Source organism: Neofelis nebulosa, chromosome 1 (genome assembly GCF_028018385.1).
Source record: "Neofelis nebulosa isolate mNeoNeb1 chromosome 1, mNeoNeb1.pri, whole genome shotgun sequence".
NCBI classification, from domain to species: domain Eukaryota; kingdom Metazoa; phylum Chordata; class Mammalia; order Carnivora; family Felidae; genus Neofelis; species Neofelis nebulosa.
Window position 1 is genome coordinate 122,305,742 of NC_080782.1, and position 72,089 is coordinate 122,377,830.

Genomic DNA, 72,089 nt, shown 5'->3' on the forward strand with positions numbered 1-72,089 from the left:
AGTTCGAGCCCCACGTCAGGCTCTGGGCTGATGGCTCGGAGCCTGGAGCCTGTTTCCGATTCTGTGTCTCCCTCTCTCTCTGCCCCTCCCCCGTTCATGCTCTGTCTCTCTCTGTCCCAAAAATAAATAAAAAAAAAAAAAAAAAAAAAAAAAAAAAAAAAAAACAATTTATGGCTAAGTAAAGTATATTCTAGTAGGAGAATATAGTGAAGGTCAAAAGAAGTTTCCTATGTACCACGAATGACTCGTGGTGGGCCAGAGCCCAAGTCATACTTAACAAGAAAACGAACAAACAAAAAATTTTAAGTATTATCATTTACTTCCTGAAAAATCTTGTTTTCTTTAAAACTGTAAACAAAATTGACCCCGATAGTAAAGATATTCACTCATAATTTTTTAACAAGTAGATTTTAATAACTTTTTATTCCCACACAAAGCAATCTAATTTTCTGAAAAAAAGAAACTGCTACACAGAATCCTTTAAACATAGTTTGTATAATTCCAAATGAACAGAAGTAAGAGGCATGAGGGACCTCTGTGGTCATAGGTAAGCCCTAGTTGTCCCTTAGTTCAGGATCAAGGGCAGTTTATTCCATCACCTTAGCCAAATAAATGGTTCCTCAGTATCCCCTTTCAAATAGTTTATATGAAAGGGTTATTCTTAATAATGAAACTGCCGAAGGGAGACCGAAAAGAATGAGAGAGAAAAACGAAAATAGTACAGTATAAATATTTCCATCCTAATAGTTAAGGACTCTAGGTATCAAATGGTACCAACTTGACACGTCTGAAAAGACCTTAATATTTAGAACATTTAAAAGAAAAAGGAGAAATCATCCTTCTAAGTACTTTGAAAGCATGTCAAACTATAGATTTACATGTGACAAAGTCTTAAGGACCACCAAATATGTAGAAATAGAAATTCCAAATGTTTTAGTCCTTTGAATATACAAAACCAAATAAGGCACAAGGACCTAAAGATTAAACACAAAGCGAGTTTATAATGTTCCAGTTTATGTGGTTTAGAGACCTTCTATTTTGTCCTGTAAGATAATTTCAATAGTTCTCTCTTGCATGCATCCCGATTTATTATGATTGTTGGAGATATATTCATTCTTAAACTTAGAACACGATATAGGCTATAAAATTTTCCAAATTATACTGTTGGCATAATCTAATTCAAAATGTAAAAATCTTCAAAGAGATTCAAAGAGACTTTCATTAAAACCCCCTGCTTATCTACTGCAAAATATAACTTTTGAACAAGAATATATAACTATTACAAATAACAAACAAGATGGAATGATCATTGAAATGTCCATCTAGGAGGCCCTCAATTCTCCTATTTAGCTCTCAAACAACCTACACTTCTATGCATTACATATTGACACCCCTAAACAGACTTCTGAGGCTGATCCCAGATATTTGCATGCAGGAGATAAAAGAACATTTGCAGCTGCCATACACGCTGGTGATCTGTGAGTTACATGACCATCTTGCTGCATGCTGCATTTGTTCTTTATATTTTATTTAGTAAGTGGAAGAAGGGGGGGGGGGGGAACACATCAAATGGCTGACATTGTAAGAACCACGGGACTTTAAATTTAACACAACTGGGACAAGAATAGAAACGGAGGAATGAGGAGTCTTTCGCCTCAGCCGGGTTCTCATAGGGCTTAAACTAGTGGATAGTGCTCAAATGAGAAAAAGAGCAAAGGCAAGAAACATGCAGAAAATATTGGAAATAAACTATCTAGGATTAGGTCTAAAAAATGAAGCATAATTGGGAGTTCTAGAGTGATTTAAGATCTCTACAACTCCTCTGTATTTAGTCCATTATCTTTTGCAGAACCAATTTTCACATACATCTTTAGGAATGTACTGAGAATAACAGAAGGGAACTTTTTGTGCTGAAAAAAAAAGAAAAAGAAAAAAATTGGCTCCAAACCAATTTTTTTTTTTAATTTAATGAATGATTCTGCATGACTCTGTATGAATAAAGATTAGAAAAAAATTGCCTTGGCAATGAACAAATGCAAACCAAGAAATTAAACACTAATCTACAGCAGAAGTTGCTACACAAGAGACGTTTATTAATGTTCTGTTGTATTTACAGTTTTAACATAGCAAACCAAGGTGAATTACCACTTGGCAGAAAGCACATCATTCTACATTTATAACTCATCGGTTTCTGCTAACACATTATAAAAGCAAGTAGTACTACAGTATGTTAGGGATCATCTCAAAAGTTCCAAACTAATTCTTTCTTTGCTCCTTAGTATCTAATACCCTCCCTACTCCAGCCCTTGGCCTAATCATCAGGAGACAAAAAAGAAAGGAAGGAAGGAAGGAAGGAAGGAAGGAAGGAAGGAAGGAAGGAAGGGTAGGACTCTTAATAATAAAGTATCAACTGTATTTTAGTAATTAAGCTGCAATTGTCCTTGTCCTTTTTATTTTATAGTGACAACACCTTTACAATTTCTTAGGTACATAACACAGAACAATAAGGTACTGCAAAATTTAGAATACAGACTATAAAAAATTAATGCTTATTATTCATCAATTAAGAACTTAACTTAATCCTGACGACACCTTAAATGCATTTTGCACTATGATTTTGCTTCCAGGTGTTCACAGTACAACTGAATAAATTTCTAGATTAATTTTAACAGCAAGTATGGATTATGCGTAGAAATGCAGTCATAACAAAAATCTGAACTTTTGAGAAAATCCCTTTTAAAATGGCCAGCATTATACATATCTTACACTAAAATACTTAATTCCAAGTTCATTTTGAGATGGAGGATGAATAAAGCAAGATTGCCCCCTACTGACTACAGGGACAAGGCTCATGCTATTTAAAATGACTACAAACAATAGATAAGGCATTATTAATACATCACATACTTGATTGCGAGAGCTTTTTCAAACATTAACCACTAATGATTCAAAGTTTATGGAATTTTGCATTAACTATTAAAATTTTACACCTAGGAACAAATAAAGAGAAATGATCTTTTTCAACAGTACTTTATTTTTTTAAAGCAGGTGATTATTCCTCTGTGTTCTGCATCTTGATTCACTTCCTGCAGGTGTTCTCTTGCTTCTTGAGAGAGAATTCATAAACGCAGGAAGGCCTTTGCCAGAAAACATCTGCCAGAGAAGGATATTGAATATTGAAACTCTAGTTAGCTTGTTATTTTGGCCAAGAGAAGGATGTAGTCACAAAAGAAGGCAGGATGTTTGCAGACACAAGTAGATTTTAACATAGCTTTAAGATTACTCTACACTGACATCATACTATTCAATAAACATTAACATTTCAGTTCTTAAAGTTACCAAGGACTCTAGAACTAGGAAGAATTTGAATGCTTTCTCTAAAGCCCACGAAGCCAGGGATCGATCTGTCTCTCCAAACGTCCTAACAACATAACGAAATTCAAGTAACACTTCCTTCATCCTGCACTTAACCTCCACAGCAATGACTGAAATTTGGGGACTAAGAGACGGCAGAATCCAAGTGCACAGGTAATTTTCCTAATACACCTGAAGCTCCTGTTTACCCTGCCAATTCTGCCAGATCTCACACAAGGAAGATTTCCACAAAGGACGCCAATGATGTCATGCTGTACTTAGAGCACCGCAAAGTTAAAGAATAACTGTAAACTCACAGGTATCACAGATACTTCTTTCAATCAATCAGACAAAAAAGTCAATGTATTGTGGGGCATATATTTCTGAAAAAATTTGATAAAGAAACTAATTTTTTTAAATGTTTATTTATTTTTGAGAGAGAGAGAGAGAGAGACATAGCGTGAGCCGGGGAGGGGCAAAGAGAGAGGGAGACACAGAATCTGAAGCAGGCTCCAGGCTCTGAGCTGTCAGCACAGAGCCCGACACGGGCTCGAACTCATGAACACAAGATCATGACCTGAGCTGAATGAAGTCAGGCACTTAATGGACAGAACCACCCAGGGACCCCAAAAAACTGATTTTTAAAAAGGAATATACATGACTGAAATAAACACTCTCAAAACAATGCCCATATACTGCATATTATTTTTAAGTTTATTTATTTATTTTGAGAGAGAGAACAAGAGGGAGAGCATGAGGGGAAGGACAGAGAGGGAGGGAGAGAGAGAATCCCAAGTAGGCTCTGGGCTGTTAACACAGAGCCTGACTCAGGGCTCTTGACCTGAGCTGCAATCAAGAGTCAGATGTTTAACTGACTGAGCCACCCACGTGCCCCATATATTCTGTATTTTAAATGCAGTTTTCATACAATACTTTGAGGTATTTCTGTTTTGGCATAATTAATCATTTTGGTTTTCATGGAATTAACAGGAAAACGTACAAGTGACTCCCTACGTTAATGCAAAAAAAAAACACACAACAACACTGAAGACACACACACTACTTCATAAATATTTGAGAAACAACTGTGTGGTATCATGCACCAAGGGAGAGTTGGATGGGCTCATATGGAGACCCTTAGCTTACTTTTCTACCTGTCCAGGTTACTGTAAAAGCTAGAACTAGCCCTTTCTTTTCTATCTTTTCTGATTAGACTGCATAAATCTTTAAAAGGCTGACAAAATGCAGAGAAGCTACAACAGAGGAAATCAATATATGGTTTTTTTAAACTGTTCATATTTTTCCAAATTCCAAATTCAGTTGGTATTCAAGTAAACCAGTAATAGTGACACAAGAACAACTTTTCTTTAGATTGAGAGACCTCAGAATGTACAGTGACAAAGACATGAGAACATAAGGAACTCTAAAAACCAAGCAGAAGCAAAAAGTGTATCAGCAGGCCTATGTCAAGTGGAGGTTTTTGCAATGAGGCTAGACTTACTACAATTTTAAGTAACTTCAGCTTTATTACTTTCCATTAACAGATGAAAAATGATGTAAGAGTTCTTATTCATTAAAACACTAGAATTTGCAAGAACATATGATATAGTCCAGGTAACGATCTGACCACTTGCCTTAGATCATGCTGCTTCCACAGAGGTTGATTAGATCCCTCAAAGTCAGAACCACCCAACAAACAATAAAATTCCACTAAAGGAGTCTAGATAGGTTAACAGTGGGTAATCTCAATCACTATACAGGCTCCAAATGAAAATTATTACCGCTCTCTTAAACCTGGAGGCCTGTCCAGACAGACTTGACTCACAAGATGTCACAAAAACAATGGTGGAACACAACTGGAGGAAAGAAGGCTGTTAGGGACTCTGGACATCATTACTAAACTGTAGATCGGATCACTTCAGAAACAAAAGGAACCATCAGCCTACAGATCATTTAATCTCAAGAGGAAAACCACCATTTCTTCTTGAATGTTATATGAACTTTTTTTAGCAAAAATACCACTGGGGTGCCTGGGTGGCTCAGTCGGTTAAGTGTGTAACTTCGGCTCAGGTCATGATCTCACGGTTCATGGATTCAGGCCCCGCATCAGGCTCTGTGCCGACAGCTCAGAGCCGGGAGCCTGCTTCGGATTCTGTGTGTCCTTGTCTCTCTGGCCCTCTCCTGCTTACGCACTGTCTCTCTCTCTGTCTTGCTACTTGACAACATAGTCCAACAAATTTAACTTTAACTTGGGGTGAACTTCCTTTAATAAATTAAGAGAAGTATTAAGGAGGAGGGGGAAGTTTATAGAAAGGGAAACATCATAGAAAAGGAAAAATAGCATCATATGGGGGGAAATTTTACATATCTGGTAACTAATAGGTACAGGTCACAGGAATCATTATCTAATTGTAAAGCGTCCTATCTCATTAATGCCAGGGCTTACAAACTTTTCCCTCCTATTTTAATTTTTTTTTAACGTTTATTCATTTTTTGACAGAGAGAGACAGAGTATGAACGGGGGGAGGGTCAGAGAGAGACGGAGACACAGAATCCGAAACAGGCTCCAGGCTCTGAACTGACAGCACAGAGCCCGACGCCGGGCTCGAACTCACAGACCGTGAGATCATGACCTGAGCCGAAGTCGGATGTTTCACCAGCGGAGCCACCCAGGTGCCCCTCCCTCCTATTTTATATGTGGTTAAAATAACAACTTAAAATCTTTTGGGCTTCACAGGCACAAGTGCTTCTGGAGCAGCGTCTGATACCAGTTCACTGTGCTACCACATTCAAACTACTGCAGCTAAACCCTTAGTTCCTTGGCAGCATCAGACGAAGTGGTACTCCATAAAAATTTATTTTCCAGTAAAATGGTAAATAAGAAAAAGTATGAACACAACATTTTTGACCATTTCAGATAAAGAGGTTTCTGAAAGGTATCTGTTTCTTTGGAAACAATACAGAAGGAATGTTCTGTTTTTCTGCTTCCTCACAGTCACTCACTTCTTGAGGCCACCGGGCCTACATTTAGCAGTTCCTTCTGGCTTTTCTTGCTGTGGGGCAGGAGACCAGATTTCCTTTTTAAGCTTAAATGAGCTCCAAAAGGGAACCTGAGAGCTGCCCCTATGATAGCAGTACATGAGCCTCACTGTTCGGCTTTTGTAACATCTACTTTGGCTGATTAGAAAGAGGCCTTCTGGGGTCATTTCAAGGTTTGTTTGTTTGTGTGTCCTGTATTTTGGGTCACCTGAACAGAAAAGTCACTATTCTTGTACCCTTTTCCAGAAAATGGCATACCTTAGTACAGCATGGGAATTAAGTTATTTTTCTGTTACGGCAAAGCTATTTTAAAAAGTACCTACCTGTGTCTTTCTGGAAAAAAGTAAGCCTACAGCTAGCTTTTAACTAGTGACATATATATATCAAAGAAAGTTAAGAAGTCTCAGTGAAAGAAAATAAAATCTTCACATCTTCCATGATGGTTTGCTAGCACAATTTCAAACTAAATTAAATTTCCTCTCAACTAGAGAAACATTCTACATTTGGATCTAGATGAAGAGTTCTTATCCCTGTCAATGGACAAAGGAAATTCAGTCCCATGGGATATTATGGCTTTTCAGATTCACTCTGGGGATACTGACAATTAGTAAGGAAGTCATTAGAATTCTAAATGCGGCTCTAAGCCTCCAAACCCCTAATTTAGAGCTCTGAATCCTCTGGGCATGTCAGAAATGATTTCAAATCAACTAGACTAGCAAAGTCAGATAGAAAAGAAAAGAAACTTAAGATGCCCTTCACCAGGAGATGCTCTAAGTTTCTGACAACTCCTAAAGCACAATAAGGCTTCTGACCCCAAAATACAGAGAATCGCAGGGGCCTAGAATGTCCCTTCACAATTCCATCAGCATTAGTACTAAGGACTGCCTACTGCAAATCATAATCCCATACTTTGTTTTACATTTAGAATACTCCTATAAAACATTTCAGACAGTTTTAAAAACCCAAACAAAACAATACCAATTTCTATGAACAAAAGCCACTCAATACAGTCTCTAACAATACAGGAAAACTGAGAAGTTCAGGCTTTCTTCCGAACCTGGCTGTTACTGGTTATGTGTTAGAAGCAAGATGAGGAAGGTGTGCAATCCCCTAATAAACATTGAAATTTCCTTCTAACTGAAGAATGAAGAGAATAGAAGTGTGATCTTGGTCCATTCAGAAATTCAAAGCTACCATTTGCCTAGACCTATAGAATCTATTATTTCTTAAAAAAGAGAAATAAGGGGGCACCTGTCTGGCTCAGTCAGTAGAACATGCAACTCTTGACTTCAGGGTTGTAAATCTGAACCCCACACTGGAAACAGAGATCACTTTAAAAGAATTAAAAGGGGAAGAGAGAGACAGAGAGACAGAGAGACAGAGAGAGAGAAAGAAGTCTGTCCCCTCAGGATATATGGGCATCAATGGATTAGGGGAAATCTATGGGTGATTTGGGCACCCTTTGTAAGGAGAACCATGGCAACCCAAAAGAATTAACTTTTGAATCTTTGGCAGGTAAGAATTAAATGTGAGGCTTAGAAATAGTTACCAATTATATGGATATGGATATGGATATGGATATGGATATGGATATGGATATGGATAGGAAAGAAAAAAGAGGACAATAGTAACTTCATAAACCTACACAGAACATCTGATAAGTCTCTTAAAGTTAGGATGTCCTAGACACAAAAACATATTAGGGCATTAGGCCAGCAGTGTCAACGTCCATCTGAGTCCAGACTTTGTAACCTAATTCAAATTCAGGATATGCCACATACTTTTAAACACGCAATAAATGGGGCGCCTGGGTGGCTCAGTCGGTTAAGCGTCCGACTTCGGCTCAGGTCACGATCTCGCAGTCCGTGAGTTCGAGCCCCGCGTCAGGCTCTGGGCTGATGGCTCAGAGCCTGGGGCCTATTTCCGATTCTGTGTCTCCCTCTCTCTCTGCCCCTCCCCCATTCATGCTCTGTCTCTCTCTGTCTCAAAAATAAATAAACGTTAAAAAAAAAAAAATTTGGGGCGCCTGGGTGGCGCAGTCGGTTAAGCGTCCGACTTCAGCCAGGTCACGATCTCGCGGTCCGTGAGTTCGAGCCCCGCGTCGGGCTCCGGGCTGATGGCTCGGAGCCTGGAGCCTGTTTCCGATTCTGTGTCTCCCTCTCTCTCTGCCCCTCCCCCGTTCATGCTCTGTCTCTCTCTGTCCCAAAAATAAATAAAAAACATTGAAAAAAAAAAAAAAAATTTAAACACGCAATAAAACCTACTTCAAATGTTTTATTTCTTTTTAAAAAAAAAGAAAAAAAACCCAGCACATGTGGCACTCTTAAGGAACAAAGTTTTCTTTCAAATCAAAGTACATACTGCCTTGAAGAAATTTACTTTAACCAATACAAGCCTAAGTTCTTTGCATGCTTTAACTTTTGTAAGAAATGCCTTAGGAATATACTCTACCATGCAGGTATCTGACCATATCTATCACTGTAACTTTCTGTTATTTACATAAATACATTTAATTATACATATGAAATGCTTAATGCAATTTGTCATATTCAAGAAATTCTCATATTATTCTGTTTCTTAAAAACTTTTACCTAATTTTTAGAAGACTTTGTTTTGAAGTAATCTCTACACCCAACACGGGGCTCAAAACCACGACCCCAAGATCAGGAGGGGCATGCTCTCCTGACTGAGTCAGCCAGGCATCCCTGTTGCTTAAAAAGTTTTAATGCTGGGGCGCCTGGGTGGCTCAGTCAGTTGAGCGTCCAACTTCGGCTCAGGTCATGATCTCACAGCTCGTGAGTTTGAGCCCCACGTCAGGCTCTGTGCTGACAGCTCAGAGCCTGGAGCCTGCTTCTGCTTCTGTGTCTCCCTCTCTCTCTGCCCCTAACCCACTCGCATTCTGTCTCTGTCAAAAATAAATAACCATTAAAAAAAAAAAAAAAGTTTTAACGCTGTCTCACATCACCTGGCAAATTAATTATGGTGGGTAGTTTCTTTTCTAGACGCACACATCCTGATACTATCATGAATCTTCAACACAGAGAACTCCACTCTTAGCATCTGATTACTTTTGTTAACTATGACTACCCACAGCAAATAGAGAACAAATTAATGTTCACAAAGGGTTAGCTTGCATTGAACCAACATGTCCCTGTACTTTAAGGGCTGCTCTATGCATTCTACTGTTGCACTGCAAATGGGCTTAGTGCTCAAGATATTTGAAACCATTGTCTCAAGCTGGCTTTGCCAGCCTTGACCTTCAACACTCCTTTATGCTATAATCAAACTGCTGTCCCTTGAGCAAGCTTCATACTTCCTTGCCTCTGTTACACTCTTCACTCTGCTTTAGGTGATTCTGAAATCTACCCCACCCTATCCAATTTCTGCGTATCACTTAAGATGGATGTCAACTGGTACACCCTTTAAAACAAAGCCTTGTCTGATCTTCAGGGGGTGCCTGGCTAGCCCCGTCGGAAGAGCATGTGACTCTTGATCTCAGGGTTGTGAGTTCAAGCCCCATGTTGGGTGTAGAGATTACTTTAAAATAAAATCTTTAAAAACAAAAAACACACAAAAAAAGCCCCAAAGCCTTGCCTGATCTTCAACTAACCTAGCCCCTAGGGTGGTTCGAGATTCCTCTCCACAACCCACCCATCCCAAACTTAAAGGAACAAAGTGAAGTCCAAGAAGTCCTATCAGATCTTGTTACCAGAGAGGACTCTCTCTGGTATACTCTTTCCCAAGATTCCATAGCTCTTCCTTTTTGCAGCTAAAGATGGAAGATGGAGCTAAGCTCTGGAGAAAACCACATAGGAATCAAAGAGGAGCCTTAGCAGGGCTTAGTCCTCCTCTTCTAGGCAGAGGTAAAGGTCCGTTCCCCTTCCTTTCCTTGGGTTTGACCCTCCTTACCACCAGAGTGGTAATGTCAGGGTGTGAACGTGAAGAAGGGCACCAGGAAAGTCTCCTGACTAATTTTAAGAGATGGAAGCCTTACTGGGCTTGTAAGTAGTCTAGGCAAAAGGAGTTCCTCATGCAGACAATGGTTTCTTCCCATAGGAGCTCTGGGGATTGGGGGACCTATGTAATTACAGCCTAGTGATTAGGCCGAAAAGGCTCCTTTTCAATGCTATCCTCTGGAGCTGGTACAATAAGCAGTGGCTTCAGGATTCAGGATTCAAAGATCCTGGACCCCATAGTTACAGCCAAATATCCTAGCTTCCCAAAGACTATGAAGACCCCTGCCTCTTCTATACTGTCAGAACATGAGATAATGTTTTCTCCTATGGTAGTTTTTCCAACTTGCCCATTTCAACAGCTTTTAATGAAAACACGCCTTAACTAAACTAAAAACTGCCAAAAAGGCAAGGACTATGGCTTCCTTACCTTCTCTATATTTCCAACTACAGGGGGCATACTCTACTCTGATCGTGGAGAAAAACTGGCAATGTATCACGTGATTATACCGGGACGAGAATAACATTTTGTGTGATACCTTTAATAAATAAAGAGAACTCTGGTCCTAGGGAGATTTGAGAACGTTTCTGGCATCTTCCGAACTTTTGCATAATTGATAAATCCTCTGAGAAACAGGAGAAAACCTGATTTAAAAAAGAAAAATCAAGAATGAATTTATAATTTCTGTATTAAGTACACCCTCCCCACAGAAATATCCCCATTGATAGCACTATTTCATCATTTTTCTGCTAAAAGTTATCAAAACATGAGCAATTTCCAAAGGATTTCCATACAAAATTTTCCATTTCTCATTGAGAAGACATAATCTTGAGAGCCCAAATGAAAGTCTTTTTGCACATTCAGAATCTAATTGGTCTAAAAGGGAAATAAAAAATAAGATAGAGCTAAACCTCTATTATTTGATAACCTCACTGAAAGGCATTATGAAAACTTACCTTCTGGGTTCCAAAACAGTATTTCAATAATTAAGCCCCCCAAAAAAGACAGGTTATAAAATATTTTTCTCAAAAAAAAACCAAAAAAAAACCCATCCCTCTTGTCAAGGTTTTTTTTTTTTTCTGTCAACTGTACATATGCTGTCCACTAGGTGTCAGGATCCCCTTAACCTATTACAGCAATTCTTTTTATATTTTGTTTCGTTTTGTTTTTGTTTTTACAGCAATTCTTACATTCTCAACTCTAAATTTAATTTCTCTATTCTTAAAAATATATATACAAGTAGGGTTCACTCTGCCCTTTATTTCCCAGGCACTGAAGGAGTGAGGCTGATTTTCTAAGTCTACACCGAAAGCTATTTACATTCAGTTTTCACCTCTTGTAACAACCAACCCCCTCCTCCCCCCGGGAAGGGGGTATGCCCCCTCTAATGACAGCTCACTCTCTTCTGACCTTCCTCCTTCAGAGCTCTTCCCTGAGTCTTAAGAGACATTTTAAAAACACCTTTATGGTGATATAATTCACATACCATAAGCTTCACTCATTTAATGTATACCATTCACTGGCTTTATTTAATTTTAGTAGAAATATAAAGCTGTACAACCAAAACTATTATCTTAACTTGAGAACATTTTTATGACCCCTAAAAAATCTGTACCCATTCAGCAAGCACTCCTCATTCCCATTCTGTTTGGCAGCAAAAGTAGTAAGTGACTAGAGAGCAGGGGTTACCCCATCACGTGCTGGGTTGTGGAATCCTGGTGAAATGAGTGGTTAATATGGAGTGGATGCCTACAACTCAGCTCCAGTCAAAGGGTGGGGGCCAGGTGGAAATATAGGCCTGTTTTGCTAGATATTCCAATTTTTAAGAAAAGTAAAAAAATTGAGACGTTTTATATGGAAACTCCTGATTTGTAAGTGACGGCAACTAATTTTTAAAAAAAACCTCTGAAAATAACTGTAGAACAAATTATAACTACAGGCTAGATGTAGCTCATTGAGTGCCAGCTTGAGAGCTCTGTGTAGACTTGTTCCTAGCAAAACAACAAACAAAATAACAAAACACCCAAGAATTGGTTCTCTCTGCAAGAGAAATTCCCAAAATGATCTAAACATTGGATCCAAATGCACAAGTTATATCCTAAGTGTCACTGTTTTTTCGCTTACTAGTAAGCAGTAAGATAAACAGAATGACTAATTACAAGTATGGTAAATTCTTCTCCCAAGAAACTTTAATAAAGGAAGGAAATCAGTTCATTAAGTTTCTATAAATTATCTATGTTATCAACAATCAACCTAAAAATACATATTTAATGCCTCTCCTTTGGTCCATTCAGGACTTGTCTGAATTTAGGCTTGGGGGATAAAGGAAAGTCACCCTTTTTCGTAAAGATACATTTTCAAGAATAAGCAAGCCAAGAAACTATTCCTCCAAAGTAACTCTTCTATGGGTCATTTTTATTATTAAGTGCCTTAAGATTAAGGGGGGGGGGGGGGGTTATGATTTATCTTTCCTTAGAATTCCAAAGACTATTAGTAGAATAGATGATGCTACTGGGGAAGTGGGGGATGGTGTGATATAAGATTTGTATTTTCTAAGTAAAATTTAGGTTCACCAATGCATGGTCTATCACCTTGGGCAAAGCAGGTAGGTCCTGAATATATTAAGCACCTGTTGGGCATGGGTGCTACACTGTGCTAACTAGACCCATTAGTAGCGTTGCCACCAAGGATCTTGATTAAGGAGGTAACAAGGCAGCCAAAACAGGAGACAGGAGAAAGCGATATCATAGAAGTGGGCGAGGCAATTATACTATCTTGAACGGGATGATCCTGCTATGGTTCTAGAGAAATGACAACAGTGATGGTGGTCAGTTATTGTATCATAAATATTTTCTTCACAAAGAAAGAAGAAGCCAAAACTATTCACCCCACTGTTCATTTCTTGGCTTTAAAATGTCTTAGAAGAAAAAATTTTTAAATACAGAGTAAAAAAAGATAATCTTAAGATGAACAACCTGAAATGCCTAGCATATTATATTCTTTTAATTGCAAAATCATTCTTATTCTCACCAGTACTGAACTAAAGAGTTCTAGAAACCCAATAATGATTCTTCCAGAAGTTATGTCTAGTAAGACTATACATTTTGTTTCTTGCTGACAGATCTGACTGAAGATTGGCCACATACATGCCTGAGTAGTTAGTTCAATTTGTTACAATATACCTATAAATAATTTGGGGTTAAGTTTGTGAACCCTTTTGTCATGAATACTCTCAAGGGGAAAAATACTCGCAAACTATAAAGTAAGTCCTATTAGCATGCCCCACTGGTCACATGGGAAACCTGAGAAGTATATACGAATGGGTTAGGAAAAACCTACCACTGAGAGACCTTTTATTAACCTGCTTGTTACTCTAATGGTGCCAACAACCTAGCCTTTAAGAAATGTTTTACAAATTATACTTACTATTGGTAATATATTACTGTATCATAAGCAAGATAAGGGTTTACTAAAAGCAATTTTACTTCTAAAATTAAAAATATCTTTTCTCTCCTTTGTCCACGTTAAAAGCACTTACCTAAAACCAGGAACACCCACCAGAGCCAGTACTGACCATCAAAATATCCAGGGAAATAGGTGGAAAACTGAAAAATAAAGCAAACAATTTTATAGCAGCTTAGCAAATACAATTTCACGTTTCAACTTAAGGGCTAACAAAACACAAGACTTTTGCATACTAATGCTATCATTTAGCTCCTGCAAATTTTTAAATGAAAATATTTTATGTATTATTGACCTGAAATGGTTATGACATATGCAGACACGTTTCCTTTCATGGAAAGGCAATCTTGAGATATGATTTTGTCTTATAGACTCCTTGTTTTGCAGTGCTCAAATCTGTTTATTTTTTAAAAGGTTTTGTTTTTGTTTTTTTTTTGCCCATGTAATATTCATCCTTCTAGAAATACGTTTTGATGACCCTTTGACTTTGCTTACCCAGTGACAGAACCAATTATTTTGTTCCTATTCTTCCAGGTATGCCTTCACTTTGCAAGCTTTATCATGTACAACACAATAATTCGACTCCTTTGCCAAATAATGGCACATTCTGGCCAAAGGGAATTGAGGGCTGCTAAGGTCTTCTTGCATGTGGAGAGAAAAGCAAGAGAAGAAACAGTTGTCTTTGTTCTGCTGAGCACTGCTGTGCTTCTGCTGTGATGCCTTGAAACTGCTATGGCCGTTTTCACCCTGAGGGAGGAGCAGCTGTACTAACATGCTGAGCAGAAGTGGCAACTGTCCCTAATGATGTCAATGACACCCTGATTTAACTATCCTCCATTTCAGGGCTTGTTTTCATGGGAAATAAATGTGCTCCACGGTTTTCTAAGCCATGTTGAACCCGTTTTCTGTTACAGACCAGGCCATCCTGATACAAGTTGATTCACTCAATTCAGTTTTAAAATTTAGTCAGCTCTGAAAATTTTAGTTAAAAAAAAGATTGGTAACTAATTTTATCTCTGTTTTCTACTGGGGGCTTCAGTGTCCAAGAATTTAACACAGTCTCAGTGTTAAAATATAGCATTTTATTTCCTAATAGAATAACAATTTAAGACAGAAGGAACGAGAAACCCCTTTAGGACTCAGGCTCTTAACCTGAAGGCTTGTCTCAGATGAATATATATTAGCCGTCTGGGGGAAAAGTCCTTAACTTTTACCAGACTCTCAAAGGAACTTGCAATCCTAAAAATGTTAACTGGTTAAAATAAATAAATTTGAAAAACTCCAGCTGTCAGTCAACACCCATTAAATAGTTTATAATGCCAATTTATGATGGATACATTGATTTTATCTATAAAAGCAATAAACTTATATGAAATCGCAGTATACTTTAAGAGACTAGATTTTTTTTTAAGTATAAATTACTTCAACAATTGTGACTACCTGATAACTCCCAGATCACTGATGATTTCTCTCTAATATACTGTAGAGATAAAGTCCCCTAATGGAGTAGCACTTGTTAAACAGTTTCAGCTCCCAGACATTTTGGTATAACCACTGATGCTACTGATAAACAACCCTGGAGGGGAGGAAGAGAGCTCTGAAGAGAGGGAAGAAGGGGGGAGAAACAAAGTGAAAGAAAGAGGGAAGAAGAAAGATAAACTAAAACTTTAGTAGAATTAGTGAGAGGGTGAGAGGAATGCCTATTTTTAATGAGACACCAAAGAAGTGTTATCTTTCTTTTTGTCATAAAAACAACTAATTTCAGAACAAACACACATATTATCCTATTATAAACATTAAAAGCAGAGAAAGCAACTTGTGAACAACCTGTAAGATAGATACCTTGGGGCCACCAATATTCACTAGATTTAAGTATAAGACTTGCATGCATGAACCAACTGCAAATGATTTAGGTTCAACTTCATGAAGCCAGAATAAAGACAAACCTAAAATCGTTTTAAATGTAGAGATAATGCTAAGCAACAATACATGAAAAAAAAAGTCAAATATTCAAACTTATTCCACTTCTTGTTTCTCAAAAGGTCTATCTTTTCTGGTATACAACTTACCCTGACAATCAGGATCCACTTAATTAGAGAGAGACCAAATCCTGAAATGGCCCCATACCTTCCTGCAGCTGAGGTGGTCAGACAAAAAGACAGGAAAAATCCAATCCAGTTAAAGAGGAATGCCACTGTAAAGGCAGAGAAGAAAAAAAAAACAAAACATGTCAAACATGTCCTGTTATTATGGTAAGAGTGCCTTCTACACTTGCTTTTGCTTCAATGGTTTTTCCAAGGATAAAAGCCCAGCCCATCCACCATAACACTTCCCTTACCTCCTACATCCATTCTGTCTTCCTCCCACAAGCAAACAAGAAAACGTATCTATTGCTATTCACTTTCAAAAATGCCTTAACATTCACCAAACTGTATACTTATGACTTGTGCCCTTTTATGTGTTACACTTCAGTAAATAAAATAATCTGATTCAAGTTATTCATCGTCCTACTTCTATGAATCTTGACAGCTACATAGCATCGCCTCTAAAAGCACTGCATTTCCTTTATATCTAATCTTTTTAATACCGCAAATTAAAAAAATGGTTGCTCACTTCTAAGTGACACTCAGGAACAGATAAATGCAAAATAACATCAAGGAGGGGAAAAAAAATTCGGCTGACTTTGATCTGTCAGAAAATAGAAGCTTGCAAAAAAAAAAAAAAAAAAGGCAAAATCAATCAGACTAAGGTCTTCAATTCCTACTCTACAGGTCAGGTCTGAGTAGGAGCAATGCCAAGGATCCTTGCAGACCTAAAAGATGAGGCTTACTTATTAGCTCATGTAAAAATACAGCATCCCCATAACTACTTCAGTTATATTTTCTATAGATATAAGAGAAGACAAACAGAAGGAATATTAAGAAAAATGTATACTAAGTTCCTGAACATCTCAATAAGAGGCATCAAATGCACACAATGTATTAAAATATTAGTTCAACTAGTCACTTTAATTCAGTCAGATACGGCCATACTTCAAAGCACTCTGGTTGGTGAGAGGTGGTCCTACTATGTGTATTTACTTACTGAAAAAAGTTAACATGAAAATCCCATCATTTCCTATCCTCAGCTGGTCAGCATCATCAAAGTCATCCCGACCCACAAAGTCTTCATCCTAAATGAAAAGAGAAAGGTAAAATCAAGATGAATTATTTGTAGGCAAATGAAAGCCATCAAGAAAAATAAGGAAAGGAATAAAAGTGAGTACCAAGGAGAAAATTTACCGCTTTGGCTCAATTCAAAATAATGAGCATTAAGGTTCAGTATGTGTTAAAAATTTCATTTTGTCTTTTAATAAAAGATACAATTAGAGAACAGGCAAATCTTTCTTCTATCTCTATAGTTTTCTAAATGAACTGTTCATTTTATAACCCAAGTTCTTTAAGAATACACTTCAAAAATTATAAAGTTCAAAGAGAAGTATTCACTCAAATATATCTAAAGGAAAAATACATATTTGGCTTAAATTTGCCTTACATTCTAGAATCAGTAACCCAGGGCCTGCTGAGGGCCCAGATATTAGTAATCCAGGACCTTATTAAGAAGTTCAAATTTTTATAAGACATGGGAGAAAAAGAATAGCAAGATCACACATGAAGAGGCTGTGGGGCTGCCCAATGCTCAACTTTACAACCATTTTGTTCACATTAGCATAAAGGTCTGAAACAACCTTACTTCCAAGCTTATTGGCGGAGAGGATCCTTTCCATCCTAACTTGAAAACATATTACTCCAAGTCTAGGAGGTACAGGACCCTGACCACCATTAACCATGTGGCCCACCTTTTCAACTGATGTACGTTATGTGTTGAAATACTGAAACACATATGAATATACACTTAAAAGTAAAAGCCAGGGGCGCCTGGGTGGCTCAGTCGGTTGAGCGACCGACTTCGGCTCAGGTCACGATCTCGCAGTCCGTGAGTTCGAGCCCCGCGGCAGCCTCTGTGCTGACAGCTCAGAGCCTGGAGCCTGTTTCGGATTCTATGTCTCCCTCTCTTTGACCCTCCCCCATTCATGCTCTGTCTCTCTCTGTCTCAAAAATAAACAAGCATTAAAAAAAAAAAAAGTAAAAAAAAAAAAAAAAAGTAAAAGCCAGATTTGTACACAGTCCAATGAAGGTTCCTCAAATGCACAAAAGGAAAAAAAGGGGAAAAAAAACCTTTAGGGATAATCCAAACTCACCCTACACAGACAGAAAGGAGGCTGGGAAATCCATAACAAGCTAGGGTTCACCTGGGGAGGGTGTACTGGAGAAACAGAAATGTAAGGGGCAGCTTCCATTTCAAACTTAACACACTTCGTCTCCTGTTAGAAATTTTTACAAGAGGGGCACCTGGATGCTCAGTCGGTTAAGTGTCTAACTTTGGCTCAGGTAATGATCTCACAGTTCATGGACTTGAGCCCTGAATCGGGCTCTGTGCTGACAGCACTGGAACATGCTTGGAATTCTCCCTCTCCCTCTCTCTCTGCCCCTCCCCCACTAGTGCTTTCTCTCTCAAAATAAATAAACTGTTAAAAAAAAAAAAAAAAAAAAAGGAGGGGCACCTGCGTGGCTCAGCCAGTTAAGCATCTGACTTTGGCTCAGGTCATGATCTTGCAGTTTGTGAGTTCGAGTTCTGCAGCAGGTGAGCGTGAGCCCTGCTTTGGGTGAGCTCAAGCCTTGCTTCAAGTAAACCCTGCTTCTCTCTCTCTGCCTCTCGCTCATTGCACCCTCTCTCTCTCAAAAGAGGAAGGAAGGAAGGAAGGAAGGAAGGAAGGAAGGAAGGAAGGAAGGAAGGAAGGAAGAAATTTTTACAAGAATGTGTTTGTTTTGTTTTTTTTTAAATACTAAGTACCCAGTTTCTGACTTCATATTAGGAAAAATAAGGCCTTGCCTAATTAGAAACTAATTGGGTTGTTTTGTTTTGTTTTGTTTTTGCATAAATACTCAAAGATATACTACAGAAAGACAGGGAAGTAATTTCTAGTAATACTGCAGGTGCCTTCTTTTAAAAAAAAAAAAAATTTATTTATTTACTTTTGAGACAGAGCACATGCACAAGCCGCAGAGGGGCAGATGGAGAGGGAAAGAGAATCTGCACTGTACGCGCAGAGCCTGACTCAGGGCTCGAACTCGTTGTGAGAACATGACCTGAGCCTAAATCAAGAGTTTGATGCTTAGCCAACTGAGCCACCCCAGGTGCTCCTTGTAGGTGTCTTCTAACTGTTCTTCCTGTCCTTGGTATCTGTACTATCATTCCTCCTACAAATTGCTGCTGGGTTAATGTTTCTAAAACACATACTTGTCTTATCATATCCCTGCTCAAAAACTTACGCAAAGATTCTGTGTGACCCACACATAAGCCTACATGCCTCACCCTAGCATTCAAAACATTCTACAGCCTATAGTCTGGTCACAAACTCTTTGCTCAAGCAAAATCAATTACTACATTCATAGACCCTTTCCCACACCGGCTAAATTCATGTCTGCTTTCTGGACTTTTCCTTTTGGAATGTTCTTATCCATCAAAACTCAGGATCCACTTCAAATCCCATTTCCCCCACAATCACATAGTAAAAAGTCACAGTTCTTAATGCTCACGGCACCTGTGCTGCTTAGATATTGGTATTTGGGGGCCTTTTCCCCAGCTGTCTTTAAGTTCTTGTATAGCAGGAGTACTGCCTTATTCAAAACTTTCTACCTATCCATTACAAAATACATAGCACATTGTAAAAAAAAAAAAAAAAAAAAAAGAAAAAAAAGTGGTCTATGCATGTTTGCTAAATAACGTTTAACAGGTTCCTAAATATGTATCCTTGTCAAATAAAAGTATTCTAAGGAGTTCTGTTATTAATCAGAGCTAATCTCCTGGTCTATTTCCATGGGACAGTTACCATATAATCTAAGGGAACTACAGAATACACATAGGACTTTAGAGTCTAGAATACCTGGGTGTGACTCTCACCTGTGCTACTTATTAGCTATTATGACTACGCAAATTACTTAATTTCTCTGGGCTCAATTCTGTAAAATGGGGATAATATAATCTCTATCTTGCAAGGTTGTTGTGAGAACTGGAAACAATATACTAGAAACTGAGTACATGCCAAGCATGTCGTTGGCTTCCAGTATTACATGAAGACTGTTTTGTCCTTAGACAATAAACTCCTTGAAGGTTGGTAGTTTCTCCCTGGAAACTACAAGAACTGAGCACACACTACCATATGGCATCAGCCTAGTCTAGGCTTATGAACTATTTTTTCTATCAAGTAGTGGTTTTAGGAGCCGGACTCCTCATAGTAGGTATGGTCTGTCAACAGTCCCCTACCCTAAGGCCTGAACTTCTGGGGCCTATGCCATTGCACTGTCCCGGCTAAACCTCTGTTTTTGTTCTTATTGTTCACTCTAGTTTCCTCTCGGGATGAGTCTGGAACCCTGACTGCCCCTACTCTACATTTTCCCAATACTGGCCCAAGGCCCTACCTGCATCAGCTTTAACCTGGATGAGTATTTATGAAATCACATCTAGTCACTTGCAGATCTGACATCAAGAACAAAGAGTGCCTTAAAATCTCCCACTGGCTTTCATCACACCCAACCTACAGGATCCGAATTCACTATGTCCTCACAAACACAGGAGTGGTCTGGACTGCTGGTGACATGAGGTTCATCTAGACAATTGCTGGGGCCCTGTTATAAGTTTCATAAGTTTAATTCTATAAAGATGAACTTACTCTCTCCATAAATCTCCCTATCTACCTAACGGCAAAATATGAAATGTGTAGATCAAGGCAAAGTCAGTGTATTTCCTAAATCAGCCCCTGCTCTAAGACGTTTCAGTTAGGGCAGGAAAGTTGAGAAAATGGTGGTGGAAGGAGAGATACAGGGAAAATTTAAACTGGCCTGACTAGTGATTTTTTTTTGCTGATTTGTAACTTTTACCACATCATTTTCAGGAAGAGGTAAGAGTTTGTTATCCCAAAAGAAAATGTACTTGTTTTTTAAAAAAATAGCTGTACTTTCTCAAGAAACTAAAAATAGAACTACCCTATGATCCAGCAACTGCACTCCTACGTATTTACCCAAAGGATACAAAAATACAAATTCAAAGGAGCACATGCACCCCAATGTTTATAGCAGCATTATCAACAATAGCCAACCTATGGACAGACCCCAAATGTCCACTGACTGATGAATGGCTAAAGATGTGGTATGTGTGCATGTGTGTGTATACACACATATACACACAATGGAATATTACTCAGCCATCAAAAAGAATGAAACCTTGCCATTTGCAGTGACACAGATGGAGCTAGAATGCATTATGCTAAGCAAAATAAGTCAATGAGAGAAAGACAAATACCTTATGATTTCACTCGTATGAGGAAGCTAAGAAACGAAAGACATGAACACATGGAAGGGGGAAAAAAGAGGGAAACAAACTACAAGAGACTCTTAATGATAGAGACCAAACTATGGGTTGACGGAGGGAGGTGGGTGGGAGATGGGCTAGACAGGTGATGGGTACTAAGGACGACACTTGCTGCGATGAGTACAGGGTGTTGTATGTTAGTGATGAATCACTGACTTGTACTCGTGACACCAACACTGCACTGTATGTTAACTAAAACTTAAACAATAAAAAATTAACTGTACGTTTATGAATTAGTACAATCATAAGCAATAAATCAAAAGTGGGTAATGAAGAGAACCTAATTCCCATAAAGCAGCCAGCAAGTAACATGGTAATTTGGACTTACTCTTCCAGGAACCAAGGGGATAGTAGCCTCAGCCTTTGTTCTCTCAGCTTCATCATAACTGGGCAGTGTTGTTGCCACATTGTAAGACGGAGGCTTTGGAAATCCAGACTCATCTTTGTAGTCAAAATATGCTGCAGAATAAAAAGGAAGTCATAATTAACTGACCATTAGCTAAACGCAGGAAAAAGATGATTTCTACTAACTCTGGAAAACAAAAACCAGCCATACTTCTAAGGGTACATACAGAATAATTGAACCAAACTGTTCATATAAGAATATAAGAGACTGAGAATGATTTTTAAATTCATCTACCTTTTAATTATTTAAGCAGATTCATTGAAATCACTTTGTCTTCCCTCCCAAATGCCTTGGAACACTTTTTTCAACTGTCACTTGATATGTTCACCAAAGGCACTCAGTATTAACAGTGGCATAAAGACAACATTTAAGCCAAAAATACATCACCTGTGTGTCTGTAAGCTATACCATAGTTTCCTCCCAATTATAAAGAGGAAAACCAACTTAATAAAAAAGTTAAAAATTCATTTCTCACGAGTTTATTCTGGCACTTTGATTCTTACCCATTAGTTTTACCAGGTACTGTTTTCTATGATGTGCCTAATCAGTTCAGGTAACTAATTCAGTTATAGGTAACGGAACTGAGGTAACTAATTCAGTTACAGAGCCATCATTTATCTGAATTAAATCTTTCATTTCCTCTTTTTAATGTATCTTCATTCTCATTAACTTCTATGATAAGGAACTCAATATTTATTAGAAAAGATGTATTTAAAAATCTATTAAATTTCTACACCATTTTTTTTAAAAAAACAAACATTTTGAAAAAAGTCCTATAGTTCATCAAGATTAACATTTTTCTCTCTTCTATTTCTTCTGGTTAATTGTAATTAACTTCCAATTTTACTGTAATATATTACTGAAATCATCAATCAATACAATTCACCTCATTAACAGAAAAAAGAAAAATTCTATTGTATTCACATGGACACAAAAAGCATTTTACACAATTCAACACCTACTGATAATAAAAACACTTACCAAATTAGGAATAAAACTTCCTTAATTTGATCATAAGTCTCTACAAAATACCTAGAGTCAATATCATAATTAATTGCAAATTTTTAAAAGCTTTCTCCCCTAAGATTAGAATTAGACAAAAATGCCTACTGTCACTACTTCCTATCAAACATTACCTTAAAGATCCTACTCGTTCATATAATATGGCAAGAAAAGGAAATACAAGACAGAAGTATTAGAAGAGAAGAAATAATTGTCCTTAATCATGGATGACATGATTATAGACCCAGAAAATTCAAGAGTATCTACAGACAGGCTATTAGAATTAACATATGAATTTAGCAAAGTCTCTGGATGGATATAAATCATCAATTGTATTTCCATATACCAGCAACAAACAGAAAGTAAAATTATATATGGACCATTTTTTACAACAACATGAGAAGTAAATCTAGTAATAAATATATAAGTACTCAATGTTGAAATCTACAAAATACTACTGAGAGAAATTAAATAAGATCTTAATTACATGGAGAGATATATCATGTTTACAGACTGGAAGCAGTATTATGAAGATGTTAATGCTCTTCAAACTGATCCCAGATTCAGTGCAATTCTAACTAGAATTCTAGCAGAATTACTGTTTTCTTTTGTTACAGTTTATGGAAACTGACAAGCCTATTTAATGTAAAATGTATATATATGCAAAAGGCCAAGAAAAACCAAAGCAATCTTGAAGAGCAGTTAAGTGTGAAGGACCTACATTACCAGATACCAAGATTATAAAGCTCTACAATTAAAATAGTAGGGGATGGGCATAAGGATAAGTAAACAGACCAAAGAACAAAAAAATGAGTCCAGGGGTGCCCAGGTGGCTCAGTCGGTTAAGCATTCAACTTTGGTTCAGGTCACGATCTCACGGTTCATGCATGGGTTCAAGCTCTGTGTCAGGCTCCATGCTGACAGCTTGGAACCTGGAGCCCACTTCGGATTCTGTATCTCCCTCTCTCTGCCCCTCCCCTGCTCACTCTATGTCGCTCTCTCTCAAAAATAAATAAACATTAGAATACTGAGTCCAGAAAGAGATCCACACATATATGGTCATCTGATTTACAACAAAGGTGACACTGTAGGGCAGGGAAGAAAGAATGGTCTTTCTAATAAATGGTGCTGTACCAACTGCCGATCCATACAGAAAAACAAATTCATCTTGACCACTATCTTACACTACACAGAAAAAAACAGTATCAGATGGAATATAAATCTACATATGAAAATAAAATATTAAAGCTTTTAGAAGAAAATATAGGAAAATGTTATTGAAACTAAAGCTGCCACCTAACCCAATTTAAAGAACTTGTTTTTTTCCACGTCAAAATTGCTATTTAAGATACATGCACACACATACATTATAATATATACATTAATGTAATATATACATATATAATTAATGTGATACATACATTATAAAACACTGCATAATCTTCTATTAAATTTCTTTTTATTTCTCATCAAGTCAAACTAAGTTATTACAAACAGAAATGTACAATTTAAATTAGCCTACTGCCATAGTAATTCTGAATACATGAATAAAACTGATACCTACCACCTTAAGTTGAAGAAAATTAACAACATGTTTATTTCCCTATTTCAAAATATTTTGTAATGGGATCCATCAATATACATACTCACATCATTTTAAGTTACCAAGAAAAGTTTAGTGACAATCTTTCAAGTTTATTTAATATATTCAGAACAACAACAACCAATATTTGTTAGACTGTTCAATTTATATATCACAAATTAAAATAGGTAGAGTGTGCGAAATAATGACTTGTGCTCTTTTTTTTCCCTACCAACATGCATGTGTCATTTTGTTTCTCATCACTTTCCTCATAAATGGAGTAACAGGTACGCATAGCATTTATCTAAAAAAAAAATTAGCAATGTTAATTTAACAACAAAGGGGGAAAAGGCCATTTAAACCATTATAGAGGTTTCCTTTTTAAAAAAAAAAGTCAAAATGGAAAACCCCAGTTCATACACAAAAAATTAATGTTCTTGAGTAACTTATGATCCCTAAAAAAGATTTCCCTGAAACTTCACTCATCTGAAACTCAAAGAGCTCAGTAAAGACTCAGGAAGTTAAAAGTTTGGTTGTTTATTTTATTTTATTTTTATGTATTATTTATGTATTTTATTTGTTTGTTTGTTTTAAAGGCTTCTGTGTAGTTAGACGAAATGCTATAAAATCCAAAGACTTTATTCATAAGAGTATTCTTCAGGCTCTATTCTAGAAGTAGTTTACCTCTACTTTATACCCAATCTCAAGAAGCTTTGTTTTTTGCTGTTGAGGCCCACAGCAAGATTAACAACAACAAAAGAGAAAGATTAAAGGGACTTCTGTAAGGACAGCTATGGGAAATACCATCTGACAGCTAAGGGAGAATCTGATTCTTGAATCAAAGTTCTACAAATGTCAATGAATAAAGGCATCACTATAGTATAGAACAGAATATCTTCCAGATAATGTTTCTGGTTGCAATCCCTAAATCATAAGAAAAAATGTAAACAAAGAATATGAGATATAAGTGAATAAGGGAGGGAAGTGTTTGAAAAAGATTTGTCTCAAAAATGGTTCTAACTTTTTACAATTACAGAAAGTACAGAAAGTACAAACTCAGATATTCAGGAAAAAAATTACCTCTTAATAATTCTGGGTAGCTAAATATAAAAGACTTTTATCATTAAAAAAACAGGAACCAAATTTCTTATTAATGAGTTAAATTTTCAGTGGATGTATTTAAAGGATAACTAGTACTTATAGTCTGGGTAGAAATGAGTAAATACGGCATGGCTTTGCAATTCTTTCCCAAGTCTTGGTGTTTTCATCTTAATTTGATTCAAGGAGACACCCTGCAATTCCTCAAAAACCTGAAGTTAGCATTCTTAGTTTTAGATGCTTATAAATAAAAGAATTTTAATACAAGGATACAGAGTTCAAAATTTGAAGCCAGAGTAGAGGGAAAAAACTTTCTGACCCATGTTCTTCTTAATTAAACGGCAGCCTCAGGGCCCCAGAGACTACCAACCAAAGTAAGCCCTCATCAACTGACAATAGCTGCCCAAATACTGTATTGAAAAGGATTATGAGGCTCTTTGGGATAAATGTTGTCTTCAATTTGCCTATCTACCCTGGCAGTAGGATGGGTTCAATGGTGGCACCATGCACGATTTCATGCCACATTTCTCTTTTAGAGAAAATGAAGAGGTTCCATCAAAACTGGTCCATTTTCAGCAATTAAAGCAGAACTGCTTACCAGGAAGCTTTAAACTACCAAAAGTCCTCAACTGTTGAGATTTTCTTTCTTTTTCCCCATCCCTTCTATGTATATATGCGAAAATTAAATAGATAATCCGGTGTAAAATGTGAAGACAAAAGATTATTCAAGGAGGGCTTGAACTATGAGGAATATTATGAAAGAACTGAGAGACTTTTAGTTTTGGTTTTGTTTTTTTTTTAAATTAAGAATTCACTAGCACAAATCAATCAAATGTACTATGTTCCAGGTCGCAGGCACTAAAATCACAAAGAGCAAAACAATTAATGAGGAAACTACAAAAAGAACAAAAAATCAGGTGATCACCTAGTTCGTGAATTTCTACTTCCTTTTTACGAAGGGCCTATTGGAATGAAATGGAGTTCCATAAAAAAGACACACTGAGATGGAGTTTTAAGTGTTTTTCAGAAAAGTAACATGAGTTTTTTCCACCTACAAACAACGTCAAAGACTTCTTAAGGAAAGCTGAAGCAAAGGCAAAGACAAACACACACTGGACAAGTCTCTGGCTAAGTGCATTTCATGAGTTCAAGAGTTACCTTGCGGGTTACCTACCTGCACTCTCTGCAGAGATGCTGCTGTAAGGTGGAGGAGCGTCACCTACAGCCTGTTCTGGCTCTCCAGGCTCTTCCTCATTCTGCAACTAAATAAAAATTGCACATTTTAATCCAAGTATAAAGCCAATTAGAGAAGAAACTGAAAACTGGAATGGCCTTTCTGGAAAGCTATTTGGCAATGTGTTTCAAAAATCTTAAGACGGACAAATCCTTTACAAAGTACTCTACTCTCAGGAGCCTGGGTGGCTCAGTCAGTTGAGCCTCCGACTTCAGTTCAGGTCATGATCTCACTCACGGCTTGTGAGTTCGAGCCGCGCATCAAGCTCTGTGTTGTCAGCTCAGAGCCTGGAGCCTGCTTTGGATTCTTTGTCTCCCTCTCTCTCTCTGCCCCTTCCCCACTCGTGCTCTTTCTTGCTCTCTCACTGAAAAAAATTAAAAAAGTATATATATTTTTTTAAAGCAAGAAACAAAGTACTCTACTCTCAGGAATTTATCCTAAGGCAATAAAGGGGCAAAAGGGTAGATATTAATGTTACTGCGGCAAAATATAGAAACAACCTAAATTCCAATCATGGGGGACTTTTAAATAAATTATAGGTCATCTCACAAAGGATTACTAAGCACCCATAAAAATAAAATGTGATGGCTTGAATGGGTATTTATGCTGTACATGAAAAAAAGCAAAATTTACCAAATAGCAGGCAAAACATAATTTGCTTTTGAAAGACAGTTAAGTGAAGACAAGAAAGTTAGAATGACAGACATCTACAGTTTACAATGTTTATCTCTAGCTGATACAATCATAAGGGAATTTTTCCTTTTTCTTGTTTATATGTATACTGAATTTTTGGTAATGAACATTTACCACTCGTGTAATTTTTTAAGTTAGAAAAACAATCCAATAATCATCTGTTGAAACAAAGCTAAATCATACCAAACCAAGGTTTACCATTATATTCAGTCTGCACATAGAAATTAAATCTTAAATAAGACATTTACGAAAACATTAAATTCTACATAATTCTACAAATAACCTCTGTCAGTAAATCTCCCTCTTCCCTATCTCAGAGACTTTCTCGGTCAAATCTACAGCCCCAGTTACTCCAAATAACTCACAATGAAAAGGGTGTCTTCCTGTCATTGCCAGTCTGGACAATCTACTCAAACTCATCTTCATAGAACAAAGATGTTAGATTTAATTCTTATAGTGTGACAATAAAATACAGCTCATTTAAAAAAGATGAACTGGCTGAGAATGGGAGTCCATCTGTAAAGTAATAACCATATTTATCGATGTAACTGACTCACGGGTCTGGGTCCTGCTGTGGGCCATCATGATACAGGAAACCAACTGAGCCACTCGCAAAACACACACCCTTCTAAACCAACTGCTACAAAAAACTCTACGTTGAATTCAGACAGGAAAACAGAGAGCCTGACCGGTGGTAACATGAAGGAGAGCTCCCGAATTTCTTAAATTTTAACTAACCATCTCAGTCTCCAATCCCTATGCCGTTCAAAATCAGAAGCCAACAAAAAACTTCTGATTAATACTGCAATGTATTCAGGAGTGCCTGGGTGGCTCAGCTGGTTAAGCGTCCAACTGTTTGTTTCAACTCAGGTCACAGTCTTGAGTTTCATGGGGTCGAGCCCCACATCAGGCTCCAAGCTGACAGTGAGGAGCCTGCTTGGGATTCTCGCTCGCTCTCTCTCTCTCTGTCCCTCCCCACTTGCTCTGTCTCTCTCAAAATGAATAAATAAAAACTTTTTTAAACCTACTGCAATGTATTCAATTTCAGAAGAATTCTGGTGCCAAATTATCAACATCTACCATCTGGGCACATTTTTTTGAACCCTAGTATTCTAACGTTAAACTTAAGGCCCTCCCCAAAAAACTGTATGATAATGTAAGATGAGTTTTCCTTTTAAGGAAAGCATATAGGGCAAAATAGCTATAGTAAAGCCACATGATCCTAGGACCTCCCCACCCCCCATCAGTAAATTATTTAAACAGAGTTCCTGGGAGCACCTGGGTGGCTCAGGCAGTTAAGTGTCTGACTCTTAATTTCAGCTCAGGTCATGATCTCAAGGTTTGTGGAATGCAGTCCTGCATCAGGTTCCCTGGTGACAGCACAGAGCCTGCTTGGGATTCTCTCTCTCTCCCACTTTTTTGTTAAGCTTATTTATTTACTTGAGAGAGAGAGACCAGGGAAGGAGCAGAGAGAGAGAGAGAGAGAGAGAGAGAGAGAATATCTGAAGCAGGCTCCATGATGTCAGTGCAGAGCCTGATGTGGGACTGGAACCCATTGATCTTGAGAACATGACCTGAGCCAAAGTCAGTCTGAGCCACCCAGGCACCCCTGGAATTCTCTCTCCCTCTCCTTCTGCTCCTCCCCTGCTCAAGCTCTCTATCTCACACACAAATTTAAAAAAAAAAAAAGGAAAAAAAAAATGACACTGAGACACTATTTTTTTTTATCTTTCACAGTCTAATTTATTTTATTTTTTTTCAATATATGACATTTATTGTCAAATTGGTTTCCATACAACACCCAGTGCTCATCCCAAAAGGTGCCCTCCTCAATACCCATCACCCACCCTCCTGAGACACTATTTTTTAAGAACACATAAATTGAGTTCCTGGGGCCATTGTTCACTTGCAATACTTTTTTTTTTAATGATTTATGTTTTTGAGAGAGAGAGAGAGAAATCATGCACACAAGTGGGGAAAGGGCAGAGGGAGAGGGGACAGAAGATCCAAACCAGGCTCCACGCTGACAGCAGCGAGCCCGACACGGGGCTCAAACTCATGAACTGCAAGATCATGATCTGAGCCGAAGTCAGAGGCTCAAACCACTAAGCCACACAGGTGCCCCCACCTGCAATACTTTTAACATTATATGAATCTCTAGATAGGGTATTCTCAGCCTACTCCTGCGTAACCACTTTTGTGCCCTGAAAATGCCACAAAAGAGTCAGCAGCAAAGAGAGGCAAATATGGACTTTGCAAGAATGATGCCTTAATATACTGCAGCCAGTAATGTTCTTTATTTAAACTTAGCTTGGTATTTTTGACCCGTTTTATATTTCCTGAGCTGGGTCATATAATCATGTTGTCTCTGCATAATTTAGGGTTTAGAAAAGAAGCATGACAATTCTGAGAAATACAGAAGTCCAAAGAATAAAGAGATGTTATGTGCCAATATCTGCAAGATAGGCTGCCTGTCTCCTAGCAACCTGGAAATGTGGAATTTGATCATCCCACACCAGGGGGAGAGATAACAGAGCAAAGAAATTCCAATGGTCTCAGAAACTCCCATTTTCTCTTTGGTGAGGATAAAAAACCAAACATTTCCAAGTAAAGTTTTTTGCTCCATCAAAATTCACCACTTTAGGGGCTCCTGGGTGGCTCAGTTGGTTGGGCATCCAACTTCAACTCAGGTCATGATCTCACGGTCCATGAGTTTGAGCCCCGCGATGGGCTCTGTGCTGACAGCTCAGAGCCTGGAACCTGCCTCAGATTCTGTGTCTCTTCGGTCTCTCTCTGCCCCTCCTCCATTAGGGTTCTCTCTCTCTCTCTCTCTCTCTCTCTCTCTCTCTCTCTCTCTCTCTCTCTCCTCTCTCTCTCTCTCTCAAAAACAAACATTAGAAAATATTTTTAATTAAAAAAATTCATCACTTTAGAATCATGTACTAATACTATTTCCAACCAAAAACAAAAATGACAAAAAACACCCACTATGACTATGGAGGCTCCACACTCTGGGATGAACCCAGGACCTCACTGTTTAGGCTTCCCAACACTGGCTTATTTTCTATGTGCTGGTCTTAAGTTTAGGCTCCATCAAGAAATGTGTTTAAAATAAAATATCGGGTGGAAAAAAAGAGAGGTAACCACCTGCAAGAAGTATTTAGTGACCACCATCTGTGTGAAGAATAACTTGGTAAACAACAGAATCCCTAAGTATATATGTTTTTACACTTTGGGGGATATCTATGGCCATTAATGTGGCTCTGCCAGCAAACAAATCGGGCACTCGCTAACAAGGCGGAGGGGCTGGGATGCAGTGGCACCTTTGGCTCTCTCCCTACTATGCTATTCCGTGTGGTGGGTAGGGGGATCCTCTGATTGTGTGTCTATGACAGATAATAAATACCTGTTGGGACTGATTCTTTTCTTGACAATTCTGATCAATTTCACTTATCTCTAAATAAGATTTAAATGGCATTTTTTTTTTTCCAAATAGAATTATACAATTACCTATGCATGCCATATAAAGTACTGAGTTTAGTACAAAACTACCTAAAACCACCCAGGTCTCCAGCCCTGAGAGAGGAATAATCCAATCATCTGAAAATCCGGGTGGCCTTTCTCTTTCCACCGCCCCCCATCCCCTCCACTGTGCCCTGGCTCCCACTTTCCTTATCACCCATGTTCCACTGCATACTCCAAGCAGACTCTGTCATGGGTCCCTAAAAGAACCCTAAAACTCTTCTACGTTCCCACTTTGCATATCACAATTTGCTATGGTACCTCTTGGCCTTGATCACTTTCTATTTTTTTAATATGTACCTACAAATAGATGCTAATAATGTTCTGTCCTCCAGATTCAGCCAGTGAAATACAGCACATCTAACACAAAGGCTGTGATGACTCCTTACTACATTCCACTGTGTCCTATCTATACTGTTGCTATGAGAAAGAAATACATGGTATTTTACCTAAACAACAGTTTAAGGAATCTCCCATACAGAAATCATACACAGCTGTAGTTCTAAGAGAAGCAAACTTGAATTTAACAAGTTTTTTTATTAATGTTTAAAAAAAATTTTTTTTAAATGTTTATTTTTACTTTTGAGAGAGAGAGAGACAGAGAGCACACACGAGTGGGGAAGGGGCAGAGAGACAGGCAGACACAGAATCTGAAGCAGGCTCCACGCTCCGAGCTGTCAGCACAGAGCCCTACGTGGGGCTCAAACCCACAAACTGTGAGATCATGACCTGAGCCAAACTCGGATGCTCAACCAACTGAGCCACCCAGGCGTTCCAATGTTTATTTATTTTTGAGAGAGAGAGAGACAGAGTGCAAGCAGGGGAGGGACAGACAGAGGAGGAGACACAGAATCTGAAAAGAGGCTCCAGGCGCCAAGCTGTTAGCACAGCTGGACACGCAGCTGGAACTCATGAGCTGTGAGATCATGACCTGAGTTGAAGTCGGACGCTTAACCAACTGAGCCACTAAGGTGCCCCTCTCTTATTTTAATGGGTAAAGTTGTTCCAACAGTTCACAGATCGAGGCACTCATTTATTCACTTGATGAGTTCCACTGTGTGCCAGACATGAGGAATATAGTGGGAAACAAGGCAGATGCAATGAGGACCTCCTCGAGCTCACATTCTAGTGAGGAAACCCAGCATAAAAGGGACTCCAGTGAAGTGAGTGTTGCAGTGAAGTCCAGGGTATCATGGGAGTTAGATAATAGGGACCTATGGGGCCTAAGAGACAGGTAGACTTCCTGGAAGTGAAATTTATATTCCTAGTGAGTAGGGAAAAGAAGATAGTTTAAAGACACTTACACCCTGCAGGTTTAAATTCTTATGAGTTCACATCCCAGCAAAAAGGCCTCATCACTCCTCTCCCCTGAGTCGTTCTAAAGATGGTCTTCCATTGAAAAATGAGCTGGGGTTATTTATTTATTGCGGGGGGGGGGGGGGGGCGGGAGACAGAGAGAGAGAGAGCGAGAGAGCGAGAGAGAATCCAAAGCAGTGGAGCCCAAGACGGGGCTTGATCTCATGAACAGTGAGATCAAGACCTGAGCTGAAATCAAGAGTCTGATGCTTAATTGACTGAGCCACCCAAGCAACCTGAAATGAGCTGTTTTTAAGCAAGAGCAGAGTCAGAGCTATGATTAGGCCTAAGTAAGGGGCAACATTCACAAATGTACTGGATGGCAGTACCTAAAGGCACTTAAACATCATTCTTTGGGGGGGGGGGGTGCCTTGGTGGGTCAGTTGGTTGAGCATCCAACTTCAGATCAAGTCATGATCTCACGCTTGTGAGTTCAGGACCCACATCGGGCTTTGTGCTGACAGCTCAGAGCCTGGAGCCTGCTTTGAATTCTGTATCTCCCTCTCTCTCTGCCCATTTCCCATTCATGCTCTGTCTCTCTCTCTCTCTCTCTCTCTCTCTCAAAAATAAACATTAAAAAAAAAACTTTTTAAAAAAGTCATTCTTTTTTTTTTTTTTTTTTTAACGTTTATTTATTTTTGAGACAGAGAGAGACAGAGCATGAACGGGAGAGGGGCAGAGAGAGAGGGAGACACAGAATCAGAAGCAGGCTCCAGGCTCTGAGCCATCAGCCCAGAGCCCGACGCGGGGCTCAAACTCACGGACCGTGAGATCGTGACCTGAGCTGAAGTCGGACGCTTAACCGACTGAGCCACCCAGGCGCCCCTAAAAAAGTCATTCTTGGTTTCTATTTACTATGGATGGAAGAACAAAAAACCCTACAAAAGACCCAAAAAGCCTTATACATGACAGAATGTACCAAAATATACTTCATAATTCACACAAACACAACAAGCATGTGGAAAATAATGCTGAACTAGCCAAGAAACCCATAATGTTACAAGGCTCATCATTTTTTTTTTTTTCTTGGTTGGGTCCTATTTATTTATTTTTTTTTTTTTCAACGTTTTTTTTTTTTTTTATTTATTTTTGGGACAGAGAGAGACAGAGAGAGACAGAGCATGAACGGGGGAGGGGCAGAGAGAGAGGGAGACACAGAGTCGGAAACAGGCTCCAGGCTCCGAGCCATCAGCCCAGAGCCTGACGCGGGGCTCGAACTCACGGAGCGCGAGATCGTGACCTGGCTGAAGTCGGACGCTCAACCGACTGCGCCACCCAGGCGCCCCGGTTGGGTCCTATTTAAACAGCAAGAAAATTCCTTTATGTTTTAAATCCTTTTTTAGTTATTAACAGTAAGTCTCAGAAAACCCTGGATCAATGCCTAAACTCTAGCTTTAAATGTTACTTACTATTTCTAATTTTAGAGTTAAATCCTAAATCTTTTACCTTATAATGCAATTTTAAACCTCTCATTACCAGCCCACTACTTCTGCATACTCTAAATCCTACCAGATGAGACAGTATAATTAACAGAAAATAAATAAGCACATTTCTTTAGGTAAACAACTGAGTATGCATTTTACTCTGTTATTCAGAAATAGCCAAAGTTTGTGGGGTGCCTGGGTTCCTCAGTCGGTTGAGTGCCCAACTTCAGCTCAGGTCATGATCTCGTGGTCCGTGGGTTCAGGCCCTGTGTTGGGCTGTCTGCTGTCAGCACAGAGCCAGCTTCAGAGGCTCTGTCCCCCAATCTTTCTGCCCCTCCCCTATTGGTTCTTTCTCTCATTCTTTCTCTCTTTCTCTGTCTCAAAAATAAATAAACTTAAAAAAAAAAATAAATAGCCAAAGTTTGTGAGGACTAGGAATTTTCTATTGTACACAGTCTTAGATTTTTAATTGTATACTGACTATAAACTTTATTGTTCTAACATCAACAAACTCTTTATATTCAAGAACAATTCTCTATTATATTGCTAGTAATTAGGGGATGATATTTAAAATAAGGTAAATACTTCTGATAAGGAGAAACCTGCCAATAAAAAAATCCAATTTAAAAACTAGCACAGAGGCACCTGGGTGGCTCACTTGGTAGAACATGCAACTCTTGATCTTGGGGTCATGAATTTGAGTCTCATGTTGGGTGTAGAGATTACTTTAAAATAATAAACAAATAGGCAAAGACTTTAAAATTTATTTTTAAGTTTATTTATTGATTTTGAGAGAGAGAAAGTGCATGCGAGTGAGGGAGGGGCGGGGGGGGGGGGGAGAGACAGAGAGACAGAGAGAGACAGAGACAGAGGGAATCCCAAGCAGGCTCTGTACCACTAGTGCAAAGGCCAACGCAGGACTTGAACTCCTGAACCATGAGATCATGACCTGAGATGAACAGGACACTTAACGAACTGAGCCACCCAGGCGCCCCAGGCAAAGACTTGTAATACACATTTCTCCAAATAAGATACACAAATGAGCAGTGTACACAAGATGCTGAACATCATTAGTCATCACAGAAATGCAAAATCATACCAAGAGATACTACTTCTAACCCACTAGTATGGCCATAAAAAAATAAAAAAGGAAAGTAACAAGTGTTGTTGAGTACGTAGAGAAATTGGAACCCTCATACACTGCCAATAGGACTGTAAAACGGTGCAACTATGGAAAAGTTTGGCAGTTCCTCCAAAAAAAGTTAAACAGAGTTATAAAAAGATCCAGCAATTCCACTCCTAAGTATATGCCCAAGAGAACCAAGAGCACAGTTTCACAGAAAAACTTGTACATGAATATTCATGGCAGGATTACTTACAATAGCCAAAATGCTCATCAACTGATGAACGGATAAACAAAATAGGGTATATCCCCCTTCCAAAAAAGTACTGATGATGAGGAAAACAAAAGCAAGAGAGATGTAGCTTAAATTAAATCTCCTTACAGCCTGCAGCCCAATGACAGACACCTGAAACATGCAGAGCGTGACCTTCCTCAAGGAACTCATGGCTCCCTTAGTGCCTTAATGTTTTTTATTAAAAACTAAAAGTAATTTTATCTTTTTTATTTTTTTTTAATGTTTATTTTTATTTTTGAGACAGAGGGAGACAGAGCATGAACGGGGGAGGGGCAGAGAGAGAGGGAGACACAGAATAGAATCGGAAGCAGGCTCCAGGCTCTGAGCCATCAGCCCAGAGCCCGATGCGGGGCTCGAACTCACGGACCGCGAGATCGTGACCTGAGATGAAGTCAGACGCTTACCGAATGAGCCACCCAGGCGCCCCTAAAAGTAATTTTATCTTAACAGCAGCTAGCCCCTCAAGTTCTTAAAAGTCCTGCTTCCAAAATTCCTTAGAAACCTACTTTATCTCTACCCATCTTCCTCCACAAACTTAAAAATATATATAATCACTCACTCCTCACAATTCCAGGGCAGCTCTTTCTGCCCCAAGGTCCTGTCCCCCTACTATAATAAAATCACCTTTTTGCACCAAAAAAAGAGAAAGGTCTCAAGAATTCTTTCTAAGCCGTTTGCTCACAAACCCCACTTCATAATTTCATCATTGATACATGCCAGAATGCTGAGGAATCTTGAAAACAGTATGCTAAGTGAAAGAAACCACTCACAAAAGACCACATATTTTATGATTCCCTTTATATAAAATGTCCAGAAACAGCAAATCCAAGAGAGACAAAGACTAGTAGTTGCCAGGGGCTAGGGAAGGGAAGAAGGGGGAGTAACTGACTGCTAACGGAAACTGCCAGGTTTCTTTTTGGGTGATAAAAATGTTCTGCAGTTAGATAGTGATAATGGTTTCAAACCTTGTGAGTATAGTCAACATCCATGAACTGTATACTTTAAAAAGGTGAATTTTGTGGTATGTGAATTACATCTCAAAATAAAGTATTCTCTAATTTTGAAAAGACAAACTTATATAATGTAAATTTTGTTTAAAACAAAACTGAAGGGGCACCTGGGTGGCTCAGTCGGTTGGGCATACGACTTTGGCTTCAGTTGTGATCTCACAGTTTGTGAGTTGGATCCCCACATGGGGCTCTCTGTTGTCAGCACAGAGCTGGCTTTGGATTCTATGTCCTCCTCTCTCTCTCTGCACCTCGTCTGCTTGTGCTCTCTCAAAAATAAATAAACATTAAAAAAAAAAAAAACTCTTTAAAAAAAAATGAAACAAAACTGAAGAGCACTCTGCACACCCACTGGTCTGCTCTTGCGCGGGTCCTTCTGCCCACACTGCCACCAACACTCCCGCCAAGAGGGAGATCTTGCACTTTGCAGACAGGCCAGGGCAGCAACCACATCTGCACCAAGTTCTGGAAGGTGATCAGCAACGAGCCTGGCACGGACCTTACCGGCACTTATCACAGCTACCTCGACCTGCAGCTGGAGCAAATTTACATGTATTACAAAGAGGCCACAGGTGGCAAGTACGTGCCCCGCACTATGCTCACTGACCTGGGAGCCGGGTACCACGGACTGCGTGTGCTCCAGGCCCTCCCGGCAAATCTTCAGGCCAGATAACTCCATCTTAGGTCAGAGTGGTGCTGGGAACAACTGGGTCCAGGGCCCTACATGCACTGTGCAGAGCTGGCCGACTGGGTGCTGGATGTTGTGAGGAAGGAGCTGAGAGCTGTGATTGCCTGCAGTGCTTCCAGCTGACCCACTCCCTGGGTGGGGGAGGGGGGAACCGGGTCTGGGATGGGTACCCTCCTCATCAGCAAGATACGGGAGGAGTGTCCCGAAAGGATCACGAACACATTCAGCGTGGTGCCCTCAGTCAAGGTGTTGGACAGATGGCAGAACCCTACAATGCCACCCTCTGGGTCCACCCGGCTGGTAGAAAACACAGATGAAACTTACCGCACCGATAACAAGGCCTTGCTTCTGCTTCTGTGACATCTGCTTCAGAACCCTAAAACTGACCACACCCACCTACAGGGACCTCAACCACCTGGTGTCAACCACCATGGGTGGGGGGGTCACCACCTGCCTGCACTTTCCTGGCCAGCTCAGTGCTGACTCCACACACTGGCTGTCAACATGGTGCCCTTCCCCCACCCGTACTTCTTCAGTGCAGTGGGACTTTGCCTCACTGACCAGCCAAGGCAGCCACGGTACTGGGCCCTGATGGTGCCAGACCTCACTCGGCAGCCGTTCGATGCCAAGAACATGATGACCACCTGGGACCTCCTCCACAGCCACTACCTGACTGTGACCCTAGTGTTGAAGGGCCACATGTCCATAAAGGAAGGTGGACGAACATACACTTAACGTCCAAAACAAGAACAACAACTACTTTGTGGAGTGGGATCTCCAATAATATAAAATCAGCTGTGCCACCCCACCCTGGGTGGGGCTAAAAATGTCTGCCACCTTCATCAGCAATAGCACGTCCATTAAGGAGCTGTTCACATGTACCTCAGAGCAGTTCACAGCCTTGTTCTGGCATAAGCCCTTCCCGCACTGGTAAACAGGTAAAGGTTTGGATGAGATGGACTTTACCAAGCAGAGAGCACCATGAGTGACCTGGTATCTGAGTACCAGGACACCACAGTCAAGGAGGAAGGTGAGTTTGAAGAGGAGGCAGAGGAAGAGGTGGCCTAGAGCTGATACCCAATAAAACGTGGACGCTGTGTGAACTCTGTATTCACTCATAACCAGTTCTCTGATAGCTACATCTCTGTGTGTAGCCATGTCTCTTGCTCTTTTTCCTACTGTGATCTCATATGCTGTACAGACACCACCATTAAAGCATTTTCATGGGGGGGGGGGGGCTGAAAATTAACTGCTCCAAATCATCATTCTCTTACTAAATCAATGTCTATGCTCATAAATGGGAGAGAATGGTCCTGATCCCATCAGTATCCTCAGATCTTAACATGGAACATGTACTTGTGAACAGACAAAAATAAAGAAAAGTAACACAGTAAATTACAAGCTAATTGCAGTAAAAAAAAAAAAAAAATTCTTAATATTCTCCCCTCCTGATAAGAAAAATATTAGGATCAAGAAATCACATAGGTTTGGGGCGCCTGGCTGGCTCAGTCAGTAGAGGACGCAATTCTTGACCTCGGGGTCATGAGTTCAAGCCCTACATTGCATGTAGAGATCACTTAAAAATAAAATCTTTAAAAAAACCCAAAGCACTGGGTGTTGTATGGAAACCAATTTGACAATAAATTTCATATATTGAAAAATAAATAAATAAAATTGTGTAGATTTAAAAAAAACAAAAACAAAAACAAAACAGTTTGGCTAACAACCTATTTTAAGAGCTGAGAACGGATAGCATTAATTTATTTTTTTCTACTTCAAAAGTTTCCCCAAAGATAATTTTAAAAATAAACCACCAGAATTAGATTATCCCCAATAGTATGTCTCATGTCACAAGGAAAAAATAAATGCAAATCCTCTTAATACCATAATAAAAACACAATTAAAAGTCAAAATTCAGCAAAGCAAAAGAAGAGTAATCAGAATAATGCCTTAAAAAGTCAATGCAATAACAGAGGAAAAGAAAACTAATACCACAGTAAATCCCCTTAGAAAGGCCATCAGTTCATAAAGCTTTTCACTTAAAGATTTTTGTGATGGGGATGCCTGGGTGGCTCAGTCATTTAAGCATACAAATTTTGGTTTCAGCTCAGGTCACAATCTCACGGTTCATGAGTTCAAGCCCCACATCAGGCTCTGTGCTGACAGTGTGGAGACTGCTGAGATTCTTTCTCCCCTCTCTCTTTACTCCTTCCCCGTTCATGATCTCTCTCTCTCTCTCTCTCTCTCTCTCAAAATTAAATAAATAGGGCGCATGGGTGGCTCAGTCATTAAGCATCTGGCTTCAGCTCAAGTCCAGATCTCGTGGTTCATGAATTCGAGTCTCACATTGGGCTCTGTGCTGATAGCTCAGAGCCTGGAGCCTGCTTCAGATTCTGTCTGTCTCTCTCTCTCTCTCTCTCTCTCTCTCTCTCTGTCTCTCAAAAATAATAAAAACATTTAGAAAATTTAAAAATAAATAAACATTAAAAAAGTAAAGATTTCTGTGATGATCACTATTACATATATAAATACAACTGATGAATAAAATTTGGATTGGAAGGAGAGAAAATACTTTCTGTATTTATGCTAGTCCTTAGAAATGAGAGCAAATATTATGAACTATAATATAACAACTTGTGCTTTCTTCTTTCTTCACCTGATATGCAAGTAACAAGGAATACCATCCAGAGAGATAAGAGGAAGGCAAGATAGTAGCCACTCACCTCCAACTTCAACCTTCCTAAGAAGCCAAGGTGCTAGGAGAAATCACTCTTCAGGACATCTGGGGGGCTCAGCTGGTTAAGTGTCTGACTCATGGCTCTTGAACTGAGTTCTGCCCCACTTTCGGCTCTATGCTGACAGCACAGAGCCTGCTTAGGATTCTCTCTCTCCCTCTCCCTCCGCCCCTCCCCTGCTCAAGCTCTCTCCCTCCCTCCCTCTCTCTTTCTTAAAAAAAAAAAAAAAAAAATAATAATAATAATAATAATTATAATAATAATAAACTTAAAAAAAAGAAATCACTCCTCATCCACAGAGATACTAAATTAGCCAACTATGGCTATGATAGTAGCACTGTGAGATTTTTGGGTGGGACAAGAAAATTATGATCAACCTGCTAACCTCTGGGATCCAATGTCTTATGCTCAAGTATTTCCACCACTGATAGCAACACCAAGACAGCATCAAGTAAATGGTGCCTGGTGTTTTCTGGCACTTAACTTCAACAAAATCTGTAGCCAAGAGCCTTCCAAGTTAATGATACACCCCACCCTCCCCATGCTTCATGATTTTATAAAGACTGGGGAAACAAGGAGGGACAACCATGCAACATTTTCAAATAGGTCTCTGTGCCTCTTTTAAGAAGTAGCAACCAAACTATTTACTAACAATGTGTCCTCCATAACATCCTGAGTCCTACCTCTTCTCCATTTCTTACTTCCTTAGAAAACTCAGGCTTCAGAGCTCTAGGGCCTACTTGGAAAAGTAATTAAAATTCCTGGCAAAGATAAGTTGAAATGGACAGTAAGCACTTGGCTTAGTCCCCCCTTGCTTTTGACAAGATGATAGAAACCATTCATCTTTTGTTTACAGAATAATCAACGTAAAAATAGTACCTAGACCAGACTCACTTTTAAATAATTTATATCAAATCTAGTCCATAATTTCAATGCAAAAGTGGTGAATACTGCTCATGCTTTTATTTTTAAACCCGTATGTTGTATTTAAGATATGTTACAGCTCTAAAATACCAACATGGAAGCAAAAATGAACTCCTAATTATTCACCACTTAAAATTGTACATTAAGCAATGCCTTAAAAAAAAAAAGTTGTCCCAAAAGAACATGGAATACAACTGACATCTATTCAAGTATGCTTTTTTTAAAAAAATGTTTACTTATTTTTCAGAGAGAGAGATGGATCACGAGCACAGGAGGGGCAGAGAGAGACAGAGACTCCCAAGCAGCCTCCGTGTTGTCAGTGCAGAGCCCAAGAGGGGGCTCAAACTCACGAAATCTAACAATATATTTAATTAGTTTGATTTGTATAACTTTCTGTAAAACAGCTCAACCACACAGGAGTACTTAAACTGTAAACACTATTACAGCACCTGACCATCTCGGTTAGCAAGAGCATGAGGCTCCTGGGCTCAGGACCGTGAGTTCAAGCCCCATGTTGGGTGTGGACATTACTTAAATAAATAAACTTAAAAAAAATAAAAAATAAAATGCAAACACTATTAATGTAGACATAAAACCTAGAGTATAATCAAATGTAAATATATTGTGATTCAAGCTTTCTGTTCTATTACCTTTTCTTCTGCCATAGCCCACAACAACCTTCTCCTCATGGAGAGTCATAAATTTAAATATCTCACTCAATAAAATTTTATCAAGCACTAATACATGCCAAGATCACATCAATTTTTGATTATTGTCCCCTTAATGTTCCTGAAAGAACATTTCCATTTTTTCCATTTACTAGGAAGACTATTAGTTTAAGTTGTAATAATAACTTTGGAGGTTAAAAAGTTAATTTGATGAGATGTGTTTAAGAATGCTTTATGTATAACTATGAAGACCAAGATCTGTCAGCAAGGATGAAAAAACTTTTTCATTAAATCTACCGACAGAAGCACTATTCCTATATACCATTATATTAAAATAAAATACCAAAGGAAGTAGTTTTTTAGGTCTAGCAACTGGTTTCTTCTGGGCTCTACCTTTTTGTGTGTATGTCAATATTCTCTAACCGATGGTTAGCTTAGTGTTTGGGGCATCACAGGGGATGGCATATTTTTATCAGCAATTTCCTATAGAAGTGGTACACATCGATCCTACTGCTGTTCTTCAAAAGCAGACTACCAATTTCTTCCTTTACCGTTAGCTTTTTTGTGTCCAAAGACATAAAGAAGTTCACCCACATTTGCTTCTCATATTAACTTTTATTCATTCAAAAGACCCGATTAAGAAAATGAAGACAACCCAGAGTGGCAGAAGATGTATTTTTCAGACAAAAGACTCAACCAGCATACATACAGAGTTTCTAAAAAACAAGAAAAAGGAAAAACAAACAAAAAGGAAATCACCCAACTGAAACATGGTTTAAAAACTTGAAGAGACAGTTCCAAAAGAAGTTATCCAAATGGCCACTAAACTTATTAAGAAGTGCTCCACTGTATTAGTCATACAGAAATGCAAATTAAAACCATAGATGATAGTTAAAATACAAAAGCAGAAAACACCAAATGCTGATGAGGACATATGACAACCAAACTCTCAAATTGGGACTGTAAATCTGTACAACCACTTTAGGAAACTGTTCAGCAATTATCTTTTTTTTTTTTTTTTTTAATTTTTTTTTTTTTTCAACGTTTTTTATTTATTTTTGGGACAGAGAGAGACAGAGCATGAACGGGGGAGGGGCAGAGAGAGAGGGAGACACAGAATCGGAAACAGGCTCCAGGCTCCGAGCCAACAGCCCAGAGCCTGACGCGGGGCTCGAACTCACGGACCGCGAGATCGTGACCTGGCTGAAGTCGGACGCTTAACCGACTGCGCCACCCAGGCGCCCCTATCTTATTTTTTTTTTAATGTTTATTCATTTTTTGAGAGAGAGAAAGAGCGCGTGCGAGTGGGGGAGGGGCAGAGAGAGAGGGAGACACAGAATCCAAAGGAGGCTCCAGGCTCTGAGCTGTCAGCACACAGCCCGACGCGGGGCTAGAACCCACAAACCGTGAGATCATGACGTGAGCTGAAGTCACCCATGACCAAGGCAATTACCTATTAAAGATGAATCTGTATATTGGGGCGCCTGGGTGGCTCAGTCGGTTAAGTGTCTGACTTCGGCTTGGGTCACGATCTCACGGTCCGTGAGTTGGAGCCCCGCGTCGGGCTCTGGGCTGATGGCTCAGAGCCTGGAGACTGCTTCCGATTCTGTGTCTCCCTCTCTCTCTGCCCCTCCCCCGTTCATGCTTTGTCTCTGTCTCAAAAATAAATAAACGTTAAAAAAAAATTTTTTTTTTTTTAAATAAAGATGAATCTGTATATACTCTACAACCCAGCAATTCCACTCTAGTTATATATCTAACAGAAACACATATGTTCACCAAAAGACATACCAGGACGTTTAAAACAACATTATTGTTGTTTTAATTTAACTATCTAAATAAAATGTCCATCAATAGCAGAATAGATAACTAAATTGTGGGATCTCCACACAGTGGAATACTACACAGCCATGTGAATAAACTATGACAACATACAATGCATGGGTGAATCTCACAAAAATAATGTTGAGCAAAGGAAGCCAGAAACAATAGCATTAACTGTATGATAATATTAAATAAAGATCAAAACCAAGCAAATCTAACATGCCAGTCAATGCAGAGGAGGTAACTGGAAAGGTACGTGAAGGGGGCTTTTCGAGTGCTGATAATGTCATTTCTTGATCTGGGTACTAGTTAAAAGTGCACGTTCAACTTCTGAAAATTCACTAAGCTGTGCATTTATGATCTGTGCATTTTTCTGCATGTAAATTATACTTCAATAACAATTCAGGAAGGGGAGAAAAGGAGACTAGCAAAGTATCCATGACACAGACGGGGACCTCTGCATGGTCTATCTCTATATTCACCATAGCATTTAACACTGAGTGGCACATCACAGGTACCTTATCAGCACATGTTACCTAAAGCAGGATGGAGGTGTAGTTTTAACATAAATCTACCTAAAGAAATGGCAGCTTATCTTAATGCCCTCTTAACCGACCAGTTCACATGTACCTAAAATATTCACATTACTTTACAATCACCAAATAAATGTACAGATGAGGCATGGAGCCACATGCAGATGAGTGCTGAACTGTGGAAGGGACAGTGATGACAGGTCCGTGAGTAACCAGCAGCAGGTAGCATCCCTATCACTACTTAGCACCAGAAGCACATAAAACACGGAGAAAACTGATGAGAAACCAGGCTTTCTAAAGCAACAAAGACAAAAGTTATTCTCTCTTACTGGCTAGTCTAAAAGCAAGGAGGTATGACACACACACAAAAAAACCTTCCAAAAAGGACTGCCAACTCACAGGTATTTGATTTATTTGCAGGCTTTATAACCTTATGCGTTACATGTATTCCTTTTGTTTGTACCATGTTTCATAATAAAAATTAAAAGAAAATTGTGATTCTATAATTACCAATTTTAAAAAGAAATAGGAACAAAAGTGCAAGAAACACAAAGGAGAAACTGGCATCTTTGACCTTCAACTCCTGAGAAATAAGAAATGTGTAACATTTAGTATTCCACCTATAACACTTAGCATACTGTACTAGGTACAAACAGGTATTCAATAAATGTTTGTGGTACAAGTGAAAGAAAATTAGTGTTTTAATCACACTAATTCCTAGACTGTTTTTTTCTTCTGAAAACAACTGGCATAGCAAGAAATGGAATATTCTACATTAAGAAGACAGTGAAGTCAAATGTCCACACACTAAAAGTGACAGACATGCCTAGAACTCAGGCACTAGCTCTGACTACAGCCTGCTTGGCCCTGCTGGCCCCAGGAGCAACGAGAGCTCTCTCAGGCTGAGTTCCAAAGCTATGCTTGCTTTTTACTATATTATTATTATTATTATTATTATTATTATTATTATGCCTAGACTAGAGCATGCTAGGGCACAGGTTAGGGATGGCAAAAGGTGTTCAACAGAGTCTGCCTAAACTTAGGCTTGGTCATGAGGTCCCCTTTTCCTCCAAGAACAATGAGAGCCAAGATAGAGAGATGCATTAAGCATCTCCTATCTTTCCCTCCACCTCATAATCCCAGAAAGTTCCATCATGCAAGTGTTTTAACTACTAGAATAATGTAACACCACTCAATGTGTTAACAAGTCTGGCCATGATTGGTGTGGGGTAAAGGACACAACAGCGAATGTGACTGCTGTTTTTAACCTAAGTATGTAGTTCATCAAAGAAAAGACCATCAAAAGAAGTAACTGCAATTTTAATATTCTACTTAATGATTAAACACACACACTTACTCCATAAATAATCCTTTAGTAAATGTAAATGTTAATGTAATGTCAGTAAAGTTTTGTTAATTTTAAGTCAAAAAAAAATATAGAGAGACAAGTACCAGGAGAGGAAGCAGCAGTAAAATCCCAAAAGCCAGAAGCAAGAGGAAAGGTGACAACTACCACAGAGGACCCAAGAGAAGTGAATCCTAAACCAGAAAGCAGAAGAGCGACATGTCTTGCACTATATCCTCAAAAGGCTCAAGAACTGGTGGCAGCAGTTACTGGTAGAAGTAGGAATGAAAATGAGATTTAAAAGCAGAAAGAAAGGTGACAGACTCAGCCCAGAATCCAGCTCCAGGATCCCCACTAGAAGACTAGAGATTTTTTTTTTTTCTGACCAGTGTAAAAGCACAGAGTTTTGGGCTGGAGACACACAGTTTGGGAGAAAGGGTAGCAAATCAGAAAAGAGTGACTGAGAGATTTATGTACCAAGTGTTGAGATCTCCGAGCTTTCTCCCCACTTAGCTCCCTTTTTTGTTTTTTTAATGTTTATTTATTTTTGAGAGAGAAAGAGAGAGAGAGAGAGAGAGAGAGCGAGCGAGCATGAGCAGGGGAGGGGCAGAAAGAGAGGGAGACACAGAATCCAAAGCAGGCTCCATGCTCTGAGCTGTCAGCACAGAGCCCAACGCGAACCGTGTGATCATGACCTGAGCTGAAGACTGAAGCTTAACCAACTGAGCCACCCAGGTGCCCCTCAGTTCCCTTTTTACTATCAGTCAGGCCTATTCTCTGGGGGAAACTAAGCAGCCCAGAAGAAGAGACCTAAAGACGTCCACTCAAAGAAACAGTCTAGTCAGATTCAACAAGAAGCTCCATCAAACATCCTGAGCTTTTTGAGGTGCCTGGGTGGCTCAGTCAGTTGAGCGTCTGACTCTTGATCTCGGCTCAGGTCACGATCTCACGGTTCTTTCTAAGTTTGGGCCTTGCATTAGGCTCTGCACCGACAGTGCAGAGCCTACTTGGGACTCTCTTTCTCCCTCAAAATAAATAAACATCATTTTAAAAAACAGATATTAAGGGCGCCTGGGTGGCGCAGTCGGTTAAGCCTCCGACTTCAGCCAGGTCACGATCTCACGGTCCGTGAGTTCGAGCCCCGCGTCAGGCTCTGGGCTGATGGCTCGGAGCCTGGAGCCTGTTTCCGATTCTGTGTCTCCCTCTCTCTCTGCCCCTCCCCCGTTCATGCTTTGTCTCTCTCTGTCCCAAAAATAAATAAAAAAAAAAAAAAAAAAAAAAAAAAAAAAAAAAAAAACGTTGAAAAAAAAAAAAACAGATATTAAAAATACTGCAATGAGTTAGAATCTAAAAAACTTGTTTAAATTTACCAGAACTGATAAACATGAGCTTCCAGACCAAAAGGGCCTTCTGAATGCCTGGTACAGTGGACAAAAGTAGATCTCAAGGTACAACACAGTGAAATTTAAGAGCAGTGGGGACAAAAAGAAGCTCTTAAAAGCTTCCAGGGTGAAAGAGACAGAGAGCTGGAGAAAGTAGGCAACATCTGAAGAATCAGAAATCAAAAGTGGCTTCAGGCTTCCTAACAGCAACAGAACTTAGAAGGCACTAGAGTAAATGCCTTCAAAATTCTAAAGGAAAACGTTTCTGGACCAGAAGTCTAAGTGTGACAACAACATAAAACAGCCTTGGATGTGCAAAGTGTCAAAAAAAAAAAAAAAAAAAAAAGGAAGGGGGTGTTAACTTCCCATGCATTCTTCCTCAGAAAGACACTGTAGGCTGTGTTCTAGGAAAATAAGGCAGTAAATGGAGAGAAAGAAAGAAGTGAATCAAGGAAAGGGGCTTCAATCAAAAAGTCTGGGAAAGGAAACCCCCAGGATAACAAGGAAACGGCGGACCTTGGGAGCAACCTTCCAGAATGGGTCAAATGGCCAGAAAAGATACCTCCCCACCCTCAACAACAGCAATAAAATATCTGATATGTTTGAACATATCAAAAAAGAAAAAGAAAAACAAACAAACAAAAAAACCTATGGAGAATATTAGGTCAAAGTCTGAGGATTAATTAGTGCTATTAGCAATTTCTGATATGTACATAGAAATTGAGCAAACAAAAAAGTAATTACTTTATAAAATTTATTTCAATTCTAGTATAGTTAACATACAGTGTTATATTAGTTTCAGGGGTACAATGTAGTGATTCGGCACTTCCATGCATGACCTGGGGTGTTCATTCCAGCAAGTATGCTCCTTAATCCCCATCACCAATTTCACCCATCCCCCCACTCCCAAAATAATTACTAACTTCAGGGAAAATAAAGTACTATTCAGGCAAGGACAAGTAACCACAGTACAGTACATATTTCAGCCCTGAACAGTGTTTATTTTTTTCAATTACTGTAAATGCTGAATATTGATCTAACCACATAATGGACACAACTATATCAGAAAAGTGAGAAGAAAGGAAGCAGGAGTACATGCAGCTGTGGTAGGGTGGTAAAATAGAGATAAATCCTTACCTCCCATAGCAGTTAAGTCAAATTTTTTTTAAACACTGAAAACTGAAAAATCAAGAAGTAGCACACTATAAAATGTTATGTAGCTACAAGGATAATAGCAAAACAGCAAAAGAAACAGTTAAAAGAGTTAAGACATAGGCAACTAAACAGGAGACTACTGTTTTTAGTAATAAGCATATGAGATCTATTTTACTCTAACCTATACACCTATATATAACTTTGATATAAAAACTAAAAAAAAAAAAAGTTTAAAACATAAAACATGATTACAAAATGTGTCACAAAAGGGGATTCTCACTGTGCTCAGGAGAAACTAACCTATTGGGGGGAGTACTCAAACCCCCTTTTGGACAGACTACCTAAACTAAGCTGGGGGCTAGGTAAGAGGAGGCCTCCAGACCAGAGGGTGATGCACTCTAGACCTGAAACATGTTCCCCATGGGAAACAAGTCACGAGACTCCATCCTTCCCCCAAATACTTGTCTCCCCCATCTACATCTTACTCATCCTTCAAGGCCAGGCTCAAGTTTCACCTTCTCAGAAGCTTCCTACCTAGAACCAGGTACTAGGTACTACTCTTCCACCTTAAAATGATGTCTTTCATCTGCTATCTCATTCTCTGAATTAAAGTAATTAGTATTACACCAATACCATAATACGTTCTCTTTAGTCACTCAATAGGCAAAAATATAGAAATTGAAAATAAAAAACACAATAATCCCATCTTTCAAATATCCTTCTAGCCATTGGGTGAATATAAATAATCGAATAAGCTTTTCATTCACTGCATGGTGGAATTTTTCTTCATCATTAAATAACCTTTTCTAATATCACTATAGTATCTGAAACCCAGTGTACATTTTTTTAAAGGGAAAAAAAGTTCATTTCTCGAAGTAAATACAGCATTAACCAGGGACAATTAAATAATAATTAAAGTAATCTGGCTTACAAGATACAAATACAAAATCAGGATTAGAAGGTATGGCCTGGTAATTGTTGAGATCCTTTTCAACACAATTACAGATTCTTACTTTAAATATTTTCACTGAAATGTGAAGTCAAACTTAAAATGGCATTTGGATTACATTAAACCTGACACATGAAGATATTTTAACCTTCCAAATAATAGTAGATGTTAACATAATAAGCCAATGATTACCTTTCACACCTCCCATAACTTTCTCCCCTTCTACTCCGCTGATCATTTTGGTCACAGCTGAAAGGTGGCAAGATGGCTGTGAAACTCACAATATCAAGTAACTGTGATCACCTCACTTAACTCAGCCACCTGACATAAAACTCGGCCAACACGCTTAAGACAATTAATGCTGCTACATACATGACTGAGTAGAACTGATTTTAACCACACCTTAAAATACTCCATCTGTGACAATTCAGTCACAGAAGGACAAAACTGCTGAAAACAACCTAGTATCAACCATCAATCACGTGTAAGATCCTCAAGGCTACAGATTACCCTCAAATCATTCTTCTTATCAAATTTCAAGAGTAACATGACAATTTCAAAATTTCTGAAAATGCTACTACTAAAAGCAGTGAGTAAGAATACTATAACTCGGGGCACCTGGGTGGCTCAGACGGTTAAGTGTCTGACTTCAGCTCAGGTCATGATCTCAGTTTGTGAGTTCGAGCTCCGCGTTGGACTCTTGGCTGACAGCTCAGAGCTGGAGCCTGTTTCGGATTCCGTGTCTCCCTCTCTCTTGCCCTCCCCTCCTTGTGCACTCTATCTTTCTCAAAAATAAATAAATATTAAAATAAGTTAAAAACAAAAAAAGAATACTATAACTCAAAGAGCCAACTTCTTTAAAAAAAAAAAAAAAAAGCTCTAGAACTTTTAAAATTAGTAGCTTCTCACTTTTACAAAGACTTTATTAAAACATCTCATCAGGGGTGCCTGGCTGGCTTAGTTGGTGGAGCACATGACCCGTGATCTCAGGGTTATGAGGTCATGTCCCACATCAGGTACAGAGATTACTTAAAAATAAAATCTTTAGGGGCCCCTGAGGGGCTCAGTCAGTTAAGCATCCGACTTTGGCTCAGGTCATGATCTTGCCATTGATGGGTTCAGGCACCATGGCGGGCTCTGTGCTGACAATCCAGAGCCTGGAGTATGCTTCAGATTCTGTGTCTCCCTCTCTCTCTGCGCTTCTCTCTCTCTCTCTCCCTCCCTCCCTCTCTCTCTCTCTCTCTCTCTCAAAAATAAACATTAAAAAATTGTTTTAATAAATAAAATAAAAGCTTTAAAATAAAACCATCTAATCAGTAATAGTCCAGCTTCTATCACAAAGAAGTAAAATTGTGTGACAGCAAGTGATGATTTTACTGTGAACTTAAAATTGCTCTAAAAACCAAAGTTTATTTGAAAAAATTTTAGTTATGATTTCTAAAATCATTATTAATTATTTTCTGGGACATACAATATTTGAAGCTGACCAGAAGGGAAAGATTTACAAACAGAATGCTTTGACTAGTACTGTAAAATTACAAAATGGTATTCTATACTCAATGACCCATCTGTTTTTAAAATATACTATTAAGATAACATTTTCTATATTTTTAAACAATGTATAATTTCTTTTATCTTTTAGCATAAACTCACCATCTATATTTACTGACATTACTTTTAAAAATAATTATTCATGAGGCGCCTGGGTGGCGTGGTCGGTTAAGCGTCCAACTTTGGCTCAGTTCGTGATCTCACGTTTCGTGGGTTCGAGCCCCACATTGGGCTCTCTGCTCTCAGTGCAGAGCCTGCTTCAGATCCTCCATCCCCCTCTCTCTCTCAAAAATAAATAAATAAACATTTAAAAAAATTTTAATAATTATTACAAAAGACGTTTCCTAAATCATCAATAGAATGCTGTCTCTTTGGATCAAAGCCACCAGCTCCTATATGCAAAAGCAATCAATTATAAAGCTGGAAGGAATCAAAGTGATAATAATAGTCCAACTACTTCAATTTACACAATACAAAATAAGGCTAGAATAAGAGGTTAAAATTCTCACCCACAGTCACACAACCTCTTACTTCATGATAGAAGCTGGAGTATTACCGATTAGATGTTTTAATAAAGTTCTTTTATGTTCTCCTAACCCAGTCTCTACTTAGTGCCCAAAGTGAACCCTCCAGATATAAAGTCTACATGACCAGCTTCAAAAACTGCTTATTGGAGTGCCTGGCTGGCTGAGTTGGTAGAGCTCTTGACTTCGGGATCATGAGTTTGAGCCCCATGTTGGATATAAAGATTACTGAAAAACAACAACAACAAATCTGCTTATTAACGCAGAGGTATGTGAAGAGTTTGGATGCACAACAAAAAGCTCCTAAAATGAAAGCTTCAAAATACTAACACTGTATTCCCGATTCCCTAGTTCACAAAATTTCATCTAAATTTAACAAGGACAAAATAAATTAAGAACAATTTAGTAACAAAGAAAAAAGCAAAATAAGCAGAGAATTCTATAGAAAAAAGACCGTAGAGGTTAAAGGGACTTGGGTTTTACCTACAGTGCTTTCAGTTTTTACAGCACTGTATGCATTGTTAATCAGACCTTAATGCTTAAGATGAATGTGAGTAATAAATATACGGATTTATTTTATACTATTCTTGCAACTTGTAAGTTGAAACTATTTCCAAATTAGTTTGTAAAGCAATTTTTTTACAAGCAAAACATGACTGGGGCACCGTCTGGCTCAATCGGTGGAGCATGTGACTCTTGATCTCAGGCTTATGAGTTCGAGCTCCACACTGGTGGAGAGAGTCCTTAAAAATAAAACCTTTAAAAAAACAAATAAAACTGGGGTGCCTGGGTGGCTCAGTCTGTTAAGTGGCCAACTCTGGCCTAGGTCACGATCTCATGCTTCATGAGTTCAAGCCCCGTACTGCGCTCTGTGCTGACAGCTCAGAGCCTGGAGCCTGCTTTGGATTCTGTGTCTCCCTCTTTCTCTGCCCCTCCCCTGCCTGTGCTCTGTCTCTCTCTCTCTCAAAAAAAAATGGGTAAACATTACAAAAAATAAAAAACAAAAACAAAATGTATAAAAAATTTAATATAAAAAGCACATGATTATTAACAAAAATTTGGGAAAAAAAGAAATCACTCTCATCATTTTTCTTAACAATCTATTATAAATGTATGAAACAACCCCACTAAAGATGAGGGGAAAGGTACGACCTAAGCAACTTTGGAAATGAGTAGTCTGTAAACCTAAAAGCAAAGAAACTGTACATATGCCCTGTCCTCTAGTTGAGAAAACTGTTTCCCACAGAGGAATAGGTTAACATTTGTGACACCACTCCACACGTATGTTAGAATTAAAGAATTAAGTAAATGGATGGCGGGTAGTGGGAGCAAGGTTTCTCACTACTGAATGGGAATTTACAGAGGGGCCAGGGCAGGAGGCTAGAGTGATCCACATAGTAATGGGTTAGATTTGGTTAGCTTAACATAGATACAGGTGATTACATATAGAAATGCATACAGATAGGTATACACACATATATTTCTCTCCTCTGTCAACCGAAAGGGCCCAGTAGCAATGAGCACAGATCTTGGTTCCTAACACCATTCTCCAATTAAAGGAGCCAGGGCTCCCTGGAGAAATGGCTGATTCTAGGGTGGCACAGGAAATACACATGATGATCCTGGTGCCAAATGCAAGGAAGTGCTTAAAAAAACCAAAAGATGGAGCCAGGTCAGAGGGACACAAGTGCCAACTGAAAGAGTTCCAACGGCCAAAAGTGCAACAATTTGAGGCATAAAATAGTACTGGATTATAACTCAAAGAATAAAATAACCGAGTCCACACTGATATCAATGAATAAATAAATACAAAGAGATAAATGTTGCATGCAGAAAAATTCTGAATAATTTATGCAAATACTCTGCCCTCCACAAGGTGGAGCATAACTCTTCAATCCTTAAGTGCATATGATACATAGACTGCGACTTCCTTACAAAGAGCACAGCATGAAAGGCAGGGAGTGGGGGAGTAATTTTACAGTAGAGAAATCTCACAAACACCACGTCAGCCAGGTGATCAAGGTCAACGTCAACAATGTTATGTTGGTTGTATGCATTCTTGATATGATATGATGGAAATGGCACTTTACATCTGTGGTCTTCCTCACCAAAACCCACAACCCCAATTTAATCATGAAAAAAGATTTAAACAAATGCAACTGACTACATAAGCAGATGGACGTTAGGTAAACCTATTGTAACTGCTTCAAAATATATGTAAATAAAACCACCGTGCTGTACACCTTAATCTTATACAGTGATGTATGTCAATTATTTATCAATAAAATTGCAAAAAAAAAAAAAATCATTTGCGGGACAGTCTACAAACACCTGATTCAAACTCCTCAAAACTGTCAAGGTCATCAAAAACAAGGCAAATTTGAGAAACCATCACAACCAAGAGGATCCTTAGGTAACATGACGACCAAATGTAAAGTGGTAACCTGTATGGTACTGTGGAACATAAAAAGATTAAAAAATGAAAATCTGAATAAAGAATGGATTTTAATTAATAATAATGTTTCCGTATTGGCTCGTTAATGTCATAAATATACTATGCTAATAAATGATGTTAATAGGGAAAACTGGTTCTGGGGTACATGAAAACTGTTATCTTCTCAATGTTTTTGAAAAATCTAAAAATGTTTCAAAAATTAAAGTTTATTTTAAAAAAATGTTTTAAAGACTTATTTTAAAAAGTAAAGGGAAGGGGCATCTGGGTGGTTCAGTCAGTTAAGTGTCTGACTCTTTTTTTTTTTTTTTTTTTTAAAGTTTGACTCTTTATTTTTGGGACAGAGAGAGACAGAGCATGAACGGGGGAGGGTCAGAGAGAGAGGGAGACACAGAATCGGAAACAGGCTCCAGGCTCCGAGCCATCAGCCCAGAGCCCGACGCGGGGCTCGAACTCACGGACCGCGAGATCGTGACCTGGCTGAAGTCGGACGCTTAACCGACTGCGCCACCCAGGCGCCCCAAGTGTCTGACTCTTGATCTCAGCTCAGGTCTTCATCTCAGGGTCGTGAGTTCAAGCCCCATGTTGGGCATGGAGCCTACTTCAAAAAAAAAAAAAAAAAAAAGGAAAAGGGACATTTTTTTAAATATTTATTTATTTTTGAGAGAGAGAGCACACACAAGCACGAGAGGGACAGGGAGAGAGAGGGAGACACAGAATCCTAAGCAGGCTCCAGGCTCTGAGCTGTTTGTGCAGAGCCCAATGCAGGGCTCAAACCCACAAACTGTAAGATCTCGACCTAAGCTAAAGTTGGACGCTTAACCAACCGAGCCACCCAGGTGCCCTGGGGAAAAAATTTGTAAAGCCTGAAGAATGCACACAAACTTGAGGGGCAGTTACACCGGGAAATCAAGCTTTCCTTTACAAGTGTTCTGTCTGGCTCTAGTATACGAAGAGTATCTGTGTACCATTGTATAACAACAAATGTTTAATTTTTTTTCTTCTTTAATGCTTATTTTTGAGAGAAAGAGACAGCATGAGCAGGAGAGGGTCAGAGAGACAGGGAGACACAGAATCTGAAGCAGGCTCCAGGCTCTGACCTGTTAGCACAGAATCCGATGTGGGGCTTGAGATCATCAGCCATGAGATCATGACCTGAGCTGAAGTCAGACACTTAACTGACTGAGCTACCCAGACACCCCAACAAATGTTTAATTTTAAATGACACACTTAAGCACGGAATAATAAATAAAATCAAAGTGTTATTAAACAGAAGCCATTCCCTAAGCTCTTATATTTCTGTTCATAAACCATCCAATTTCCAGAAAAACCTCTAAATCCTATTCAAGCAGCTTATTAACCAGTAACTGATATTACTATAATATATGAATTTAAAAGAAAAACTGTCAATATTGCTAAGGGGGATAAAAAAATACATCCACACACACAATACATACATATATATGTATATGTATATATATATGTATATATATATATTCACACATGTGAAAGAAATTGCTTTAATCAGTAAGAAAATATTTCACCTGAAACATTCTGAAATTGATCAGTATTTAGACCCAGTACTTATAACTTTTAATATAAATTGTGTTATTCAAAAAAAAAAAAAAAAGAGTCATCCTAATTTTTACAGCAGGATGTGCTACATGATGTCTAATAACACTCACTTTATCACTATACTTGGTGAAGGCAACAGCCCATAACTGCATTTCTATCTAGATAGCTACTAGAAACAGTAGCAACTGGAGTATGTAAAGCTCAACAAATTTAATACGTGATATTTAGCAATTGCCTATAGTGGCAAAAATGATCTGAGAATAAAGATAAGATCATCAGGCTGGTTATCAACATCAATCTCTAATTAAAGTGTTAGAAGCTGCTTTATCTAAACAGGCACCATCGACTACTACAAGTATATGATTCCACTAAACAGTTGTACTTGTTCAAAGACAATGTAAGAATAAATTATTAAGAAACCAAAGCAATTATTTTAAAGCCCTAAGAACAAATAAATCAGAAGATGGCACCTGAACCTCTTCAGGCCTTCTTTTTTTTTTTTTTTTTTTTTTTTTAATTAGTAAGAATACAAAGTCACTCTCATAGGACTTATTTCATAATACAATGTTATGTCAGGTAACATGATACATGGGTGTCTAGCATAAAGTAATGTGAAGTTATGTTCAGGCAAACCAGCCGGTGGCATCAGTTGAGATGATGCCAGGATTTCCTCAATTGGGCCTTAGTCCCTACCCAAACCAGGGAATTCTGCCTTGTTTAAATCTGGTTAAATCTGGTTAAACCTGCCTTGGTTAAATCTCCCCTAAGAAGTGGTCACCAGTAGGACCAGACAAGAAAATAACAAGGGATCAGCAAGAATCATCGCTGCTACACAAAAAACACTCACTGCTTACCAAGAGGGAGTCAAATACCAATCATAGTTGTAATCTACAGCTCCTGACACGCACAAATCCTGTTTCCATATTCATAATAAATTGCAAAAGTGCCCTCATGATATATTTCTCATGGGATACTATCTGCTTACATCTTTTAGAGTTACAAAAAAAAAATTATGGATGTAATGACATCCATTCTAGGATTTGCTTCAAAATAATGGTGGGAAGTATAAATGAAACAATATTACCCATTTGCTGATCAATGCTGAAGCTGAGTGATGAGTACAATAGATTTATTACACTATATTTTAGTATGTTTGGAATTTTCATGGTAAAAAGTTGAAAATGTAAATATTATTAAGAAATGACTAGGGGCGCCTGGGTGGCGCAGTCGGTTAAGCGTCCGACTTCAGCCAGGTCACGATCTCACGGCCTGTGAGTTCGAGCCCCGCGTCAGGCTCTGTGCTGACAGCTCAGAGCCTGGAGCCTGTTTCCGATTCCGTGTCTCCCTCTCTCTCTGCCCCTCCCCTGTTCATGCTCTGTCTCTCTCTGTCCCAAAGATAAATAAAAAGCGTTGGAAAAAAAAAAAAAATTTAAAAAAAAAAAAAAAAAAGAAATGACTCTACTACAACTCAACAAAAAGCAAACAACCCAATTCAAAAATGGAATATACATTTCTCCAAAGGCATACAAATGGCCAATAAGCACAAAATCCTCAATATCACTAATCATTAGGGAAATGTAAATCAAAAAATAAAACTTCATGCCCATTAAGATAGCTTTATCAAAAAAATAACAAGTATTGGGGAAGATGTTAAAAATTGGAACACTGCCACACCGCCCCAAAAAATAATTGGAACTCTCACACACTGCTGGTGGGAATGTAAAATGGTGTAGGTACTATGGAAACACTTCTACCCATCTTCTCAAAAGTTTTGGAAAAGTTTTCTTTGATCATTGGCCATATAGGCCACCAAGACAGCAAAATAACCTTAAAATCTGGACATAACATCCTAAGAGGCATTCCAAGATATAATTGTGACTTCTGAAAATAAAAAAATAAAACCACATGGGCACTTTTCACCCTTCCTCCAGGATCGTGACTTCATCTAACACGTTAGCATAAATATGGTTTGGCTTGGAAGAGATGAAATTCTTTCCGTGATCTTTCAAAACCTTCCTCCGCAATCCTGAAAGAATTTATCCAAAAAGGTATCATTCCCAAAGCTGCTCTACAGTGTCATCAGACGATACAAACTTATTAGTGATGCTTATAAGCGGTCAACTTCTGCAGCAGGCAATGAGTGAAGTCGAAAGCTAAACATTCCACAGTCTATTTTTAGGCCTATATGGCAGTGTCATTGTTGCGCCCTGAGATTAGATTCAAATTCAAAGATCTCAAAACATTTAGGAAAGTATCTGGCAAAATTCATGATACAGGCAAAGATCCATTCTAGTGAGGCCAAGAGGTCTTAGAATGGATGAACAGGAATAAAAGTCTGCAGAGAGAGCAATACATAACAAGTTTCTCAGGCTTACCTAGACCCTCTGAAACAGTGCTTCTGAATGTTTGGATATACAATCTGTTCCAAAATGCAAAAAGGGAAAAAAAAAAATAAAGTCACAGGGAAACTATGAGCTCAGACTTTCTGTGCATCATGATGCTAAGTTCAAGTTATGTACATGGTGTCCTACTGATAAAAAGACCATAAAGGCAAAACTGTGTTTGTATTTAGTAATGAATTTTACAGTCTTCCACTGCATTTACTTTACTAGAGGACCAGCTCAATTTGATTAACCAGATCAAGCAGAAGTCAGAATGGCCTTTTGTGACAACCAGAGTATCATGCTCCTATCAAGTTGCCTGGACAATTCACCAACATTCTATAATGCAAAAGCCTTTTAAATATGTATATTCTCTGAGAAAGTATTTCCACCTCTAAAAACTTATACTAAGGAAAAAATTAAAACACAAATAAAATTTATACTAAGGAAAACAGATGATGTATATAAAAGAAACTTCAGTGAATGAAAAAAATTATGAACATACTTAGTGACCAACAGGCAACTGACTTGAACTATAGCACAGCCATAATTACATGCTTTGCAGGCATTAAAATACTAACCCACCTTATATTACCTGTATTGTGTGCCTCTGTACATAAATACGAACATAGACACATATATGCAACTCTGTGAATGCACTTGTGTCTCAGAACAAGATACACAGGGGCACAGTCGGTATGTAAACATACACATGTGCACCTATGCACAAAATGTGTGTAAGTATAATCAGGGGCCCACAGAACAGTACATGTGTGCAAAGATGTACCTCTATATATACACATATGGGTACATGAGAAAATACATAGGCACATATATATCTGCTAATGCACATGCCTATATTTGGAACGTGAGCCTGTGTTTTAAGCAGGTGAGTGTGTATTTATCCTTGTAATCACTACTTAGAAGCTGTGACCTTGAGCAAGTTAAGTAGCCTCTTGGAGTCTTGACTTTGTCATCTATACAATCATACCAAACACTGCCTCATGGGGGTTTTATGAGGATTAGTGAAATAATGGATGTAAAGCACTTAGTCCTGTGATTGCCACAAAGTAAATGCTCAATCAATATTAGCTTTCCATATCTGTACAAATGTATACTGATTTATATTTGTGTATATTTACATACCTGTAAGTCCACAAAGATACACATCAAAATACTAACTCTGGTTACCCATGGGGGATAGGTTTCATTGTGGGGTTTTTTAGACGAGGTTGACTTTCATATTTTGCAATTTTTCTAAGAAGATTATTTCTTTGTCCATGCTGTTTTTGGAAGTTATTTCTCCAAAATAATGATTTTTAAAAAATAAAATAAGGACAGCCTGTCCCTGGCATACTTCAATTCTGCCTATTTAAAGCTATTAAGTACTACACCAAGAAATATATACATAGTTTTAATACTCCAGCAGCAAAATTTTTGTATTCCAGCAATATGTCAGCATTACCTAATGGCTCAAGAAGATGGCAGTACAAAGAAAAGCCACAGCTTTTTGCTTGTTTGCCTTACCCAAGGCAGGATGAAAAGAATTAGAACACACTGTGGGGTGCATGAGCTTTTTGAACACTGTGGTGACTGTTAAGTGACAACTGTCACTTGTATTTGATTAAACAGGGAGGAACCCAGAGCCATGCCCAAGGTCATACAAAAAAGCATGTACCAGACCCCAGACAGTGAGAGATGGAAGGACTAGACTGCACTGCCAGTTTGGGCGTGTTTATGAAACCAAGAAGCTAAATTCTTAACCAGTCATTTCAGGAGTCCGGCTGGAGGAGGGAGGAAATTACAACACAGGGCTGATGACAGCAAAACAAACTGGTAACTGGCCGCACTGGGTTAATCTAGATGTTTTAATCATACCGGTTCTCCTTATTTCTAAAATACAAAACTGTAGATCATCAATGATAGGACATTTAATTTCATAAAAGCACGACTGACAGCTGTATGCAAATTATACCAAAAACATCCGAAAGGACAAGATGCAAGCAGTTATCTGAGGTTCCAATCAACACCAGTTACCACCCGGCTTAATTTCCACAAATACGAAGTATTAGGTTAAATACCACTAAAAACCCTGCAGACTGTGAATTTCCGAGGGGAACCCAGCTACATACACGGGCGAGTAAAACAAGCAGCTCTTTTCCCCAGGGCCTCAATTTATAAATTATGACCCAGATAATACTCCAATCATCCCCTATACATTTCCTCCCCAGCCATGCTATTAAATCTCTTTAAACGTCATTTCCAAGCTTTTAAAACACACACCCAGGCACACGCCCTGCAGCATTCAACGAAGCTCGACATTTTGGGGCTGGCCCCAGCTAAAAAAACATCGCCTTTTTCCAAATCTACTGCAAACTGTGGACTTGCCTCTCGTCTCATTTTTGACTTTTGTCTTAAAACAGAGACGAGGGGGATGGGTTTCCACAAACAGACTAGGCTCTGAAACCCTGAGCAATCGCATCTCGCTGCGGGGAGCTATCGGCCGCAGTAGCAGCGATTTTAATCTTTTCTCTCCACCTAGTTTCCTTTTCCATCTCAGGCGTGGTTTGTTTTTTTTTTTCCCCCCCTTTTCTTTTCTTTCCAATGACATCAAACCAAAGGTGGAAAAAGGAACACTGAATCCCCCCGGGCCGATGCCTCCCGAGGGTCTCGGGCTCCGACCCTCGGGGTCCTCGGGGACCCGCCCGCTGCGGGAACTGCGGAAAACGCTGCGGGGCAGAGGTTTTCCACAGCCCGAGTGCCGCCCCAGGTCGCCCAGGGATGGGCCAGAGCCTCGAATCCGAGCCCAGGGCGCGCCCGGCCCGCCCAGGCCCGGCGCGGCCTGTCAAGCCGCGGCGTCGCGTCGGCCACAGGCTGGGCCGGAGAGGCCTGAAGCGGCCGGCGGGCAGGGCCCTGGGTCCGGGGTCCGGGGAGGGATTCGGCGCCGCTCACCTGCTGGTACCGGCTGCCGCAGGCCGGCTCCACCGCCGCCAGCGCCGCCAACGCCAACGCCATGGCGCAGCTGGCCGCAGAGAAGAAAGGTGAGCAAGCGAGCTCAAGGGACGCGGGCACAGCGGCCTGGGAGCGTGGAGGCCGAGAGGGTCGCGCCTCGGGTGGGTCTCGATGGCCGCCGCCGCTTCCAGGCAAGCCGCTCTCCTCGGGTTGTGAGCGCCGTCGCGGAGGCTCCGACGCGGCCCCTGGGGAGGAGGCGGGGACGACGACGACGCGGCGGCGCCGCCGCCCCGCCCCCGACTCGCGCCGAGCCGCTCGGCCCGGCCCGGCCCGGCCTCGCCCCGCGCCGCCGCCCTGGTCCCGCGGAGCAGCCGCTCGGGGTGGGGGCCGCCCCTCCTCCCGCGCCCGGGGGGCTGAAGCGTCCGAGGCGTAGCCGCTGAAAAGGAATTATTCACCGAGGAGCACCTCGTGTGAGCTCTGAGATTCGCCTGTGTGTTCTCATCTAACCCTCATCTCACACCCCGACATGGGGGCCACAGCCCCGTTTAAGAAGTCATTGGCGCTCGAGGAGGTTGAGAGTCTGGCACAGCAGCGGTCTGATCCCTGATGCCTGCTGTGCAATCTCCTTTCTTTTCCAACTCCCTTCTTGTCTGCCATTTTTGTAGATCAGGGGTCTGTCAACCGCGGGGCAGAGGCCAAATCCGGTCCAGTGTCGGTAGAAAGTATAAGAAATTCAAATTTCATTGTCCATCAGTTAAGTTTTATTGGAACACAGCCACTCCCATTTGTTGAGTGCCTTGCAAACCCTAAATTACATGCCATCTAGCCCGTTACAGAAAAGTTTTCTGACCCAACATCCTCCAGAACGCTTTAGATTTCAAACAAAGCCTAGTTAGGGTAGATGATAATAATAGCATACTCATTTTTATTCAGTCCTTTAGTATTTTGACAGCCTCATCTGTGGACATAGACATGCTATTTTTCTGAACCAGAGCGCTCTGAGGAGGTGACACGAATGGCCAAACTCTAAAGATTCAGCCATGCAGAGAGCTTTCCAGGTAACAGGTATATTTGCAAAGGCAGTGAGGGCAACGAGAGCTTGCCTAGTGGAAGAACTGAAAGGAAGCAGGCAGAACTGCCATATAGGAAATAAAATTATTAGTGTTTTCCAGGTGAGGAAATTATGCTTGAAGAGCTTAAAAATCTTAACCAAGAACACAGAGCCAGTGAGAGGTAAAGCTGGAATGTAAAACCAGCGTTCTTAACCATTATCATGCAACTAAATTATAAACTCTGTGAAGATGAAAGTATGTATCTTTTAAATATTTTTCTATCTCCTATAGCACCTACCACAGTATAGCTATATACCAGGCATTTGAGGTCTGCTGTTTCTGTCACACCCAGCCATCTGGAATTGCTTCTACCCATGAGTCCAACACAGAAAAAACCGCATCTTTGAAGCTTGTTGCAATTCCCATTTCTTCTTGATTGCCTTCCCAAGTCAGTAGTATAGGGGTGGCATTAAGATGATCATTGTTTTAGCTTCTGATTTTCAAGTTTAGTTAACTACATATTTAAAAAAAAATTTTTTTAACGTTTATTTATTTTTGAGACAGAGAGAGACAGAGCATGAATGGGGGAGGGGCAGAGAGAGAGGGAGACACAGAATCGGAAGCAGGCTCCAGGCTCTAAGCCATCAGCCCAGAGCCCCACGCGGGGCTCCAACTCACGGACCGCGAGATCGTGACCTGAGCTGAAGTCGGACGCTTAACCGACTGAGCCACCCAGGCGCCCCATTAACTGCATATTTTTAAACAGAGCTGCGATTGAACGTACCCTGAGGGTTCTGCATATACAAGCCGATTGTAATCAATAAAAATTCTAGATTTTTATCTTCCTCACTTTGAGTTCTCTACCAGTTTCCAAACTCCTACACATCTGTCCCAATACCCAAGTGTTAGGCTCACATATTTACACCCTGGGGGGAGCAAACAAATCCAGCAACCTGCCAATCTGAGAGTCTCAAAGTGGCACGCTCCTTATTCTGTCCCTTGTTTTTAATCCAGAAAAACAACCTTTAAATGTAATAAGGTACCATGAATCATTCCACACATAATGCCCTATCTTGTGGTCTTATATAAGGAAAAAAATGTCTAATTTCAAATGAATTGAAATCTCACCAAGAGAAAGTAGAAATCCAGATTTCTTTGCCCAGATTATCTCAATTTACGTGTTAAGAGGGAATAAAAAAGATGTCTGTGCTGCCGCATATGGCGTTTGGAGCAACAGCTGCCATCTTTACGCAGGTGTACAGCGCTGTGACGTTTGTGGAAAAAGATGTTGCTACCCTTCCAGTCTACCTCTTTCCTAAATTACTTTCTCCCTCAATAGCTGTACACTTCCTGCATATGAACATAATATAAATACTGGGCTTTCTCACTGGAATATTTTCTTTTGAAAGAAAAAAAAAGTTCATCTGCAGCCTCCAATCTCCCTTTCCGACTCCTTTTCTGATATCCTGAACCGAAGTGTTTTGTGTTAACAGTAAAGACTTGGTCTTTTTTTTTTTTTTTTTTTTTTTTGCCTCCGAGTTCCCCCAAGAGCTTTTAAGAAGTAAACGGAGATGATTTGTGTTGATTCAATGGAGGGGTAAATTGGGAAATTGAGAAACTGAGTCACCACCATATAAGGTCTCCAGTTGGCAAGCAAACTGTGTACAGTGAAGGGGAAAACTCTGAGTTTCTGACTCACAGATCCATGCGTGCTGCAAGCCAAGCAGACAGAGAAGATAATCCAAGGCTATAAAAACTGCACTCTTTGGCTTCATCTCGAGATGTTGTCAAAGAGAGTTTCCACAGAGAAAGTTATTAATTTCAGATTGCTGCACTTAGAGACTTATTTCCCCACAGAAGAGCAGTAATACTTTCCATGTGCAATACTTTTTATGTGAATTGCTGACTCTGAGTCATCCATCCTGAGAGAAGAGAAATATTATGGACGAGTAAAAGCGTCTGTTTCCCTCCCTCTCCCCAATTTAGATAAGAATCTCTTCCAGAATAGATGTGGTCTTCTGTCTCTCACATCCATCTGAGGCCTGTCCTAGGCAGTACTGAGCTCAGTAAGTAACCAAGAAGGGTTTGTTAAATTTTAAACAAAGCCTCCTTGGTCTAATATCTCATTTCAGGCCTTGAATGTCTCTAGCTAATCTTTACAGGGCTCCAACCGAACCATGCATTTCCATTTCCACTTACTTACTACTTCTTTCAATTCTCATTACATTACTGAGTTTCATTAAAGGCAAAGGTAGTACCTTCATATTATAAATAAAGACATTATCTATTGATAATTACCATTGTTTGTGGAGCACCTCCTGGGTCTTGGACCCTTCCCTACATCATCTCCTTAATCCTCATAACAGCCCAATGCAGGTAGAGAGATTCAGGAGACGTATATCACTTGCTCAGCTAGCAATGGTGGAACCACAATGCAAACTTAGATCTGTCTGATAACAAAACTTGAACACTTCTCCATATGTAGAGGAGAATATAAGACATAGAGGGACCAGCCTCATCCTTGGAGTCTTCACAATGAAATAGAGAAGACGGTAAACACATATTCAAGACCTGTTTTTAAAATCTAACATTTGCAAGTGAATTACAGCTGTCTTGGGCTATATTAACTAAAGATGGTAAAAAGAATTATGGGATCAGTTGTGATAATCCGGTAAGGATGGAAGAGAGAGGGTTTTGAATGAGGAAAAGGCTTTCCCATGATGGGGGGAAAGGCACACCAGGTCATGAGAATGCTTGTACAAAAACTTAGAAGAGGGGTCAGCAAACTTTTACGTAAAGAGATACAGAGTACTGTAAATATTTGGGGCTTTGTGGGCCACAAGCTTTCTGTCATAACTATTCTACTTTGCCACTGTGTTGTGAACACAGCCCTAGACAATTGTCACCAAGCAAACTGGCATGGCTGTGTTCTAATAACATTTTATTTATGGACACTGAAATTTGAGTTTCTTATTTTCATGTGTCATGAAATATGCTTCTTTTGATTTTTTTCAACTATGTAAAAAATGTAAAAAATTATTTTTAACTCTCAGATCATACAAAAACAGGTAGTAGGCTGGATTTGGCCCCCAGGCAGTAGTCTGCCAAACCCTAGCTTCCTAGCAGGACAAAAAAAGTTTATCCACCAAGAGCTGGAGTGGGAAATTTAAACCACAGAGTAAGGCAGAAGGCCTAATGGAGAGGCAAAGGAGAGAGAAGAGGATGGGAATTTATAAAAGATCTTAAAATATAAATGGCTTCTGCAAAAAAATAAGCCAGAGGAAAAATGTAGGTCAGTTAGGGATCCACCACGAGATTTCTGATTCCTTAGCTTACCTTCTTGCCCCTGGAATGCAATTGATTTATTTATTCATTCAACAAATATTAATTGAGCACCAATATGGGCAATTGTTGTGGCTTTCTGCCTAAGACCTGAAACTATAAAAAGAATACTGTGGTTTCTCATTTATTCTCCAAAATGAAATTAAGAAATGCTAAGTGTGGTTATTTAACATACCGTAAGATTTGGCATGTTATGTCTTTACTTTTATTCATTTCCATGTATTTTCTAAATTTTTTAAAGTTTATTTATTTATTTTGAGAGAGAGAGAGAAAGAGAGCATGGAAGAGGCAGAGAAAAAAGGAGAGAGAGAATCTCAAGCAGGCTCTGCACTGTCAGTACAGAGCCTGATGCGGGGCTCGAACTCACAAACCGTGAGATCATGACCTGAGCCAAAACCAAGAGTTGGACACTTAACTGACTGAGCCCCCCAGGTGCCCCTCATTTCCAAGTATTTTCTAATTTCACTTGTGATTTCTTAGACCCACTGGTTACTTAGTATGTGGTCTAATTTTGACTTATCTGTGCATTCCCCACATTTGTTTTTGTCATTGATTGCTAACTTCATTCCATTGTGATTGGAGAACATACTTTGTATTATTTCAATCCTTTTCAGTTCATTGAGGTTTGTGGTATGCCCTAGCCCTTGGTCTGTCCTGGAGAATGGTCCATGTTCATGTGAAAAGAACATCTACTCTGCTATTGTTGGGTAGATGTGTCTATTAGGCCTAGTTGGCTTATGGTGAAGTTCAAGTCTTCTGTTTCCTTGTTGATCTTCTGCCTAGTTGTCCTAGCCATTATTGAAAGTGGATTGTTGAAGTCTCCCAACTATTGTAGAATTGTCTATTTCTCCTTTCACTGATGTCAGTTTTGCTTCATATAGTTTAGTGCTTTAGTGTTAGGAACACATATGTTTATAGTGTTTACTTATTTTATACACTGTCTTGATCCAAAAAGGATTTAAGTGATTGCAATACAAGTAAAAAAAATCATATATTAGAAGTAGATAAGAAAGAAAAAGCAAAACAAGAATAGCAACATGAAATAGACCTTGCCTTCTTGTTCACTGTTATCTCCATAGGAACAGAGCCTGACATATAATAGGCCCTTGTAGGATTGAAATAAAATCAGGAATGAGTTTAACACAAAAATGAAGTTATACACATTACAAGCTCACCATAAATTTGGCACCCAATAAGTGGAGACCTGATTAGTTATACATCTGATAGAGAAGGAACCTGAGCTAAATAAAACGAGATACCAAGACCAAGAAAGAAATTCGTTCCAAGAGCCCTCACTAACATTTAGTTATAAAGATGCTGAGCTGACCCCTCTATCCTAAACAGAATACGCACATGCTTTAAGTTTTGGGGAATGTATTGACTGCCACATTTGATTGTGTAAATTGTGCACTGACCCACTCCAGATGTAGCCAGGCCACTATAGTCTATGCAAACAACACACCCCACCCTGCATTTGGGCAATATACATTTTATGCGCTCCCATAAAATCTTTAAGTAATCCCACCCCTGACAAGTGGCTCACCATACATTTAGGGGTGTTGTGAGTGGCCAAGAAATGAGAAATGAAGAAGAGTGAAGTGTCCACAGGGAAACCAAGTGTGTGATTCTCATTTTTGGACACAATGTACCAACCAAATGCTTGAACTAAGTGCCTTGAACACAAGAACAAGGTGACTAGGGAAACCCCTTAATTCTCCAACCCTCAGGCTGATTCCTAAGGTAAGAAAAGGGTTTCTCACATTTCCCAAGTGGGTAGTTTTCTCACTGTGTTTAGGGAGCATCATAAGAAACAGAATTACACAAGGGAAATACTGAAGCTAGGAGATCTGCACTGCCCGTGGTATGTCAAGGGAGAAACAGCTTGTGCTAATTATGACACCAAAGACAAGCTACCCACAGGGACCCCCACTGCAAGAAGCCGATGTTGGCTTAAGCTCAGCCACAGCTTGTGGGCATGCATACTGGTTGCCACGGGTCTTCAGGGAACTCTGTCTGGGTGACTTAGAGCAGGCCTCGGGCAAAGAACAAGGGAGACTCTCTTGTTCTAAATAAGATTGCATGAGGACCAGGAAATCATACCTTAGTTTTAAAGCAGTGTTGAAATCCTGGCCAAATGATTCAGGAACTCCTCTAACATTATGCCTGTGTGGGGCTCTCCTTCATTCACGACATCTTCAGTAACAAAGCCCATAGATAGAGACTTTGCTCTATGTCAGATTCCTCCCCTAGAGTCAGCTGTACCATGGGAGAGTACTAGTGCAAGGTGGGACGGTCCCCTGGAACTCAGACTTTCCAGAGCTGATTGTGACCAGACAGATCACAAAACCACCAATTTCAATTTCAAATAGTACAATTGTCCACCAACTTGGCGGCTGAATGGAAGTTGTGTTTTTCGTTCTTGAAACACCAAACATCCTCTTGCCTTGTAGTTCCTTTACCGGTTGAGCCAGCGTCACTCTAAGCAAACATGGCCAATATACTAGTCTACAGGTCATCCAGAATATCGGCCTAAATTGCCATTGATGTTTCTTACCATAAAAATTTAAAGACACACTTTTTATTGTTCACTGCCCTAAAAAGGTTACCTCTAATGTCACTGCCCCCAAGAACACTACTTTAATAACTCATACACACTGAACACGTACTTTATGCTGGAGACTGTGCCAAACAATTTACATTTTCTGTGTTTCATAAAAAAAAAAAAAAAACAAACATGAGTTGGAGCCTATTTTATCTCTATTCTCTTGAGGAGGGAACAAGTTGCTGGAGGTAGTTATCTTGCCTATGTGTGTACCATAGAAGATGAGAGGGGAAAGGGCTTTTGAAATCATTTGATTTGATCCTTCATTTTACAGATGTGGAAGCTGAGCTCAGAGAGGTTAAGTCACATGCCTGTGATCACACAGCCAGGAAGTGGCAGAGCTGATCCTTAACATAAGCTTCCTTCCATCCTTGAACCATACAATCTACCACCTTGGGTTAACACACATCACCCTGGCCTCCTGTACTCTGAGAGCTTGTGGCCCAATCTTTTGTGATTTGAGGATTTGTGCCATCCCCAATGTGCTGTCGTCATGCAACCAAACTGTGACTCAGGAGAAGGGGGAGGGGGGCATCGTGCTCTTGCTGCATCTGATAGATGACGAAGTCAAACTTCATGACTCACAACACGCGGAAGCTCCCCGCCCTTCACGCCTTTCCCCACAAGAAACCCACCAGGTTCTTGGTTACCTTTCGAGTGTTTCGCGGGTGGCACAGAACGTATCCAAAAATAGATCTGTCCCCAGCTCCCCGAGAAGAGACTTGCAGCCTAAAAATGTCACTCCGTCTCCCTTCCAAAACAGACATCACTGCCTGGGGCGTAGCCCTTCCTGCCCAACCTGGTGGCCTAAAGATGAGCTTTCCTCCCATCTGGATATTAGACTTCCTTCTTGGGGAGGGGAGAGAAATGCCTGTTGCCAGCAGGAAAAAAAAAAAAAAAAAAAAAAAAGACCTTTCATGCAATCTTTGGCAACAATTGATCTGAGGCAGCCTGATTTCAAGCAAACAGGTGTGGTCTAGTCTTTTACCTTCTGAAGACCAACTAAATGGGACAATGTATGTAAAAGTACTTTGTAAATTGCAAATACCAGGAACTATCACGAGGCTTTGCATGTGTTCCCTGAATCTTCAAAATCCAGGGAGCGGAAGGGATGAATTCTCTAGTGATACCTCTGGTGACACAGATTTTCCAGCCACAGAGACCCAGGGAGTTTTCCTGGCCTCAGCTTTCTGTGGATAACTCCTTGTGTGCCGAGATGAGATCAGGATGGCTACAAAAGCAGTGGCAAGTCTGGGCTCATGACGGCTGCAATGGGGCACAGGGTGCGTGAAAGAGTCAGAAAGAGTTTCCATCAGCCAGCAGAATTGAGGGGGCAGGGAGACAGCGTCGTCTGGCTGTGGGAGGATTGCCCAGTTGAGTCTCTGCCCCTGCGTTGACCCGGAGCTTGTCTTAATACAAAGACATGCTGGGGCGCCTGGGTGGCGCAGTCGGTTAAGCGTCCGACTTCAGCCAGGTCGCGATCTCGCGGTCCGTGAGTTCGAGCCCCGCGTCAGGCTCTGGGCTGATGGCTCGGAGCCTGGAGCCTGTTTCCGATTCTGTGTCTCCCTCTCTCTCTGCCCCTCCCCCGTTCATGCTCTGTCTCTCTCTGTCCCAAAAATAAATAAAAAAAAAAAAAAAAAAAAAAAAAAAAAAAGACATGTTTACTAGCTTCTCACCAGGCTCCTGTGATGCTTGAGCTCCATGAAGCATCTTGTCTTATTCATGCAATCACTCATTCAGTGAGCACATATTTAATTCTTACTCCATGGGCAGCTTTCTCTGCTTAAAAAAATTCCTCCATTTTCTGCCCACATATAAAGCCCACGTACAGTGAGCATAGCTTGGAGGTAAATAGGTTTTGTTTAAATAAGAAAAGTAAAGAGGGGCTTATTTCTATTGCATCCACTCCCTGCCACCCTCCTTGCCCCACACCAGAAACGAGAGGTCAGGTTTGGGATTCTTTTTTTTTCTTTCTTTCTTTGTTTCTTTCTTTGTTTCTTTCTTTCTTTCTTTCAGAGAGAGGGCATGAGTGAGTGAGGGGCAGAGAGAGAATCCCCAGGAGGGGCAGAGAGAGAGAGAGAGAGAGAGAAGCAGGGCTCACCCAAAGCGGGCCTGGAGCTCACCCAATGTGGGACTCAGACTCACAAACTGTGAGATCATGACCTGAGCTAAAGTCAGATGCTTAACGACTGAGCCACACAGGCGCCCTGGGATACTTTCTGTTCCTGGGAACCATTATGCTCCTGGAAAGCATGAGTTTCAGAATGTTATCATATCCTTTGAATAGGGTTTTTTGCATTATTGTTATATCACTTATTGGGTACCCTTGTGCATAACTCCATGGAAAACTCTGAGGGGACAGAAAATCAGTAACAGTAGTAACAACACAAACACATATCAGTAAGAAGAACAAGAAGTGTAAGAAGTGGTGCCCAGGCTTTGGGTGCTTATACTGGGATCCCCAAAGGCAGGGGAGATGCATGTGACTCACGTCACCTTTCCTGTGTGCACGACAGAGAGCCACAAATGCCCACAATGCTCCCACTGAGGTCAGGTGCAGGTAAGAATTCTTAACACAGGGCTCTGAGGGGTCATTGCTGTTTGTCTGGAGTTGTAGGTAGGATGAAAATCCACCCACCTCCTCTTTCCATCCGTGTGTTTTTGACCAAATTCAAGAGAACTTCAGGAAAGGAAGGCACAGTCATAGGTGCAGGAGTAGTCGGGAAACATGCCACACGGGAAGGCAATTTTAGCTTCATTCTGAAGAATTCATCAAATTTGGGTAGAGTGGGTAAATAGGGAAGAGGGGAGAGGAAGAATTTTTGCTGTGAAGTTTTTTGTACTTTCAAAAAATGTAATCAAATCTGTGTCTCCTTTTTTTTTTTTTTTAAATGACTTCTGGCTTTAATTTAGGAAACTCCTCCTTCACCCCCAAGATCATGAAAACACTCACCTGTATTTTCTCCTAGTACTTTTCTTTCTTACATAGACATATTTGATCAAGTTCAGTATATTTTGGGGTAAGGAATACAATAGGAATCCATTTTTTTTTTAAGGTTAGCTAGATCTCATACCATTTGTTGAATAAGCATTTAAAAAGTGTCCATCATATACAGAATCTCCTTACATACATGTGCTTATTTCTGGAACCCTGATTCCTTTTTCATTCATCTGTTCATATGTATATTGTGAGTCCTGCTTTTTAGAAAACTCAATTCAGAAAATGCTTACATACAAATTAGGTATCTAAGCAAACAGAATTCTTCAAACTGCAGCCAGCAAGCTGACCTAACTGTCCTGAAATGGCTTAATTTTTCAAAATCTTAAATATATACTCCTTTTTAAAAAATATAGCAGCTTTACTAACATATAATTTCAGCTTTACTAACATACAATTCATCCATTTAAAATGTACAATTCAGGGGCACCTGGGTGGCTCAGTTGGTTGAGTGTCCAACTTCAGCTCAGGTCATGATCTCCCAGTTTGTGAGTTCGAGCCCCACATTGGGCTCACTGTTGTCAGCTTGTCAGTGAAGGGCCTGCTTGGGATCCTCTCTCCCCATCTCTCTCTGCCCCTCCCCCACTTGTGCTCTCCTCCCCCCAAAATAAATATTAAAAATAAAATAAAATAAAATGTACAATTCAGGGCTGGCTGACTGGCTCAGTTGGTTGAACACAAGACTTTTAATCTCAAGGTCGCGAGTTCAAGCCCCACGTTGGGCTTTTAAATTTTTTAAAAAAATAACAAAATAAAATGTACAATTCAGTGGTTTTCTGTATATTTGCAGTGTGCCACAATCAATCTTAGAACAAAAAGATACCCTGCATCCATTAGCACTCATTCCCCATTTCCTCCCAACTGCTCCTCCTGCCAGCCCCTGGCAAGCACTAATCAACTTTCTGCCTCTATGTATTTGCCTCATTCAGTCATTTCATAGAAATAGAATCATACAATGTATGACCTTTTGTGTTGGCTTCTTTCCCTTAGCAGAATGTTTTCAAAGTTCATCTGTATTACTGCACGTGTATCCAGACTTCATTCTTTGTATTTTTGAATAATCCATGGTATGGATATACCACACTTTGTTTATCCGTTCACCAGTTGATGGACATGTTGGTCATTTCCACATTTTGGCTTTTATGGATAATGTCACTGTGAACATTTGTGCATAAGTTCTTGTGTGAATTACATACTTTTTTTTTGATGCTTATTATTTTTGAGAGAGAGAGACAGAGACAGAGTGTGAGCAGGGAAGGGGGCAAAGAGAGAGGGAGACACAGAATCCAAAGCAGGCTCCAGGCTCTGAGCTGTCAGCACAGAGCCTGATGTGGGACTCGAACCCATGAACCATGAGATCATGACCTGAACCCAAGTCGGAGGCTCAGCCACCTGAGCCGAAGTCAGATGCTCAATCGAGTGAACTGGCCAGGTGCCTCAAATTACTCACTTTTTAAAAAAAAGAGCATTGTCTTTTGCATAAAATCATACACTTCTTTGCAAGACTAGTCCTGTGAGCTATCTTTTCAGGATGATTAAAACGTTTATTTCCTTATACTCTTGTTTCTTTAAAGCCAAATGTAACTTGATTTGTGGAGGCCTTAATCCTGTCAGTCTATGCTGTTTGAACCACCATTAAATAAAGAAAGAAATTAATTAAGAAAACTGCAATCTGGTAAAGAACATGACTGGCAGGTGCTGCAAAGAATCCAGTGATAAAGGTGTAATGTATGGATCACTAATATCACTTTTAAATTTCTTTTCTTTTTTTTAATGCTTATTTATTTTTGAGAGAGAGAGAGAGAGAGAAAAAATGAGAATGAGTGGGGGAGGGGCAGAGAGAGAGGGAGACACAGAATCTGAAGCAGGCTCCAGGCTCTGAGCTGTCAGCACAGAGCCCAACTCGAGGCTCGAACTCAGGAACCACGAGATCATGACCTGAGCCGAAGTCGGACGCTTAACCGACTGAGTTACCCAGGTGCCCCAAGGACCGCATCTTTGTTTGTGGTAGGCCCAACGTAAATATACTGTATTTGTTAATTACAAGAATGAGGGAAGATGTGTCCTGAAGCAGATTTCTAGCCTTTGCCCCGCCCACCTGCTCCCACTCTTGTTTATGCTCTCCCTGGAGATCCCAGCCTCACCCAATTCTAAGGGACAAGGGACAGATCAGGATTTATCTAAAGCAGACGTAGTTGGAAGACTGTTTTTAGCATTTTGAGGAAGGGAGGGGTTGGCATCAACTAGAAAACCAAACGGATCCTGTTTGGTCAGTCCTTTATCTGCCAGTTTTGAAAGAAGAGAAATTTCTCCATACCTTGGAGCCTTACTGAACAACAAAAACAAACTGTAAAGAGTTTCAATACTAAATCACATTGACTTGGCCGAATCCCAAAGGTGGCTGTGGAAGTGAACAGACCTTGCCTTGGAGAAAGT

General features: G+C 39.7%; 1 protein-coding gene and 1 pseudogene across 2 annotated transcripts; one reads left to right on the forward strand and one right to left on the reverse strand.

Moving 5' to 3' along the window:
• Positions 1-2,072: 2,072 nt before the first annotated feature.
• Positions 2,073-59,937, reverse strand: NDFIP1 (Nedd4 family interacting protein 1). 2 transcript variants are annotated; one of them, XM_058733207.1, is made up of 8 exons: positions 59,660-59,937; positions 26,542-26,629; positions 21,608-21,738; positions 16,894-16,981; positions 15,879-16,003; positions 13,886-13,952; positions 10,886-10,991; positions 2,073-3,153 (listed from the first exon to the last, which is right to left on the reverse strand). In XM_058733207.1, exons 1-7 carry the CDS (start codon positions 59,720-59,722, stop codon positions 10,888-10,890), a joined length of 666 nt encoding a protein of 221 aa, XP_058589190.1. In that variant the 5' UTR covers positions 59,723-59,937; the 3' UTR covers positions 2,073-3,153; positions 10,886-10,887. The 2 variants fall into 2 exon arrangements, with proteins under 2 accessions (XP_058589190.1, XP_058589183.1); XM_058733200.1 differs by lacking the exon at positions 59,660-59,937 and adding an exon at positions 36,629-36,715.
• LOC131489145 (tubulin beta-4B chain-like) lies at positions 36,967-37,907 on the forward strand (annotated as a pseudogene).
• Positions 59,938-72,089: the final 12,152 nt, after the last annotated feature.

Bases quoted from the DNA above. Each gene is read 5' to 3' on its own strand.
- NDFIP1 (XM_058733200.1), bottom strand. From the start codon at position 36,700: ATGGAGTTATCTGGCCTGAAGATTTGCCGGGAGGGCCTGGAGCACACG. The intron at 13,953-15,878 runs GTAAGTTGTATA...TTTATTTTTCAG, and splicing joins AGTGGATCCTGATTGTCAGG to TTTTCCACCTATTTCCCTGG. The intron at 10,992-13,885 runs GTAAGTGCTTTT...TTTTTAAATCAG, and splicing joins GTGGGTGTTCCTGGTTTTAG to GTTTTCTCCTGTTTCTCAGA.